Source organism: Amblyomma maculatum, unplaced genomic scaffold (genome assembly GCF_055883805.1).
Source record: "Amblyomma maculatum isolate TAMU_Amacu unplaced genomic scaffold, ASM5588380v1 scaffold_13, whole genome shotgun sequence".
Taxonomy (NCBI): domain Eukaryota; kingdom Metazoa; phylum Arthropoda; class Arachnida; order Ixodida; family Ixodidae; genus Amblyomma; species Amblyomma maculatum.
The window spans coordinates 32051459-32112406 of NW_028146738.1; the positions used below are offsets into that span (position 1 = coordinate 32051459).

Sequence of the window (60948 nt, forward strand, 5' to 3'; positions counted from 1 at the left end):
TCTCGACATATTTCATGTAGTCCTTGTTCTTAATCAGTTTTTTTTTTTCATAAATACGACATCTGCCCTTGTGTAAAGTGTTCATTTGCAATTTCTAATCAATATCAGAGTCATAAATATTGCTTGTCTTATGCAACACATCAACAAAAATAAATATAACAACTGCTCCGTGTAGTCGGGCCTTTAATGTCAGGCAGAGCCGTATATCCCCTTCGGGAGAGTTAGGCGGATGGGCGGAGCCAACAACCACCCAAATTTAACGGAGGCGCTGTCCACCATTTTGTGCCGTCCGTGTGCTGTGCGATATGTCAGAGCACGTTAAAGATCCCCAGGTGGTCGAAATTACTCCCTAGCCCTCCACTACGGCTCCCATTTCTCTCTTTCCACTTTCACTCCCACCTTCCTCCCCTCCCTTACGGCGCAGTTCAGGTGTCCACAGAGCAAGTGTGACAGATACTGCGCCTTTCCCTTCCTGTGAACCAATTATTATTATTATTATTATTATTATTATTATTAACTGCTTTCCTCTGTATAGTCTCGGATACAAATTAAGTCTGCAGTAACTGCCACGCACAATTTCTTCGTCACAGAAAATAGTCTGTTTAAGGTCTTTCTGGTTAGCTAAATAAAAAGCTAACCATCAGACAAAATTACAAGCTGAAGAATACTATCAATGCTTCTGGCTTGTTTGGTGTACTCACACATCAAAAACTGATTGTTTACTGTTCAGCGGAGTAACACACATGATAGGAAACATTCATTGGTCATTGTTAGCAACTGCTGTTTTCTTTAAGTTGTATCCTACTTATACCGTCCATGCCCCCCCCCCCCCCCAAAAAAAAAAAAAAACCTAGAAATTTAAATGAAATCACAACAAAACAAAGTCTATACCACCCGTCACAAAAAAAAATAAAATAAAAAATAGCAAGCGGCCGACACCTGCGCCGAGCTCCGAGAACGTCTGCTCGCTAAGGAGGCGACATGGCCGCTCCAGGTGTCCGTTCATACTTTTGCAAGAACTTCGTGAATTTCTAGGTTTTGACACCTTCCTCTCCCTTAATTTTAGTTCGTGGAGGAGCCCCTGAAGATTATTTAAATAAGACGAATAATGCTTCATTAGATCTATAGTTTAAAACACTCAGTTACGAATTATAAAAATAGCTATTAGTTAAATAAGGCTGGTGATATCTATCACAGCTAAGAAAAAGTTTTGCCCATGGCAATGCCGCCACCATCCCGAGCTTAGAGGAAATATAAATTCCTGCAAAACAGATATTCTGTTACTATTGTCATCACAGGGAAAAATCTACAGAAATATGTCAGTATTTTTACTCTTCTCCAGCAGCAAACTGCCCCTTATTGTATTGATAAGTACTATTAGAATTTTCATATGTTTATTAAGAAAGCAGACAGAATTGAAGAAAACACACCCACAGTTGCATTTCTTGAGAAATTGTAATGAAGAGAATGCCTTCACTCAGTGCCTCGGCTGGGCTGTACACAGCTGAGAGGTTTTGATGGGCAGTATGTAAAAAAAGAAAAAAAAAGTAGTCCAGAGGTTCGCTGATGTACATATGCCTGTGGGACTAATGTGCAAGCACTCATTTTTTTTGTCTAAGTTATTGATTAGATATAGAATAGCTCAGCTTTAATTCCCATACTTCCAATTAAATATAAGTTCTGCACTACTGCTTTCCTAAAGGGACACTGCAGACAGTTTCATCCTATTCATCTAAAAAAAATCATTATATGGGTTCTTCCAGGTAGGTTGATATTTTTTCAGCAGCAAGAGGTGCATTTATTACTTTGAAAACAGTCAAAATGCAACATTTGTTTTCCCCTGCCATTTGATTTGTACCTGTGTCATGACCAAAAGAACTACTTGTAGCGTAAGCTTAGCGAAATCAACATGAGCCGAGTGGCATTTGCATGCGAAAGGCATGAAGTGAAGAAAGCTCTAGACTTAGGCCGGTAGTGCAGGCAGTAAGCTTTGCTCTCACAGAAATGGCGTAGAACAGTCTGAAAAAACTGTTGTGGCTTGTAGCACAGTGTCACGCACTTCCCGCGGTCCAGTATTGGAGGAAGATGAGGTTTGGCGGGATAAGCAGAAGAGGAAGAGCTAGGAAGCTGGGTATGGGTCCGCTCTGGAGTGCTCTCCAGCGCATCCTAACATCTGTGTAAATAAACCTCGTAACAAGTGTGGTGGAGGTGCGGGGTACAGATCACCACGGAACCTCTCTCACACCGTCGAAGCAGAATTCCCCCCCCCCCCCCCCCCATACGGACGGACATGGCGCTAGCAGATGTTTCAACGCAGCCCATGCCAGCAGCTCACCCTACCACCGCACAGCCTTATCGGGAACCCCGGCACTTCTATGGCAAGCCCGGGGAAGACGTCCACTACAATCGGGTGAGCAAATACAACCGCTGGAATGCGAGTACCAAGCTGGCGAATGCGGTATTCTTGCTAACATGGTATGACAATCATGAAGCATCCCTTACCAATTGGGATCGCTTCATGGAAGAAATGAGTGCGGAATTTCGTGATGCCGATGTTTGAAAAAAGAGCGCCGAACAGACTCTGGCTCAGCGAGCGCAAGCACCGGGGGAGACCTGCACAACGTACATTGAAGAAGTCCTCAAGCTGTGCACAGAATAGTTGATGCTCGGATGACTGAGGAAGACAAAGTGGGCCACCTGCTCAAAAGAAATTTAGCACAAGACGTGAACAACTTTCTCATCCGCAAGGACGATTTGTTGTTGTTGTTGTTATGAACTTTATTTTTTCACCGATGTAGGAGGCCCCCTACTCCCCGCCCCCGGCACGCAGGCCTATGGGATGGAGGCCGGGGCCTCCGCGACTAAAGACAGGCAAAGTGACAGTGTTTCTTCGCGGCTTCAGCCGCCAGGCGGACAGCTTGCTGCTGGTGGGTAACTGGTTGGCGGGGCGACTCGCTCCGCAGTAGCAGTAGCAGTTCCCAGGCTTCTCTACTATTTATGTTTTCCTTGGCGCCAGGGGAATCAAGGCATTGCCAGATTATGTGATCCAGAGTACCCTTTTCTCCGCAGGTTTCGCATTTATCGTCCGCCTTTTCCTCCACTTGCGTGTGGAAAAGCCAGGGGACTTGGGAAATTCCCAGCTTGCAGGCGCCGCCAAGCGACAGCCTCCTTGTTAGTTAGCGTTCGGTCCGGTGGTGGCAGGGACCTTCTGCTAAGTCTGTAGTGTTCTAAAATTTCCTTATAAGTTTGCAGCCTCTCGTCCATCCCATCGCAATCAGGCGGCTCTACGGCTGCCCGGAAGTAGAGAGCTCGGGCTAGCTCGTACGCCGCCTCGTTGCCGGGGACGGACTCGTGCGCGGGTGTCCAAATAATTCGAATCTTTCTTTCAAGTTTTCCTTTCTCTAAAATTTTGGCTGCCTCCGTCGAGACCCTCCCTTTTCCAAAGTTCCAGACAGCTGTTTTGCTGTCACTAATAACTATGCTGGCTTCCGTTCCAACGCAAGCGAGCGCTATTGCAACTTATTCAGCCGTGTCTACATTTCGGCTTCTAACGGACGCGGCGGCGGCGGGCACGCCGCGGCCGTTGACGACCACAGCCACCGCCGCCCCCGACTTCCCGCTAGCCGCGTCCACGTAGGCGACCTCCCCCGGCTTCATTTTCCCCGCTTTCTTTGCGAGCGTCTCGGCCCTCTTTTGTCTCCTCTCCTTGTTGTACGTAGGGTGCATGTTTTTAGGTAGGGGGGGCACTATTATATATTCGCGACACTCTCGTGGAATGTCTACTTTGTGGCTTGTTCCTCTATCTGACTGCAGTCCCACCCAGCCGAGGATGGTTCTGCCCGTGGTGGTTCTGCTTAATCTTTCTAGTTGCGCCATGCGCACAGCCTCCGCTAGTTCCGTCCAATTGTTGTGCACCCCCATTTCGAAGAGGCGTTCAGTCGAGGTCGAGATGGGTAGTCCCAGAGCCCTCTTCGCGCATCGTCTGATGAGTGCGTCTATTCTCTGCTTTTCGTCTGATCTAATGTTTAGGAATGGTGTGGCGTAACATATGCGGCTAGTGATGTGCCTGCATTAGTTTCAGGAGGCTTCGTTCCTTGAGGCCCCGACCCTTTAGTGCGATTCTCCTGAACAGACCCGTGACTTGCGTGGCGTACGCGTTCAGTTTCTTTACCGTTGTATCGTTGTACCCATCTGCTTGTAGAAACAGCCCCAATATCCTAATTTGTTCGACTTTTGGCACTATTTGGCAGTCTACTGTTGCGCTGATGTTTATCTGGCGTTTACACCTGAGCGCCTTCGGGTTGTAGATAAACAGTTCCGATTTTTGTGGAGAGCACGAAAGGCCCCTTTCGGCCGCGTAGGAAACCACGGTGTCCGCCGCCGCTTGCAAGCGCTCCTCGATGCTCGCGTCACTCCCCTGGGTAACCCACAGGTTTACGTCGTCCGCGTATATGCTAAATTTCAAGTTTTCCACTTTCCTCAGTTCTGCCGGGAGGTTTCGCATGGCAACATTAAAGAGGAACGGGGACAGCACCGAACCCTGTGGCGTACCCCTGCTTCCTAGTTTGACGGTGGAGGATTCAATGTCCTGAAACTTTATCTTTATCGTTCTACCCGACAGGAAGTCTTTTACGTAGTCGTACGTTTTCTTTCCGACCTCCAATTCTTGGAGACCAGAAAGAATTGCCGCGTGTTTTACGTTATCGAACGCCTTTGTCAGGTCTAGACCTAGTAGTACCCTCGCGTCCCTGGTTTCGCTTTCTATGATATCGTGTCTCAAGCGGAGCATTACGTCCTGTGTGCACAGGCCGGGCCGGAACCCAACCATTTCGTGCAGCCACAGGTCGTTAAGCTCCATGAAACGCGTTAGTCGCGTTTGGACTACCCGCTCCATCAATTTCCCTATACAGGATGTTAGAGAGATTGGTCGTAAGTTCTCTAGTTTAGGGGGTTTGCCTGGCTTCGGTATCAAAATTACGTTTGCTGTCTTCCACTGTTGTGGGTGGCGGCCTCTGTCCCATACGATTCTCATGTATTTGGTGAGCGCGCGGATGGAATTATCGTCCAAATTTCGGAGAACCTTGGCCGGGAGCCGATTTTGTTTTTAGGCCTAATATTTCGGCGCGAACCTCCGCCTCCGTGATCGGCGCGTCTAGGGCCTCGTTTAAGGGACCTTCGTAATCCGGCAGGAGTAATGTTTGTGTGTCGCCTACGTACATGTTAATTAGTTTCGTCATGAGTTCCCCGTCCGTGCCCTCGAACGCGTGCTTTCGTCAGTCTTATGCCCGATTGAGGTTTCGAATTGTCAGGATCAAGTAGGTTTCTGAGTAGGCTCCACGTATTAGCAAGGCTCATGTTCCCTTCCATCTCGTCACACCTACTACACCAGTTTTGTTCGCAAAGTTTTACTGCGTAATCTTCAATCTCTTTGTTATATCTTGCTATCCTTCGCCTAAGGTTCCTGTTCCATCTTTGCGACCGGAGACTCCTCTCCATGCGCATTTTGCTTCCCACATATGAAGGAGTTTGCTGTCAACCGTCACCGGTGCATCGTCCTCCCGTAGGGTCGTGGTTGCTTTCTCTACTTGTTTCTTAAGCGTCTCTGCCCATTGCTCTATGTTTTAGATTTCATCTCCCGATTCGCAGTTTTCTCTGATTTGCCTAAACCTGTCCCAATCGGTGATTTTGGGTTTTTTGAGGCGACGCGTTTTGACGCCTTTGCTGAGGGTGAGAGGCCAGAACAAAGTCAACCGCTGACGTACCACTGCCGCGCACGTTTGAAGGTTTGAAGCGACGCCAAGGTCTACGCCGTATCATCCCGAAGTTTGGTCGGTTGCCTAATGTCACAACTGTCGCCAGTGTGGATGTGTCTGAAACGACGAGCATGGGACAGATCGTCCGCGAAGAGCTTCGGATGCATCAAGATATTGGGGGCCATAAAGACAGTAATTAACCCATCTTCTACCTGTTATGCTCCCTCTGTTACATCTCCTTCGGACATCCGATGCTCTGCTGCTCATTGCCCGAACATCCAGCCTGATCAATCAACGCCTACAACAGCGAGCACTCTCGTCCTTTTCGCTTTGTACGAACAATGCATGAATAGCCAAGGATTCAAAGAACGTTAATCGCAACCGAAACAAAAGAAACAAGGGGTCACGTGACTACTCGTACAGACTACAGTGCAAGTTAACACACATTCGAAACGGTTTGTTGTAAATACATTTTACTTTGCCATGTTCGCAAAATAACTTCGTTATGACTGTTAATTAATTGTTGCATTTGGCAGTAGTAATTTGCGGTGTACTATAAGCCACTATGCCAGCCACACAAAACCTACACATGGTAGAATTAGTCTTGACCATGGAGGAAGGAAAAAACAGTTTTTTCCTTCCTCCATGGTCTTGACCTACACAGAGCGTCGTCGCCGTTTCGCTCGGTTCGCGCTGTCGCGTGCATGCATGCGTGCATGCATCTTCCCAGTAGGCGACGGAGCGAACCATATGATCGCTTTTGCCGCGCCGCCTTCTCGCGTCGCTCACTTTTTTGCTCACATATGTGATTCAATCCAAGCGACGATGAGCGTTATTCATCGAATGAACGTGTCTGTGGAATGATCGGCCACATTTCGCGTTTTTGCCGCAATTGTCGCCGTCCCAGCAGTATACGCCCTGTTGTGCCTGGCCAAAGCCGCCCAGAAATTCAGCCGGACGCCAAACTTCTTCGGCGAACGCCTCCTTCACAAACTCTGGATGCTTCTCTGCAAAGCACCAATGCACTGGAGGCGAGCCGTACCAAAGGGAGAGAAGCGACGTGTTTCAACATGAGCTGAATGTCCACACAGCACGGCGCGCCGTGGCCCTGACGGTGAACCCCTTCTTGCCCCGCGGCATATTTGAAGCGAGAGCGCAGCAAGCTCTCCCATTGGCCCTGCGAAAGTGCTGCCGTCGGATTGGACCATTTTGAGCGTCAACGGTTCTCGGCAACGGAGTCTCAAGTGCTTCCGTTCGAGACTCCGAGTGGGAGTTCGTCACTAGCGTCCATCGGGAGCAGTTCGCCCCTGACAGTGCGGACGCGGCGGAATCTCCCCGGCCGTCGCTGCGCGAGAACAGTCGCGTATGGCTATGTTAGCTTTCGACCCCAGAGCCGATCTTGTTGTGTAAATGCATGTAAATAGTGTATAAAGCCTTTTCTTCATCTCACCAACGCCGACTTGGATTCATCGCTACCGCCCAGGGAGCTGACAGCCCTCGTTCACGAAACGGGTGACGAGCGCTGCGTTACCAGCTCCTTGGCACAACCCTGTTGACGGTGGGCTACTGTGTGATAACCCCACCGGCACAACATTGGTGGCAGTTGCGGGATCCACTGGCACAACGCTGTTGACGGTGGGCTACTGTTTGATAACCCCACCGGCACAACATTGGATGGCAGCTGTGGGATCGACCGGCGTCAGGCACCTCGGCGCGGTGAGTACCTGAAGTTTCCCTCAAACGCCAGACTTCTCTAACACACAGGGTAGCTTAGAGAAAGGCTGAGCGTAGCATTGTGTTAACCTTGCGTGTTTCAAGCCTACAGGAAGCGTTTTGAAAACCAGGGGATGCTGAGAAGGGAATCAGTGTGAGAAAGGCTTGCGCATCTCTTGCTAGGAGCGAGATAGCGAACGTATAGTACACTATTTTAAAAAGGCAATCAACAAGAGGCCGGTGTAAAGATGGAGAGTTACAAGGTTAGAGAACTTCTCCAAATTTGTGATGAGTTGGGCATCGATTTGGGCTCAACAAAAACAAAAAAGGAAATTCTTGAGATCATGCAGGCAGAAGACGTGACGGTTGAGGAAGCCGCAGAGGCCTGGGATGATATTCAAGAGAGAAACGAGAAAGAGGAACGTGAACATCACGAGAAAGAGGATCGTGAACGTCACGAGAAAGAGGACGCCCGCGTAAGGCAACTGATGCAGCTGGAGATTTCAGCGCTTAGAATGAGCGTAGAAAAGATTAAAGCTTTTAATGTCATTCATTGTAACGGTTCAATACCGCGAGACTGTCCACCACCGTTCCTCAGCGCCGAGGATATGGCAGTGTATTTGGCAGACTTCGAGAATGTCTGCAGAAGTAAACGTTTCGAGCGAGATAGTTGGGCGCAGAAGTTGGTAGCTCTTCTCTCCGCTGAAGCGTCGGAAGAAATCAAGCGCGTGTTAAACGGTGACTTGAAAAACTACGATTACCTGAAAGAGTCTTTACTGAAAAGACATCGGCTGTCACCAATGGAGCTTGGGCACAGGTATCAGCGTGAGAAAAACTGTACCAAAACGTACTTCGATTTGGCGTATCAGTTGAAAGCCGATATAACCGAATGGCTAGACAGTCAGGAAGTCTCGGAGCAAATTGTACTTGCACCGGAGAATGAGACACAGCTTGGGGAAGCGGTCGAGCAACGCGATAGAAGCAGCGAGCTGATCGAGTCTCGAACAGAAGTGTCTATGGTTACCTTGGTCGAGCCACTGGCAGCTGAGACGGTTGGAGCCGACTTCATCGGCGAGAAATCCGCAGTGACACCGTCCTGCACGCCGCCTCACGTAGCTGTAAGCAATCCGATTCCACACATCGAGAGTGGCGACCTGGCAGTAAATCAACCGCCTGACAACTCAGAAGCAGCAGTTGTACAGCTTGGCGGAGATGTAGTCAGGCTAGGAGACGAAAAATTGGTGATTTCCGAAATCAGCGTTGTCGTAGATCATGACACACAGAAAGACGAAGTGCCGTTCATGGAAACTGCGCAGCCCACGAGTGGTGAACAGCTAAGGCAGGCCCATGACGCGGACGCTGTCGAGAATCACACTTGTGGAGTCCACAGCGAGCTAAGGCAGGCCGATGACGCGGACGCTGTCGAGAACCACACCTGTGAAGTCGACAGCGAGCGACTAGATAGGAACCATGAATCTTCCTGTCCTGACGCGCTCAATCCGCCTTTTGCGCGAGTTTTCTGCGCATGCGCGAAGCCCCAGCGGCGACTGATGAAAACACACTGAGCGGCGTCGACGGCGCTTCTCGTCGCCGCACTCATAGCCAATGCACGGGGGTTGGAGGCGCGATCACGTTCACAGCCTCGGTAAAACGATGCCAACCACCTGTGCCGCTTACGGCTGCCACTCTCGAGGCGTGCCGGGATGCAAGACGCGTTTTGTTAGGTTTCCTTCGGCGAGCCGCGACCTGCAACGGCGTGAAGCTTGGATTAGGGTAACCAAGCGCCAAGACGTGAATGGGCGACCTTGGCAGCCGACTGCGTGCTCTCGACTGTGCGAAAAACACTTCGTTACAGGTATGTATGCATCTAAAGGAAATGTGCATGATGAAAGTATCTACCGGAGTTTGCATCAATCCTGTAACCCACCAGTGATAGCCGCAATGAGCATTTGTTCGGCGCGTCTGATGGCGATGTATTTTGTCGTTTGTTTTATTTATGTGCGAAGGAGCCGGGTAGCGCAGATATCACAGGTGGCTGTGTGCGCTAGACCGTAATATTTAGCATGTTTTATCGCGACTGTCGCCTGACTAAAAAGAAGAAAAAAAGGGTGTTTGTTGTGATGCACCGCCGTTAGCGAGCCGAGTGGTTGAGCTGGCCATGAGGCTCGCGAACGGCAGTGCATTAAAACGCCGTATTTTTTTTTCTTGTTAGTGAGGTGGCAGTCACGATAAAACATGCTAAATATTACGGCCTAGCGCACACAGCCGCCTGTGATATCTAAGCTACCTAGCCCTTCGCACATAAAGATAAGAAGGGACAAAATACATCGCCTTCAGGCCCCAGTGCAACTGAAGCAATCACGCACCGAAGAAATCCTCATTGCAGCTATCACTGGTGCGCTACAGCCTGGGTGAAAACTCCAGTAGGTACTTTTTATCATGCCTATTTCGCTTAGATGCATACATACCTGTAGTATCTGTGTGTTTGCCGCTCGGAGCATATGACGCACTTGACACTTGCACGACGCACAGTATTTTGTTTTTTAATTAAAGGCTCGCCTTCGTGCACGCCAAAGCATCCGGACTTTGTTCCTTTAATGTACGCAATCAGGTGCACTTCGTTAGGGAGCTTGATAATCGTCGTCTTCGTCCAACCGTTTGCAACGGCAAGGAAACCGGTCGGCACAATAAATGAGTCTTCTGGAGGGTTCATGCTCGTTCACTTGCAGAGTGAATCGCTCTGGACGTAGAACAGGGTTGGTTCCTGACCGAGATGCGCATCCGGTATGTAGGAGGTTCACATGTGTCACCAAGTAGTTGATTCCGCAGAAATCGCGGCGGAGGCAGAAATGAACGTTGGAGATCCTTTCACAACAGAATGACCATTCTCTGCGCACCGAGAACCTTTTCACCACTGCGACCACATCCGTTCTGACTCCTGAGGCCAGAAACGGGCTACAGCTCTGAATAATCCATTGCCAGAAAAATGCAGCGCGTTTCCTGCAGGTGTGCATTCCGGCCGGGACAATGCCCTTTTCACGGGGTGTGTCTATGTGACTCTCTGCCGATCTTCGTGGATGAAATCCCATAGCTGCACGGTTGTAGATGACGCGAGGAGGAAGCGACGCCCATTGCACCATGCCGGCGCCGCGGTGACCGCATTGTGCTCGGTAACTCAAGACACCCCGCGCATATGCGCCGCTCAAAGTCACAGGAGACGATTCCACCTAGCTCTGCAGCATCAACAAACCCCTGGCTGCTTTGCCCTTTGAGATCCCTCTCTCTCTCTCTCTGCCCCCACGCTCTCCTGTCTGCCGAAAACCTGCACGCTGAGAGCGTCTCATTCACGGCCCGTGCTACACGCTCTTACAATACGAAGATAGTATATGCGTACGTGCGTTATGAGTGGATTGTGAAAACGCTCTACCTTCCCCCATACTGCGTGAACATGATATGCTGCAATCACTGTCACTACTTTCCGCTCCGAGGCCAAAAAAGGGGGGAATTGCTTTCGCTTTCTACCAGCGTTGGCGTGGCCATTTCGTATGGTGCGCTTTCGCGTCGTCTGCTACACTGCCGCTCAATGTGTTTCCCGCCCGCTCCCGCATGATGGCGCCACATCCTCGCGCAAAAGGCGGATTGTAGTGGCGAAAACAACCTTGCTGCGAACATGGACCTCACGCGATCCGAAACGCCCCAGCTATCAGACGACCTTGATCGTGCGCCGGTTAGCACTGAGCAATGCGGCACACTGGCAGATCAGTGTAACTTGAGTGGCGAGCCTGCAGAGGATATGCCTAGCTTGGGGGCTGGCGTGAGCGAGCCTTGTCCTTGTTCGGACGCGACTGGCAGTGAGTCATGCGCTGCTGGCCGCGATGCAGGCGCGGCGCCGCACTCCGACGATGTCGGCGCCATACTAGCTCCGGTTACCGGCAGCTTGAAAGAGCTGACACAAAAAGAAAGAAAGCAAAAACTCAAGTGCCGCCGCCGAAAAGAGCGGAAGGGCAGGTGCATGAAAGAATGCTGTCATCGGAAGGTGAGAAAACGCAAACGATCGCGAAAGGAAAAGAAGCGGCGATCTCAGCGGCACAAATGCATCCGTGCTCTAAAAATGCGCGATTGGTGCGCCAAGCGTAAAGAACGAGACAGATCGTTCAGCAAAGCGAGTAACTTGTGCACGTCTGTTCTTTCACGCATAAAGTGGAAAGAAAGGTCTCGTAGAGAAATGGACAGCCGAAGCTGTAGCGCAGGGAGGAGAGCCAAACCGCCCGAATACTGCTTCGCGTTCTGCCGCTTGCGGAAGAGAGCAGCACAATGCGAACTCGGATACTTTGAGTCGTGCATTCGAGACATAGCTACCTTCGACGACCATTTCGTCGCTAATGGTAATGTTGTAGGCAGACGGGGAAAAATTAAAGGACCTCCTTACTTCCTCAGTTGTGTCTACGGTCCAAGTGATTTCAAGGAGACTCATTTCTATTACTGATTATTAATCTTCTTTGCTATTTAATGTATCCTTAAGGCGCAAAATTGTTGTTTGAACCTTGTGTACTGCATCCTATACACTTGTCTCTTGTTGTAGTGGGAGCAAAAAGGGGACAACAATTTAGCTAATTTGAAAATTTGCCTCTGTCTGGTGTTTGACGGGTGACCGAGGGTACTTGCTTGTGTTGGGTGTTGCCTGTTGTCGGTCGGTTTTGCAAGCAGCAGAAAAGTCTACCGTTACCAGTGGCGAGTTGCAAGGGCACCGGAGCGACCCGAGTGAAGTTGATCGGCGTGCCCCGCAACAAGGCTGTCGGCAGAGATCCTGACCTGGCGAGTGGAACCCAAGGCACGTGAGGCTACCTGGCGCCCGGACACTGTACGTGAGCTTGGAGGAACCTGGCGAACGAGCGCGCCCGGCATCCGAGCCACATGCGAGCAGCTCGTCTTCCCGGCGCATTGTCTGATGGCGGGGGTGCTGTTGTGCCTGGCCAAAGCCGCCCAGAAATTCAGCCGGACGCCAAACTTCTTCAGCGAACGCCTCCTTCACACACTCTGAATGCTTCTCTGCAAAGCACCAATGCACTGGAGGCGAGCCGTACCAAAGGGAGAGAAGCGACGTGTTTCAACATGAGCTGAATGTCCACACAGCACGGCGCGCCGTGGCCCTGACGGTGAACCCCTTCTTGCCCCGCGGCATATTTGAAGCGAGAGCGCAGCAAGCTCTCCCATTGGCCCTGCGAAAGTGCTGCCGTCGGATTGGACCATTTTGAGCGTCAACGGTTCTCGGCAACGGAGTCTCAAGTGCTTCCGTTCGAGACTCCGAGTGGGAGTTCGTCACTAGCGTCCATCGGGAGCAGTTCGCCCCTGACAGTGCGGACGCGGCGGAATCTCCCCGGCCGTCGCTGCGCGAGAACAGTCGCGTATGGCTATGTTAGCTTTCGACCCCAGAGCCGATCTTGTTGTGTAAATGCATGTAAATAGTGTATAAAGCCTTTTCTTCATCTCACCAACACCGACTTGGATTCATCGCTACCGCCCAGGGAGCTGACAGCCCTCGTTCACGAAACGGGTGACGAGCGCTGCGTTACCAGCTCCTTGGCACAACCCTGTTGACGGTGGGCTACTGTGTGATAACCCCACCGGCACAACATTGGTGGCAGTTGCGGGATCCACTGGCACAACGCTGTTGACGGTGGGCTACTGTGTGATAACCCCACCGGCACAACAGCCCATAGTGGGTGAACTCCGGGCCCGTACAAGGTTTCCTGCTGATGATGAAGTGGCGACCGGGACGGAGCTCCAGGTAGAGGCAGGTGGCGAGGCAGAGGTGAAATCGACGCGCCTCTACCACCTCTACCAATTAAGGACGGGCTTGGTTTATTGGAGACTGGGGCCGAATTACGGGACTCGCTCTAAAGTTTTAGAGCGTGACGTCAAAATGACAACGCCGTGACGCCTCGGCGAGGAGGAGGAAAAAACATTTATTTAAACCCAATAACTTAGGCACTGCAGGTAATTAGGTGGTCGTGTCCTCTTCAGGCGGCCTCCTCAGTCCATGCAGGATGCCGGCAGCCGCTGCTATCCTGCGCGCCCGCTCCCGGGCCGCACACCGAAGCGAATCACACTGAGCGATGACCATGGGTATCTCCAAGAGATAAGGATGAAGATGAAGCTGTACGTGCATGCCCGTGTGGAAAAAACGGCTTTTAAGGCCGTTTCACATGATGCGATTCTCGCCGCAGCAGTGTGCGATTTCAGCCGCACTGGAGCCCCCTTCGAGCACTATTCGCAACTTTCATGTACAGTGCCGCCGCCACGCGGCCGCTTCCGGTACCGCCCTTAAGGGGATACTCGGAAAACGGCTCGTGCTCCTCCAGCTTGCTGCTGCGTCTCCCGCGAAAATTCTTTACGTGGAGCTCGGTACTGCAGCTCCTGTAGTGTGTAACTGCTTTTCGAGTTGACTTTGGCTCGCAGCCATGACAATAGATTAATTATATAACTTCTGTTTTGGTATGTGGGCACACGTAGTGTGAGGGGAAAACATAAAAGCAGTCGAATCTTCCATACACCGATGTGTTATGACTGCACGGTCAAAGGCGGGATAAAGTTTCACATGTTACCTCCAGATTATATGCCCCGGAAGGAGAGGATAATTAAGTTAATTAAGATTTCGGTAAGATCAAGTCGGTTACTTTATCGTGAAAAGCATTGTGATAAATCCTGGTCGACAAAGAAACACCCCCTTAGTGACAGTATGAGCGGCGTAGCTATCTCATTTCTGGGGTTATGCATGGGCCTCGTTTTTCATTGCCGCTATAAATTCTGAGCAGAACCAAGTTTCGCAAAAAAAAAAACTGTGACTAAAGCTATGACGGTTTTCGGTGCGCATTTTTGATGTGAGAAGTTAGACTGGCGTAAGTTGCGAGCCATACCTGCCCGATATCATTTTTGATGCCGACCAATTCATGGGCCACACATGTTTGAGAAATTAAGAATGTTTGTTTCCTACCCGGTTGAGTGAATGCAGTGTTTGCAATCAGCACCTGCCATATGAACGCTAGATTAGGAGCATGTATTGAACGTTACGGAACATACACTCGCACTCCACATTGAGACTGTTCTCAAAGCCGGCGCTCTAGCTGTCTTGCTTTTCAAGTAACTGTTCCCGAAAAATTGTCCGTGTCAGCAGTGGGTCATCACTTGCGAAAGTCAAAATCACTGCCTATCAGAGGTGCAGCAAAAAAAAAGAAAGAAAAGTAAAACAGGTTGGTTAAGGTCATCATAGTAGACCATCATTATTACCTTGTAGTGATGTTTTCTTGTGCCCAAACAGGGTAGTAGGTACTTCGATGCGACGGCGTATATTTTGAAGTCAAGGAAAAACTTTGGCCACATAAAATTCGGGGTTGGCTGCTCGGCATGCCTGTGCTACGCGCGTGAATGCACAGCACGACTTTTTGAAATGCTGCAGTTCGCGAGTGCCCGTGATCCCTGGATAAAAGTGGAAAATTTTATCTATATGCATGTTTATTGTCGAACGTTTCTCTGTAGCACTTTGTGGCGCGATTAGAGTCGCCTGGGAACCTGTTGTACTTGCGCACAACACAGTCAGCAGTAGGATGCTTCACATACCTGACCCGCCACACTCGAGGGGTCCTTTGTATCGCACCCCTGCAACGCATGCTCACAAAGGGCTTGCATACGCTGACTGACAACGCCGTGCATACATTCGCACCACAGAACACTCGCGCGAATATTTTAATGCAGCTTCAGGAAACGTAGCCCAGCGTCCCAGCACAACGCACTTGAAGCGTGACAGCCGGGTCACCTTAAGGGCAGCCATATTGGATTTCCAGTGGCGCCGCCTATAGCCCGTGAAAGTTGCGAATAGCCAGCCTATGGAATTCCCTAATGTGACTGTTGTACGTAGTTGCGTACAAAACGAAAAAGTTAAACGTGTCCGTTTTGCATAAAGTGTTTTATATTTTGATAAACAACATAAATTACATATTACATTTAATCCTACGCGTGTTACCTTTATTGTTGGTAAAATATGATGGTGCCGCCGACCGGTGCCGCACCGACAGAAATCTCTGGCGAAATTTTTCGTGCGCGTCGCCGTTGCAGCGTTGCAGCGCGCAGCGAGCAGACGACACTCGTACTCCGCCCCTCCGCCCAAGGTAGATATCTCCGCCCTCCGCCGCCTCCTCCTCCGGCCCCGCGCTCGTCCAAGAGATGAAGTAAAGGTACGTGACCATGGCGCACGTGACAGCAGCGATAGCAGCATGGATAGCAGCGATAGCAGCGAGGAACCGCCCCTGTGTAAGATGCTGTGAGATTTGTCTCGCTTTGGCCCTGGGCATGCCTGGGCACCAAGGCTGTTGAAAAGCAAATGGCCCAAGAAAGAGCCCAAGGCCAGTGTAGCGGTGTAACCAAGAGTGTAACTTGTGCCGCCTCGTCGTGTCATGACTACGGTTATAGTGCTCTACTGCGGTGGTCATGACTGTGGGCAGTGGCGTGCTTCGTCTGTCGATGAAGTGGACGCCGAGAAATGGAACGCATGTGCTGAGGTTTCGACGAACGTCTAATCGCAGGTGACCTGCACATGAATACTACATATGGGACTATTTGCAATGATTTTGAGAGAATGGACGTGCAAGCATTTGTGGTGACACCTTAAAACACTATTGTTTTGTTTTGAACGCATTGAAGGACTGCTAGTACTAGCGCCTGGTACTAGACCGATGGTCGAAGAGAAGTACGGCTCATTTGAAAATGCTTTCTCCACTGCTTTAACAATATTGAGCACAGAAAACTTCGTTTGCCTAATTGGTAACCACAGTTCAACTAGTTGGCTTCGTGCCAGACGGCGGCGCAATGTGTGTACTTCGTCTCCGCGAAAGGCAGAGTGCATCTGGATCCTGCGCATTATAATAGAGAATTGTGTTCATACTGTCATCCGCGCCACTTTGTGGGGCGAGAGGCGCGTAAGAGCACAATTGCCTATTGTAGTGCGCGTGATCCTGATTGGACCGGGGTGCCTCTGCCATTCGCAGTGCTCCATATGCGAAAGTCTGCAAAAGTGAGATATTTTTCAGCGGTAACATGTGGCCGGCAGTTGATGCCTGTCGGTGACCTCTTGCGCTTTTCCTACTGTGGCCCGGGACTGGACGTCCGGGTCCCGACTAACGAGAACAGCTTACCATTTTTTCAAGTGAGGGAGATGTGACCAGATATGCACAGATAAAATTAGTTTGAATAAGTGAGAGCTTTAACCTATAAAAGCGTCGTTGCAACAGTCTACCACAGTCTCCTGGTCGCTAGTTTTTTTTTTGTTTATCTCATTTCTGTTCCTGTCCGTTTGCAATGGAGTCGAGTAAGGAATGACAGGGTAGTTATTCATCTGTGTCATTGCACTGTCCCCTTGGCTGCAAGAGGAGGTTTCGTTGCACGTATCAACAACGCTTGAACAGAAGTGCTAACGTATTTTTGCATTCGGTTCTGTGGTCTCTTATCTGCGTTATCTGAAGGACGTCTGTCACTGGAGAGTTGTTGATGGGCTTTTCGTCTCTTTGGATGTCTGCCGTGTCATGTAGGTAAGTGTATGTCTCGTTGGCAGATTCTGTGTATGCGTCTTTCGACAGAAGTCTGCTCATATGTCAGTTTAATTAGTGCGCATGCAGGTTGTTGTTTTTTTCTTTGCATAAAATACAATAAACAAGCTTATATTTAACCATGAAAAAATGTGCTGAGTTATTTAGAACTCTTGGAGACATTGCCCATTGAAACAGACGAAAAAAAAAGTGTCACGTTATTGCCGGCGCAGTAGCATTTATTTCATGCTTAATGTCTTAATGCTCTACAAATTCTCTGTAATAAGATCTGTTTTATATCATGTGACCCAAAGTAACAGCCATGTTAACTTTGAGTAGCTTCTGTTACAGGCATCATGAAGGAGCACAAAGAGTTATCACCTTCTGCTTCAGATGTTGTCACAGATGTATGTCGAATAAGTAACCATGTTTGGCAGCTGCATGTGCAGAGGTGTTTCATCATGATAAACAGGTATACCAAAGACATATCGATAATTTATGGTTGTGTTGTACTGTGATCACATAGATATTTATTGAACTTGGTTATTAGACAGGGCTGTTTATCCAAAGAGGAAATGCAGCCTAATTATAGTCAGGCTGTGAAGAATGCAGGATAGATGTTGCATATCTTCCTCCTTTGGCTGCTGCGCAACATCTGCAGCAAAGCACAAAGTGGTCACACTTAGTTGTCTTGGACACATGTTGGCATTCCCAGTGCAGTCGTAATTATTCTTCTGTTGTTCTGGTATTAGCCATAGCTTTGATCTTTTTTTGCATTCGCACATGAATCGAAATCAAGTCAGGGAGCAAGTGCTAGAGTCAATGAAAACTGGGTTGCTAAATGTTCCAAAAAAAGGGGGGGGGGGCATAGTTTCTGTAATGTGTTGCTAGTTTCTGTCTGAAAACGTCAGATGCTTTATTTTGTACATGCAGGGCCTGCCATTGAAAGCTCAGCTATGGTATTGTCATCGTTTCGAACGGCTCCCCCCTTGAGTGCCATTGCTCTGATGACGGTTGTAGGTGCAGCAGCATTTTTCTGGATAAGGCGTAAGTCTGCTGGCAGCAACAACTTTGTGCATGTTGGCCGCGTGGCTAACATTGTGATTCATCCAATCAAGTCGATGGCTGGAGTAGAGGTGCCCTATGCAGACTGCACAGTGGCTGGGCCAGTCTACAAAGGACTCAAAGACAGGTGAGGCCATGTTGTCCATTAGTATATTAAAATTAGTGTAAAGTCTGCATAGCTTTCTGCTGAGTTGTGTGGTATTGACCAGATAAACAATTGTGCTGTGCAAAAGGAACTTGGTGCATAGATCAACAGGAACTTGGTACATAGATAAGGGCTTGTCTAAAGACCAGGGAAGGTTGCAAATTGTGTGGAAAATTGGATACAGTTTTTGCAAATGCAAAGTTCTTTACTGTGCCGAGAAAATGTCTGGTTATTCAGAGGTTATAATCAGAATTTTTTCGTGCTGCTGGAAATTGCCAGTTTTTCTCACGTGTATCACATAATGGCTACCACAGCAACAGCTGTGGCAGAAAGGCATGTCAAGTTGCTGGCAACAAAATTATTTTTTAAATCTTATTTAAGGCTCAATTGACAAGCTGATCCAAATTTTTATGACCTTATTTATACTGATGAAGTGATTTGTGATACCTTGTTTTTGCTCCCATATATGAAGACAACAATAACAAAGCTTACTACATAGAATGGCTGTTGAAGTGTTGCATCTTTCAAGATGTGCTGGGTTTTATGTTTTTGTTAGAATATGGTGTATTCTTATGTCAGTGACTTTGTGGAATTAAAAATGTGGTTGATACAGTTAACACCAGAGCTTTCTGATCATACCAGTTGCGGTGGTGGGGTGAAAACTTTACTTCCGTAAAGAAAAAAAATCAATTTTCAGACGATCAGTGGGCTTCGTTTCGTTGGCTTCATGATGTGGCCATCAGACCATGTCTTTCAGCGACTTTCAAAGCCCAGCTCGACTGCCCGCAGGTGTACCACAGGTTCGGAGCTGGTTACCGCAGCCTCCTATTGTAGTGGATTAGATAATAGCCATTAGGCTTTGGGTTGGAGCTTAGGGCACATGTGTAGGATATGAGCTAAGTCGGCCTTTTTGGCATCGCAAAGCGTGCATTCGGGGGTGTACAGCTCTGGGTTGAGCAGGGATAGTTTGAAAGGGTTAGAGAAGGTATCCGATTGGAGCTGCCTCCACGTCACTTGCTGGATTTTACTGAGGGATTTATCCGGGGCTGGGTATTCTAGGCTGCTATTCCTGTAATAGTGATTTCTTGGTACGTTATCATGCGTTCCTTCACCCCTCGCAAGCACGATTGATCCACTGCCCTGTTGACGAATCCTTGGGCTATTGTGAGCCGCTTCATTCCCGGGTGGGACGAGTGTGCAGGGACCCAGACAATTTTAATCTGGCAGGGAGAGAAATGTGATTTTTTTAGGATTCTGTTGTATATTTGGTTTCGGTTCGAGTTTGTGATCACCGGCCGCCAGAGACACAAGTGTCGCTCTGTGTAAAGAAGTGACTGCATGTTGAAATAAAGGGGATTTTCTTGGTTGCTTGGCAGTCCGTGTACATCTGTGTGAAAAGGGCAACCATTTGTTTGGTCTGGCGAGGTAGACTCCAGTTTTCGAAAGATCAAAGAGGCACTTGCGTCCAGCACAGTCCTACGGATGTTCGATGCATCCCTTCCCGTTGTAGTTTCCACTGATGCTTCTGACTGGGCTTGGAGCGGTTCTCCAACAGGTGGATGGAGAGGAACTGCACACAGTCGCCTTTGCTTCTCGAGCACTTTCATCCGCAGAGAGGAGATATTCAGTAGGAGAACGTGAAGCACTTGCGTGTGTTTGGGCGTGCGACAAGTGGCATGTCTACTTGTGGGGACGCCATTTCACATTGCTTACTGACCACCAAGCCTTGGTCGCATTGCTTTCTACCCAAGGGCCAGGAAGGCGTCCTTTGCGAATAGCACGGTGAGCGGAGCGCCTACTGCTGTACAACTATACAGTAAAGTACCGGAAGGGTTCGCAAAATCGAGTAGCAGATGCGCTTTCTCGTCTCCCTGTGTCATCTCCTCAGGAAGAAGAGACTTTACCAGATGAAACTGTATCAGTTGCCTTTGTATCTTCTTACATTACCAGGGAAAAGTTTGAACAGGCCCAGTCGGGAGACGGCACACTGCAACAAATCAAGGCTTACATTGAATCGTCGTGGCCTACGCACAAATCCTTGCCGGGTGAGCTTCAACCTTTCTTCAAACTTCGCGATGAGCTTTCAGTGGTGGACAATTTGATTTTGCGTGGCGAACGCCTTGTGGTCCCCGCATCACTTACACCGCGGATTATTACCGCTGCTCATGAGGCCCACCCTGGAATTGTACGAACGAAAGCACGTCTGCGAGAAAAATTTTGGTGGCCAGCCATGGACAGGCAAGTCGAGCTAGCTATCCAAACATGTAGTATATGTCAGGCAGCGGACAAAAGCTCGAAGGTTAGGGCTGCACCATTGAACCCGGTCCCCTTACCAAAGGAACCGTGGCTAAAGCTGGGAATGGACATTGTTGGCCCATTTGAGAGAGCGCCACACGATTGCCGATATGCAATCACGCTGGTCGACTACTTTTCTAAGTGGTCCGAGGTATATTTTTGCAACCAAGCCACAACACGCACAGTCACAAGCTTCTTGGTGTCAGTGTTCGCACGTGAAGGTTACCCAGAAGAAATCGTTTGCGATAACGGGCCACAGTTTTCATCTCGAGAGTTCCAAGCTTTTCTGCAGGATCGCGGCATCCGCTTGCGGCATTCGTCCGTATACTACCCCCAAGCAAACGGTCAAGTAGAACGGTTTAACAGAGTATTTTAAAAGTTTTATTCAAGTAGCTACACTCGAGCAGCGTCCCTTACGCCAGACGGTAACAGAATACTTGAGCGTTTACCGTTGCACGCCACATGCCACAACTGCAGTTGCCCCAGCACTTCTCCTGCATGGACGTTTGCCAAGAACTCGGCTTGATGTGGTTGGGTACCCGTCAGCCATATTTTCGACTGACCCTAGTGCAGAGCTCCACCGCATACGCGAGCGGGTGAAGCAAAAGCAACAATCCAGTAAACTCTACACAGACGCTCGCAGGGCTGCAAGGGAAACTAAAGTGGATGTTGGTGACCTTGTACGGGTACGGAGACCTACAACTGCATTTAAAGGTGACTTCGCTTTTAGCAGCCCAAGGAAAGTGATAAGAAAGCAGGGGCAATCGTCTTTTCACCTTGATGATGGAAAAACGTGGAACGCTTCAAAATTGTCGACGATGCCACAAGCTTCTGCATCCCTTTGTGGGTGGGGCGAAAGGAATGGTACAAATGATACCGCTACGGAAAGCAGCTCACCGCCTACCATGGACGGACCCGTTTCAGAAGCGCCAACCGGGTCTTCAGCCGTGGCTGCTGCTAAGCAGCAACCTATGCCACCAGTGACCTGCTGTGAACCGGAAGAGACTTCGCCTGCAGCCAGTGGGTTCGCATCAGGACCACAGCGTAGGGTACAGCCACCAAGGAACAGGCGACCCCCAGACCGCTATGGACACTAAGTGCAGAAGGACTCGTTGTGCTGCAGTGAACATGAATTTGTCACTCTCCGCACGAATGTTGTTCAGTTTGAAAGATGTGGTCATTATTGAAGTGTATCTTGTTTTGTTCGTTTGTTTGTTTTGTGTTCTATATACTTTTGTATTAAGTGCTAGGACAAGCACGTTGTCGTTATTGTAAATATAATTCGGTAAACGAGCACTAGCGTACTACCACTACTAAATTACTAACCAATGTAGCCGTTTTTATAAGGAAGGGAATATGTTGTATATTTGGTTTCGGTTCGAGTTTGTGATCACCGGCCGCCAGAGGCACAAGTGTCGCTCTGTGTATATAAGTGACTGCATGTTGAAATAAAGGGGATTTTCTTGGTTGCTTGGCAGTCCGTGTACATCTGCGGCACACACCGCTACAACAGATTCTATATGCCATTTCGTGAATTTTGCCTTTTCCAAAGTTTGCACGGCCATTTTTGAGTCGCTGAAAATAATTCCACAGGCAGTATTGGTGATTGCAATTGCTGTCGCGGATTCCTCCGCTTCTTCCGCGCGTCTGCCGAGGACGGTAGCGGCGGAGAGGTGTTTAAATTTTTGGTCTACGATGGCAACCGCGAAGGCGTACCGCTCTTCGTGTTCGGCCGCATCTACATAGACTGCCTCCTCGCAGTTCCTATATTGCTTGTGAAGAGATTTGGCTCTGGCCTGTCTTCTCTCCTTGTGGTACTCCGGGTGCATATTTTTTGGGATTGGGTGCATTACGAGGTGCTTGAATATATCTCGGGGTACGGATCTTTCGTTCGTTTTAGTTGTTTCGAAACATATTTTTAGTTCCCGGAGAATATGTCTCCCTGTAGGTGTGTTGGACAACCTCTCGCATTGGCCGATCCTGTGCGCTTCGATTAGCTCTTCGAGCGTGTTATGGATGCCCATTTTCAAGAGTTTCGTGGTTGGTGTGAATCTCGGCAGATGTAGGGCTGCCTTGTACATTTGTCTTATTAAGCAGTTGATCTTTTCCTTTTCTGCTTTAGAAAGGTTTAGGTATGGAAGGGAGTAGACGAAGCGGCTCAGCACGAAGGCCTGAACCAGTCATCTGAGGTCCGCCTCCTTCATTCCCGCATGCTTTTTGGCAATGCGTTGAATAAGACTGTTCGTCTGGTTTACGCATGCTGTGAGTTTGTTGATTGTTACTGTGTTTTTGCCATTGCTTCGAAGGTGCATGCCTAATAATCGAATCGTTTGGGCTTCAGGGACTAAGGTGTTGGTTACGTAGATCTCTATGAGGATAGGAGTTGTTCTTGCCAATCCTCTCTGTTTGTAACGCATGACCAAGAGCTCCGACTTTGTCAGAGAGCAGGACAGGCCTATCACCTCCGCCCGCTCCGAGACAATGTCAGCTCCCGCTTGCAGCGTCTGCTCTATGTCGCCGTCACTCCCTCTAGTCGTCCATAGCGTGATGTCGTCCGCGTAGAGGGAGTGCGAAAGGTTCGGAACTCGCTCTAGGATTTGAGTCATTGGTATGAGTGTGATATTAAAGAGCAGGAGTGAGAGCACCGATCCTTGCGGGGTGCCTTTGCTGCCCAGTTTGAAGGTGTCCGATTTGAGCGGCCTGAAACGTATCTCCGCCATCCTATTGGATAGGAAGGCTTTGATATACCATATTTTTCGGTCTATACACCTTTGTATAAGTTGCACCCCCCTCCAAATGGCATTTTTTCAAAGAAAAAAAAACATATATAAGGAAGGAAGGAAGGAAGGAAGGAAGGAAGGAAGGAAGGAAGGAAGGAAGGAAGGAAGGAAGGAAGGAAGGAAGGAAGGAAGGAAGGAAGGAAGGAAGGAAGGAAGGAAGGAAGGAAGGAAGGAAGGAAGGAAGGAAGGAAGGAAGGTCGTACCTGTGCATAAAACGCACCCCCCCCCTTTTAGCAAGCGATATAAAAACTTCTTGCAGATCAGGTAGTGAGAAAGTGCAACTAAGGAACACGATTGCTGCGGCCGCGTCTCCGTATGCATCCCGTGTTAGGCAGTGCTCACTTGTGCGTTCCAAAATCAAGACATTGCTTTTGAGAAAATTTTATTTCGACAGCATGAGCAATGCGCAAAATAGCAGCTTACATGACAGCGTTTAGGCAAAGTCATCAAAGTAGTCGTCCTCCGAGTCACTTGCAAATAATGCAGCTACTTCAGATGGGAGCTCCACCGGCATGTCACTGTCATCATCTTCGGACTCGCTGCTATTCACTTCGCTAGCTTCATCAGTCACGAACGGAACCAACCCATCCTTAAACCCTGCTACAATAGTTTTTGCAGAAATTGAGTTCCATGCCTCGCTCACCCATTCTGCCACTTCACCAAAAGTTGTGTGTCTCATGCGTCCAGTTTTTGTGAAGCTATGCTCTCCCTCAGACATCCAGGACTCCCACAATCGTCGCAGAACCGCTTTAAAACTTTGATGGACAGAAATGTCAAGCGGCTGAAGCATCTTCGTCATGCCACCGGGTATGATGACTGGAATGCAGTTTTTTTGTTTTTATCTTTTTTTGATAAAATCAGTGATGTGCACCTGCATGCTGTCCATCACCACCATTCCTTGCTTCGCGTGAAAAAATCCATCGGGGCGACTTGAAAACCTGGTCGGGCCAGGTACTCATCATTTCCTCATATTTAGGGAACAGTGCAAAGGGCGGGACACAGACACACAAGAAAGCATAAACACAAGGCGCTGACTATCAACGATAGTCAGCGCCCTAAATATGCAAAACCAACTAGCCTGCCAACTGCTCTTATTAATATCATTTCCTCGCCCATCCATCCCTTTGCGTTTGCCTAGATCACCACACTGGGAGAAAAGGGGTGTTTCCGCATAAAGTGGAAGCATCACAACGGACCCCCCTTGAAGCCAGCTGCCTTTGTCTTGGCTGCCAAGGTCTTCGTCTTTAGCCGCAGCTGCACAGTTGACAGGCCTCTCCCTTCGGCTCGTTGTTCCAAGATCCATGTGCGCAGGCAATCCTCCAGCTCCGGCCAGCGAGCTTTCTTGCCGCGGTTTGCCTTCTTTGTTACCTTCATTGTCTCAAACACACTGGTGGCTTTCAGCCAGTCCCGAATCAATTTCTCGCTGACCTCGAAATGCCTCCCTGCAGCCCGATTTCCGTGATCGCGTGCAAATTCAACAACAGGCAGCTTGAACTTAGCGCCATAACTTCGCTGACTTCGCTTCGCAGGAGGCGTCATGGTTAGCAAGGATGCGTGACAAGACCCGACCAGCCCGACACGCGAAACACGTAGCGAAGCAAAAATGACCAAAGAAAGACGCTATGGCAGGCGGAAGCGACGCCAACGAATGCGTCTCATTGAAACTTGTTATTTGTAGTGCAGCATTTTCAAAATAACTACATTTTCCCCTTTTCGCAAACATTTTCTGCAAAAATGCATAAGCTTCATTTTGTTTTTTGGGAAAATTTGATGTTACTTCTATTTCATTTTGAAATGCAGTTACTGTGCACACCACGTGGTGGCGCAGTGTGTACGTTCTACCTCGGGGTTTTAACTTTTTTTTTGTACGTTCTTGCTTTTTTTCTAGTTTTTTTTTCTTTCCTGGTCTGGGCATTTCGAGAGGCCCGCTCGTTACAAAGGGCGTAATCACCAGATCATCATCATCCACTGGATACGTAGGACATGGAATCCAATTTTGCCCTTATATAAGTCGCACCGTTCTATGAGACGCACCGACCTAAAATTCAGAAAAAGCCGCGACTTATACACCTGAAAATACGGTAGTTGTGGGTACGCTCGCCTACGTCCTAGTCTGAAAGTGCGAGACTCCGCTTCAAAAAGTGACTGAATTTTGTGCGCATTTTTCGGGTGTATGAATTGTCGCGTCATCTGGAAGCGCTCAGTGCAAGCTTTTTGCTATTGCCGCCATTGCCTTTTAGAATTTTTCTCTCCTCTTTTCCATCTCGATTAACTATATGATTTTTGCCGCTGCAAGTCTTCAACTCATTTTATTTTCTGTAATGGTTGCACATTTATCAACAACCAGAAAGTTTGGAATTTGGACGCAGTTTCCTTTGATAGCCGCGGGTGCCATCACTATTCGTAAACACCCAAATTTTTTACCAAGCAAAACCGCCGTTTTTTTATACATGGGCCTTATGGAAAGTGTCGCAACTGGTAGTATTAAGGAGCTTTGGTTGACACAGGTGTAGCATGCTTAACATTTGGCATATAGATCTTACTGGTCCCATACTCATACAAAAACGGAATACTTTCAAAGATTGTTTTTGACATCTTTCAACTATTGCATAACAAGTCAACAATATCTTGATTTAATTTCATGTGTGTGAAGCTTATGAGTTGCAGTAGTATTGACAAATACTGACTATTCCTGAATAGAGGCTTTACAAAAGTTAGCGCCATCTAGTCAAAGAAACAGAAACTGTGCACGGCGGCCATGTTTTGCTCAGTCCGCCCGCGCCTCCCATCGAGTACGCTGTCAACGTGCGCCTTCGTAGAACCCGTGCATGCACCGAAAGGTGCATTGGAATGCTCACAAGCGATTGGTTCATTTTTTAACATCACAGCAGTCGCTGTTAGCTCCAAGCTCTATTCGGAATGATGCCAGCATGGTGTTGCATGCCCTTCTGCAGCCAGCGCACCGTCATAGACGCGCGCAGAATCAAGGCATACCTGTGTATGTGACCGTTCGTTTGCAGTCCTAATTGGCTTAACATGGTCACTGTCATCATGCAAAGCATTACTGCATGTCCCTCTGACTGGGAGCTAGCTCACAGAATGTGCTATCACCTAAAACAGCAAGGTTGTTTTGCGCGCTATGAAGCCTTGTGAACTTGAAGGATAAGCTTATGCTGCGATGGAGGGCACGGGAGAAGGAGCAATGCATGTATAATGAACGCTGTTATGCAAATACTTTCTTTGAAACATTTTGTACGTAGGTTGCATTTACCATTGTGTATTGGATTTAAGACACGGGCATGATTACCGAAACTACTTTTCACAGTCGTACGAAATGGTAGTGCTTGATGCAGAGAGCAATACGGTTGTCTAATGCGCCGAGGTGCGTGTTTCACGCTGCAAAAGCAAGCGGCTGCCAAACCCGTGGCGTCTAGAAAAGCAGGAAAAGATGACATCCCACTAGTGTGTTGTAGCATGCTCACGTGCAGCCCGTTTCGACGGGTCCACGTCCAGAGCGCGCAGCTCAGGTTTTATACCTGCCAATGCGGCCGATAAAATAATGAAGTGTGCGCTTCATTTTTGTTTGTTTTTTCGAGTCACCCGATGGTTCGCTAATTCACAGCTGCCTAAAATTCACTGGAATTTTTAAATATGTTGATTTCTTGTTCATTCCCTCTGTCAGAAAGTAAACATCTGAAGCCCCAATCTCATATAAAAGCGCTGACATGGGAAGCTTCGAGGAACTCGGAGGAGGAGGAACTCGGCTGAAACGAAAAGAAATTTGAGAAGTCAGCTCACATTACTGCGAGGTGTTTGTGCTTTGTGCAACTGGCTGTGTTCATAAAATCAGATTTATATTATATCATATCGTTATAGAAAAATTAGAGGGTCACTTAAGCTCCGCTGTTAAAGGTATAACGCGATAGTGTCTCTCTCTCATACACACACGCACAACATTTTCTTTCTTCACATGTTATATTTTAGCTCTTTTATTGATTTATTTATTTTATTTACCAAATACTGCAGGCCCTAACTGGGCCTTAGCACGAGGGGTGAAAAGAATACAATGCAGTGAAATATGAATTCATCAAAAGTAACATACTACACACAAGTGTAGTATGTTATATGTTGTTATGTATGTTATATTTCTATGTTATGTATGTTATGTTATATTTCTATTATTTACTTATTTATTTTTATTTTATTTGACGTTTTATATTTTTATACACCAATGCGCATGCGTCCGCAACAATCTGCTTTCCATTCTGAGCAATTTGACACTTTTGAACACATTCTTCAATTATTTCAATTAATCAATTACGTCTAAATTTTCTTTTAGCATCACCAAGCACTGGTTTTTATTCTGACACTTTAAACCCTTACTGTCCAATTTTTTTTTCGTTTCTTTATTTCATCAATTGATCAATTAATTACAAAGATTTTATTAACTTGTCATCGCCTATCGCACACCAATCAATATTCAATCACTGGATGCACAAATTACCATGGCACTTTTTATTTTATGCAGTCCCCGATTATTTCCGAGACTAATGTCAACTGCTAATGTCGACGGCATGGGAAGGAAAGTGCTAAGCGCCAGTCCAACTTACGTCAAATTACGCACAATCCTTTTATCATAAAATAAAATGCATCCTCGCTCATTTCACCAACCAAGTATCTTCCAGTGGGATCAGCGACGGTGATTGCACAAACCAAGCAAACAAACTCGCGATCATCTCTCATAGGCATTTAAGGAAACAGCAAAGGCGCACCGACAAAAAAAATCCACATTACAGAACTCTGGATACTGTACCTGGATAGGGATGACGCTGCGGATTGCCGAGGGGCCCATGCACGACTCGTAGAGCAATTTGTAACTGCGCTCGGCAGCGCGGCCGGTGGGCCCCGCCACGTCCCGGCTGTCAAAATACGCTTCTAGGCGTCGCTAACAGAAACCGCCAGGGACCGAAGAGAGGTCCAAGCACAGCACACTAGGTTAAAACGTGAAAAGCACGAACAGAATGGCGAGCGCTGACGGACGGACACGAAGCAAACGGATGGAGCGAACAAAATATGGTGGCTAGCGTGGGATCAGCATGCCGCTCACGGTTGCCAGACATACTTTTGTAAACCCTCTATTTATGGACAGAGTTTGTGATGTAGAAGTTCACAGACACGAGGAATTATCGGATGTACAGGTGCAGGCATAAATTAATGGAGCACTCTTTTTTCAAAATACAATGTCTATTGGAGATAAGAAAACATAATTTGTAAAGTAGAAGCACACTGGCGTCTACTACAAGGCTGTACATACCACGACTCCCAGTTTCAATTATGCAATGCTTGAAAAATTTTAGAAAGAAATGGCTTGCTCAGTTTACTTTTGTTCTCACTGGTACATTTTGGAGACAGGAACAGTAAGTGGTTATCAAAAGTCACATTATTCCTTGCGAAACAGTTATCTGCACCGTAAACTTGAATATTTTAGGCATTGTCAACATATGTGCAAAAAAAAGGTGTTTCTCTTCACTTCCCTGAAGAACTTAATATGATCTTTGTGTTTCATATAATCTTGTGCAACCTCACTTTATTGTAAGGCATGCAGGTAGAGCCACATACTGGTATCTGGGGTGAATTTTCTTTATCAGAGTGTTTCAAAGCCACAGGCATACTTTATATTTAGGCATGCAGGTACAGCGGCATACTTGGTATCTGAGGTGAATTTTCGCTGTCACAGTTCGTTTCAAAGCCACAAGCGTGCTTTGTGGCAAATTGTTGTTCGTAAGTGCTGGAAAATGTGAAATTGCATTGCCTTTCGCCTTTTGTGAGCCCCGCCCCCCTTTTTTTTCTTTGCAGACACATGCTTATCGTCAGAAATGACTATTTTGTCTCAATGCGTGAGGAACCAAGTCTTGGCATGATCAAAGTTGCCTTTGATGAAGACACATTGGTATTAACACTAACAGTTGATGGATACCCACCACTGACAGTAGCTGCCTGCAGTGCTGAAGAGCAAAGGAAGCCTTCATTCACCATCAGGTTTGTGGCACTAATGCCTCTTGCCTGTGGTTGGTAATGTGTAAGCCTGGATAGACAGAGAGGTTGGTCCTGGAAGTATGCCCTGCTCTAGGGAGAAGGGAGAGTACTTGGAGGGTGATGTCATAGGATCATTGTAGCTGTATCAAGTGCCCGGATGATGAATATGTCCAGCTCTGAAATTCACGAAAGGACAGAATGGTGCAACAGTATAATTTGATCTTGTTCATACAGAAAGTAGTTCAGAGCTTATTCATCCTGCATTTTAATTTATGCACATATTATATTAAGTGGTGGTACTTTACCTGTACCTGTACTCACCTATGGGGCTGAAACGTGGAGGCTAACCAAGAGAGTTCTACTCAAGTTGAGGACAACTCAGAGGGCTGTGGAACGAAAAATGATAGGGGTAACATTGAGAGGAAGCGTGCAGAGTGAGTCAGAGAAATAACTCAAGTTACTGACATTCTAGTGGAAATTAAGAAGAAGAAAGGGGCATGGGCAGGACATGTAGTGCGAAGAGAGGATAACCGATGGTCGCTTAGGGTAACAAACTGGATTCCAAGGGAAGGTAAGCATAGCAGGGGGCGGAAGAAAGTTAGGTGGGTGGATAAGAAGTTGCAGGGGTCAGGTGGATGCAGCTAGCACAGAACCAGGTTAATTGGAGAAATATGGAAGAGGCCTTCGCCCTGCAGTGGGTATAATCAGGCTGATGATGATAATGATGGTGTTACTTTGCATCTGCTTTGGTTTAACTAAAGGTATCCACATGATGGGCTCATGATAACAGTAAACGTGTTGGGGTTTATTTTCTTGCTGGTGCTAATTTTTGTGAGAGTGCAGTGTGTTGATCGCCAAATGTAAACCAGTTTACTGGAAACATGCTTACCCTTGTCTTTATAACGGTGGAGTTAATTGATGTAACTAGTATTATGTTTGGCAAAACTCAAGTGGTGAACATACTTACCTATTGATCTTAACAATCTGCTTTTATGTGCCGTGCAAAATGTTCTATAAAGTCCTATATAGAGTGTACACTGCATACACTTGCAGTGCATGCAGAACAGGACTATGATCTTGGTGACTTACGGGTTTAAAGGGATACTGAACAAAAAAATTGCTGCCGAGGTTTCTAGCACAGATGGTAGTGATTGCATTGAGAGTGATCAAAACAACACACTTTATGAAGAGAAATGAGTGGAAAGTAAGTATTTTATTGAATATTTCTCAAATCGCCGCACCTAGCGGCCTGTTGTGAAAGCTCTGGCAAAACTGGATATCATGTCATATTTACCTGCCTCCCTCATGCCTCCCTAGCCACCCCTTTCGCGAACGGTCGCACCCTTTTATTTTTCCCTTCCTCTATGGCACTCACGAAACGCACGAATGGCCTTTCTTTTTTAAAGTGCAACAGGCTCTAAAACTTCTGCTCTTGTTCCTACTGGATAGTGGACATAGCATGCAGCTTTAAACCACACTGCGCATAATTCATCCTTCCCTTCCAATGTGCCAACAATTGTCCGCAATACGCGCCCTTCGTACGCATCCCCCTCCACCTCCTTCGTCTGCAGCATTCCACACTTCGCAGCATTGGGCACAGCACGACCCGGGGGAACCGACACTGCGTGTAGTTGGTCAACCAACTTCAGGTGCAGGGGCGGCGGCCGCGGGGCCATGATGTTGCTGAGGGTAAATGTGATGTCACACCCACCTGCTCACAGTCGGGAGCTCGCTTGCCTCTGACTCGGCAACCGCTCAGAAAACGTCAAAAATGCAGCCAGCTGCTCAAAACACCCAAATTATGTGTTTATACTAGTGTAATCGTGTCTTAAGAATGCAATTGTGGTACTTTCTCAATATTCTAGGATATTTGTTCAGTATACCTTTAAAATGTGGCCTTTGTATTGTTTGAAGTGGATTATGAAGACGGCGTGAAAGCGACCAGGACAAGGAAGGAACACCAAAATAACAGGACAAGCGCAAGGAACAACAAAATAACAGGACAGGTGTTCCTTCCTTGTCCTCGTCGCTTTCGCGCCGTCTTCATAATCCACTTCAACCATGAACCAACTAGCCCAAAGCAAAATACTTCTTGAGTATTGTTTCATCTATAACCCTGTATACATGGACTCAACAGCACCAGGTTGAGTCAGTGTCAGGTAAGCAAGGTCACCTTTGACCCACTTGATGTCTACATGAACTCGCTGCTAGGGAGTAAGTACAGCAGCGGTGCCTAATGTCGAGATTTGCAATTATTGTGCAAGCTTTATGTTTGTGTTTGATTCCATTGCTTTTGAGAGCTTCGCTTATTTTTTTATCGTTAATGAGGGATAGACAGCATTTAATTTCACTGAACTCCTAGCCGCGCCAGAAGCTTTCTGGTATCAGTCTCCCATAACTCGACTCCCTGACTCGACACCGTCTATATGCTTTTAGACAAGTGGGTCAAGCAAATTAACCTACCCCCTGCTAGTGAGTTAACTCGACCCCCTTAGCCGCCTACTTTACTCAACTCGACTGCATATACACGAACTCGACAACTGATTTTTTACTTTTTTACTCGACAAGCTAACTCAGCCCAACTCTGTCGAGTCCATGTAAACAGGGCTTATACATGTGTCATCCTACAACATGCTACCTGCACCCAAACACTTAAGCGATTCTTTGTTCATAGGCATGTCAACAGCATGGGCGACAGTAATGAGCATCCTTTTTTTTTTAAATACATCCTTACAAATGCCTGCTGCACTGAGAAGCTAATGATGGTGGTGCTTGGCTTTGTGGCCACACAGATGCTGCATTTCACTGCACAAGAGGCACTGTGAATCGGCTCTCTCCGCTGACACAGTCAGAAAATATTTGCGGGAAGTTGCAAACCCTGTCATGAGACTGTGCCCATGTTCATAGATTTCCAAGGTTGCCCCTGCCCATGATAGGCGAGCAAATTTTGGTACCCCTTGGTGTTAAACCAGCATGATGAGTAATTGCGAATTCTGTGCCACCAGAAATAAGCCTGTTCAAATTCTTGTTGAGGTCATGCATGCTGCATTTTTTTACTTAATTGGCATTACGCATGTTTTCTCAGTAAACTATTTTTCTTTCTGTATTTTTCGTGCTTTTTCAGCAACAGGTATGTGCAGTATTAGCATATTGGAATGCAAACTGGTGGATGTGATAAAATTTCTAGCTCTCCAATTTTAGGCTTTCATGCAAAGAGTTCGTTTCTTGATAATTTCTTAGCTGTCTGGTGCCAGATCGTGTGGGAGATTTTTATCTGCACTTCCAAAGAATGAAACTACCTTGCAGTTGGAATTTCATTCATTTTTAAATATCTTATTTACAAAGCCATGAGAAACATTGAATGAATAGGAACAATCTTATAGCTAGCAAAGCATGTGTGCACTTTGCACTTTTTCTGTACCAATTTTCCTCTGAAATATATGCATCTATGGGCCAAAAATGAATAATTGTAATGAAACAACTGGCATTGTTTACTATAGCTTACACACAGGTTTGAGCAGTAGCTGTATGAAAGGGTAAATTTACCTTACTAATATTGGCTTCTATGCTGTCTGAGAATGGCTGGAGCTGACCAGATGAGGCATACAGTTGTTGATTTATTAGGGCTAAAGCATTTGGGTAAAGCTTTAGAATCTTTTTATTGTAGCAGTTTAGTCCTGTATGAAAAGAGGATTTTTTGTTTACGACCATCAGTATGACCGAGTCTGCTTGACATGCAGGGTCCGAATGTTCAGCTACAATGCTGTGGAAGTCACACCAGAAGCCTCACAGTGGTTTAGGAACTACCTCAAGCATGATGATGTTCGCCTTGTGAGGATTCTCCTTGACCAGAAGACCATAGCAAGGGAGAAGAATAGCATTGCTCCGGTGATATGCTTTTCTCATTGTGATTGCATTAAGCTAGAATGGATGATGATGGTGCAATCATTGTAACTCCTCTCCTGCAGGTGTAGTTTATTAAGAATGTAGTTGCTAGCAGACATCAGGAGTTATATTTCTTTTAGTTTTGTGCGAAAAAATGTAATGGTACATCCTTGTTAATTTTTAGCATGCTTTTGCTTTTACAGTAAAACCCCGTTAATGCGTAGTTGGCGGGGAAGTGGCAAAAGTATGTGCTATCCGGCAGTACACCTTAACCGATTACAATAAATTTGCCATTACTCACCCTCCAAAAGTGAAGAAAAAAACGGGCATTGTAAATTTTCCATGATACACATACGTGCTCAAACATCGTTGCGCTTAAGAAAAACCGATGTACGAGATGCATCGCGCTCCTGTCTCGTATGATTTTTTACGTCGTTTTTTTTTTTAAGCGCAATGATGCTTGAACATGTCAGTCACCAACTAGCCCAACTAGAAACCCTCTTGACTCATGCGTGCACTTTATTCCCGTCCTGCCCATCAGAAGTCGATCATTTTCAGTTGCCGCCGTGGTAGTCGCGCGGCGACAACAGCACTCTCCAGATCAGCGAAACCGCGAGCAAACTTCTCTATAAGGCCCATCTTCTTAGCGAACGCTCTCATAACAGTTAATGGCTGAGCAGCTTCCGTCACAGTAGGGCATGATTTGGCTCTTTCCAAGTCATCGCTGCTGTCCTCATTCTCGATATCCTCATCGCTTTCGGGAGAAGCATAGTGCTGCCCGTTCACACACATACTCATGCAACCGCTTTGCAAAGCACCGCAGCTCAATACAGACGATGCAATCACCGGTTGCGCACCACATCCACAAAGCAAAAAAAGTATGATAGCCTACGTCGCAACTGCACGCCTGCACGCGTAACGCGAAGTTATAGTGCTCTAGAAGATTGGGCAGTGTGTCGACCGCGCCGCGAAATGCATGGGAGCGAGGGGCCGCTTTTGCGATGACGGAGGCGCCGCAGCGCAGAGGGCGCCACCAGCAACTGGTGTGTCAGCCGTCCGAGCGCCCGCGTATGCGCGCTGTGCGGCGGGGCGGATACCGCGCGGACTGTACGTTCTTGTTTGCTTGTGCGTCTTCTCGAGCTGTTCGCGACAAGATTTTACAAATATGTCAGTTAACGGTGCTCAGTACTGTTAGCAATCACCTAAGTTATTTTCCATTTTGGCCGTCGGCAACACCTCGGGGAAGTAACATGAGAGGAGTTGGCTCCGAAGAAAACAGCTTGGAGAGGGCCGGCGTACCACTCGCACAGCACGCTTCACTCGCCGTACAGCTTGCTTTAGCATTCCTAAAGCACCTAATTCACGTCCAGAAATGTAGTCGTTTTGAAAAGAGGGCAGTTTGGAAGCAGGATGTATGAAGAAGTGAAACATACAACACGTGCGTTCGAGCGCTGACTAAAACTGGTCACAGTTAACCCCATTATCAAAACAGCCAAAATGGTATATTCCGTTGTTTCCCACGCCAACTATGCCGACTACAGTACGTCACTGAAGCCACAAGAGAAGTCGGCATTCAGTTGGAATGAATTAAATGTGGACTACACCGCATGGAGGTAGAGATGACCTAATTGTTCAAGAAAATGTTTACATTCTAGGGTACGCAAGCCACCGGTAATATGCAAGTCATTGCCTCCAGAAGATCGCTCTAGTCTTGTTTTATGTACATACAAAAAAAAAAATGAATAGCTTTGAAAAAGAAATAACGACGGAAAATAGAGGACGCAGAGGCTATAGGGTATACGCTTATTCGCTTCCGCTAGATCATCCTTCTGCGAAAGAGAGGTTGTGAGGCCGGCACGGTTTCTCACCACGACAAAAATAGCGCTATAGGTTCGAAGCTAGGTCGCAATTTACTCGAAAATTTGGCTCGATGCACGGTCCTTTTCGACTGCTTCGCACTTCAGATTTTGCAAACTTCCTGTAAAATGTTGAAAGTTCAAAAAGTTTACCTACTTGGAGCACCAGAAAAGCTCCCACTTGAAGCAATGAAATTTATAGTGTTTTTGCGGCTTCGCTCTTTGCGAAGTAAGCAAATCACGACAAGAGTTCCCAAAGGGAAAATAATTAAATTCCCTTGGAAGTATTTCACGTGAAATATCAACCTTGTTAACAATTATAATCTGGTTAGTATTGCAAAGAGCACCCGCGGTAAGTAGCCCGATTATATATAGTCCGGTAAGCAGTAGTTGCAAGTATATCCAGTCGATTACTCATATTTCATACCACACACTCAAAGAATAAACACGTATTATGTCCGCATTTGATTTCGGCATTATTTTAATTGCTTGCGTATTAGGTGTTCGTCATCTTTTTCGCATTTTTCCGCTTTCTCTCGGTGCGCACCAAGAACTGCATCATACCTGCCAATTCGACGCGTATTATCAGTGCTTTTATTTTTGTTTGTTTGCTCTGTACCATTTGATGCCAGTAAAGCGTCCGCACTCAAGTGCCCACTATGAACGTATTACGTATGTGACAGGATGTTTGACATTTTATTTGAAGTAATGCCGTAGCTGTACTTGACTTTTTTTTTTCATCTAAACAGCTGGTTCACCCTTTGGTTAGTGGCACGCAAACAAATGTCCGTGATATACGTATATGTTAATCACGAGCAAAGAATAAATGCTTGAGTCGCGTATACCTTGTTTATATTTTTTTTTGCGGTAAATACCACAGTGCTTTAAATTAGTAAGGTAGGGAATAAATGTGTTTTGCTCGAACACTGTGTTTGTAATATATATAAGCGGTGATTAGGGCACATAAAGAACACTGATAAAAGATGTATATTACAGATTCTGACGATTTAAGATAAACGTTGTTATGTATTAATAAGCGCAAGCTGCAAAATGTAAGCAGGTATTCGTAAATAAGGTTTGTAAAAAATAAATGTTCCTAAGGAGGCCTTACGAAGCACAAGCTTTGATTCGCATGTACACTGTTTTTCTCCGCGTGTTAATATTAGCGCTCCTGGGCAGTAGCCTTTATTCCCTTACGGGAAAAACGAATGCAAAACACCACGCTTCGTTGCAAACATTAAGTACAAATTGCTCATCTGGGCGATTTGTAACTGTCCGCAGGAAGAAATGTTGAGAGTTTCAGATAGTGATTCAAACATAGCGCGCTGCTCCGAAGGACTACCCAAGCGTGCACAATGTCTCCAGATAGACGTAAAAGAACGGCAGGGATCAGTTTAAGCACCTGGAATAAGTCGCCTCTTTATTAATTATCACACTAATTGCGTGGCCTCTGAAAATCGCTTCAAAGAGAACCGCACCCCTCCTCTGTACCCCCGCTATCCCGCGGCCGCTACGCGCCGAGCGGCGAACGTGGCACCCCTGTTGCACGTCGCGCCCTCTCGCGGGAGTCGGTTCTTGTCATCGCAAAAGCGGCCCGCTCTCCGGCGCCGGTCGTCACTCTGCCCAATATTCTAGAGCACTATAGCGAAGTCACATGGGCGGGTTGGGGATGGTTACTGCAATAGGGCTGCCAACGATTCCTGGACTGCCTATTGACACTGACATCACCGTGGTGAACAGCGTTTGTTGGAGCATGGTCAAAATAACCGCATCCTTTCTCTAGAATACTTTCTAGTACACTAATTGTATAACCGGCAGTCCGCACGTTCATAATGCTTTTTGGAAAGGTGAAAACGTTTTGCGTCGCAGCGCGGCATCAGCCGAACTACAACGAAAAGTGCGTATGAACAGGTAGGCACTTCACGAGCCACTACGCTTTAAGCGGTCGACCAATACATGGGTTTCAATAGCGGCTTGGCCGGCGAGTCTTCACAACTACGTTTTAACCGAAACTACTTGGTAAGTGGGTACATATTAACGAGGTTTCACTGTGCATTAACCTGGTGGTATGCATACATGCCCAGCTTCAGCAGTCCATTTTGATGCTGAACTGTAATGGTGCCAGGGTAACCTCAGCTGTGTCACAAGGCACATTTGGCCCCGTTGTGCTCAATAGGGTGCTTGACTCCTGTGCTCAAGGATGTAAGATCAAATCCCGGCCATGGTGGCTGCTTTTTAACTGAAGCAAAAAACCAAGGTGTCCATGTGCTGTACATTGTCAGTAGTCGAAATTTCTGGAGTCCTCTACTGGGGGGTCTCATAGCCTGAGTTGCTTTAGGACGTTAAACCCCACAAACCAAACAAGTCACATTTCCTTGTACAAGGTGGGGTCAAAGAACCATTCTCCAGGCATTTCATCCCAGAGAAGCTGAACTCCAGGCCAGAGGAAAGTTTGCACCCATTCCTCAGCCGGTGGGACTGAACTCTGCATCTCTCGAGTGCGAGAGTATTATCTTGGAGCTTTCTGTAGTATTCACGGTGTAAGAATATATAAGTGTTGACATGCGCTGCTCGTCATTATGGAGAGTGCACAGAGGTGATGCTCGAGCCAACATTAGTGGCACTGGCATGGTGTGGGGGGCACTGTGGAGTGGGAGTCCACCAGCTGTGTAGTGTCAGGTAGTGTGAAACAGCACATCCTAAACAGGATGTGCTGTTATTGCACAAGCTCTAGTGATAGTACAGGCCCAGCCCTTATGTGATCGTCGCAGATTATACGCCTGGCGGCTGTGATATGTCAGTTGTTGTGGCACATGCATTTGCCAAGCCCAGCTCAGGTCCAGAAGCAGATTTGACGTGATTATATAGTAAGATATACTTTGTACCTAACTGCAGTTTAGGCTAGCGGACTTGCACAGATCGAATGCTGCATTTTAAAACTGTTGGAGCATGCTTGGCTAAACTATGGGGCTGGATAATTGCCAGAGCAGATAGGATATTGCAGTCTAAGCAACCATGTCTGCCACATTTCAAAAGCACACATACACACCGCGACACCGAGTAATCTTGCAACACCGGCAATATGGCTGCCACAGCTCTGCAGTTTGATGTGCAGGCCTTAAAGTCGGGGGTCTCGGGGGGGGGGGGGGTCTGAGACCCCTCACCAGTATTTAAAAGGGATCTGAGACCCCTGCGCTTGAGTGTAAGAACTGCATGAATACGAATCGGGCAGCCATATTTTATTTTTAAGTGGTTTTTAGGATATCTCTTCATTTTATTTCTGAAATTTCGCAGTTAGTTTCAATGAGAACCAGTGACACATTTTCTAAAACCTAAGTCGCAGAACAACTATTTCTCCCTTTTGCATAATGTGCGAAACAGGCTACCCCCCGCTTTATTTTTCTTCCCCTTTCTTTCCCTTTTTACCTTTTAAAGACTCCCTTTGATGCAGCCAAACTTTAAGCACATTGAAAAGAAGCGTGATGATGAGATCTGGTCATGTCTTGCAGATTATGAACACCTAAGTATTTCACCATGGTACCAGCACTTTAAACATTGCTTGCCCACCATTTCTGGCTCAGGTGGCATGTCAAGATGAGTCATCGTTTCACGTCCTTTCAAAGGAATCCCTTGAGACGCTGCTGTCAAGGCTGCCTCCAGATAGTGGCATCATGCGCCGCAATTTCCGGCCCACCCTCTTTATCCATGGTTGTGAACCGCATGCAGAGGTATGTGCACAAGTAGTAAGGAAATGCTGCAGTGAGACATTTTGTCATTTGTATATGCAGGACCATTGGAAGCGTTTCAGGATTTCAGATGCAGAGATGGCCTTCTTCAATCGCACAACCAGGTAACAGTGCTTGCAGAGGCATGCTTCTAATTTCATTCAAGCATGAAGTAGGAAATTTGAGTTGGAAATAGCAAAACATTGTGAGGACGGCCTCACGGTTTACGGAGAACTTAGTTAAGTGTTTAGTCCTGAGCTGTCTGTGAAAATAATCGCCAAACCAAACCTTACCTTTTGTTTCAAACTAACAGATGACTGAAAATGGTATAATTTGAATTTATGAGTTATACAGGTAGTGTAACTGTACGTCAGTGTTTCATGTTTAACAGTTGGTACAAGCTCATCCTGATACACGGACTTCCGTATATGTGGGCTGGACTTCAAAAAATTTCTGTGTAAAAACTATTGGCCTAGTGGAACACACATCTTACTGAAAAGGTAGCATATTATGGTCTACATTAGTTGAGATCTAATTTAACATCAATAGTTGCCTTCATTGTTTGGATTTGGAGGCTTGTCGACTGCGAGTACAGTTGTTGCAGATACAAGACAAGCAGCTGGTCTGTCCAGACTGCTCCACCTCTTGGACAACTCTGTGTGGAAGAGTTGGCCATTTGTTTTGAAGCTTACTGTCACATTTTTCTAGTGTTGGACTAGAGGAGCGGCATATTTTCTTCTTGGCTTCAATTTTATCAAGCACACCCTGCCCAGAGCCAAGCTGTCATGTTTGTGAGGGGGGTGCAGCTTGTTTTAGCTGCTCAGCCACTCCTTCCGAAAGCTGCTCTCTAGTAGATGACACCAGTTTTTCTTAATTAAAAAGAAAATCCAGGTGGGTACCAACAACAAGTTACTCCTCAAAGAACTTAGACCAGAATATGCAACACTGTGAGTGATGTTCGCTCTCAAATTCGGCAGTAATTTGCACACAGGAATTTTCTTTAGTGCCATCCAAGTACGGACGTCAAAGTACACAACAGGAACCGAGTAAATTGAAATAGGTATCTTATTGTTACCACATTTTTCATTTTCGATATCTACTTGTTTTCCTTTCTAACCTTATTTTCAATTGTTTTCTTGCTGGTGTTACTTTTTCGAAGTTTAACACAACAGTTTTAAAAGCCCCGTTCAGCGAAAACCCTGCCATTGGCGTTCTGAACAAAAAATCACTATCACGCTTTTGGCAGGTGGCAGCCAAGCTGTGATTGGTTGGCAGGTTATGTGATGTCACAAGATCGCATGACATGGCAGTTGCTGGCGTAAATCCTGTGAGGTGGGAATTAAACCCGGCCCCCCCTCGATCCTGAGCCATGCAAACTACCCCTAGGCCATGCAGGCACATTGGTACAGCTTGGTTATAATTGAACTTAATGTCAGGTGGTCTTGCACAAAATGTGGTAGCTTTGGTACCTGTGAGATAGTGGAGATACAAATAGGTTTGGGGTTAAGTGCGAATGAGGATCTGCATGGGAAGTCTCAGATGGCAGCCATTAATGCTGTCATACCATTAAAGGTGGAGCTTAAGTGTGCCCCAATTCTTTATTGACAGATGTATTTTGACTACAGTAAATCAAGACACAGGTGCCAAGACTGATAAAGAACCTCTTGTGACACTGCGAAAGTAAGTGGACAGAAGCTAGGAGACTTCATTAGATATTTTTGTTTAAGGAAAACTTATCCTGGAGGCATTCTTATTTACTTGGCTTGAGAACGCTGTATAGCTTTGTAGCTACATGACACAGTGGAAGTGGCTTTCAGTTGCATAAGTATTTTCTTTGAAATCAACATTGTTTTGAGGAATGCTTCTAACATTACAGTCAAATCACGATGTAATGAATCGTGCGGGACTACAAGAAATTTGTTCGTTATTTTGAAATATCGTAATGAAGAACTTGCAGTTATAAACCAGTGGTCAAACCTAGGTATGAAAATGAGCTTACCTTGGCAGTAGGCATGTGTGTAGACAAGCAAAATCTCAAAATGACAATGTTGCACCAACTTTAAAGCTGATTTGTTTAAAGAAATCAGTTATTTTATTCTGCTGCATGTAGCACACACGATCATACGCTACATATTACACCACAACAGTACATACACTTTTCTCTTTGTGCAAAACCTCATCCGGTACGTGATTGCACCGAGCGATGAAATTAAGGACTTTCGCCACACACAAAAAAAGAAAAAAAATCAGTTCGAATTGGCCTCATCATCAGTATTCCCTGAAGTTTGAAAATCTTGTCTCAGTCTCAAAATGATCGCGGCGGTCGACCTGCAGAGGCAGATTTGTTTTTTCTCTGCATCGAGTTTTTGCATCGAAAATTGCTGTCTCATCTTGGCATTTTCGTGGGCTACAATCATCAGACCTCGCACAAACTTCACAATAAGATAATCCGCAAAAAAAAACCTTCCCACGTGTGGATGGCACGAATTACCAACCAGTGAACGACGCACAGCACAAAGAAAAAAGGCAGGCGGCTAGGCCTGCTGGCTACTGCATATTAAACCACAGCTTCGTGGTGGCGCTAGGAGCTGGCACTAGATATGCTGATGTTGATACAGTAAAACCTCTGTCAATCCGGATCGCAAGGGACTGGCAAAAATGTTCTAGTAAGCCGAAAATTTCGGATTATTGAATTTACCTTGAAAACGACAACAAATTTACTGGGTATACACATACCTTTATTTCGTGAAAAACTGAGTTATTTTTGTTTTTTTCTTCTGCGAAATTTGCGCGATAATTGTTTTCAGTCCCATCAAGTTGTGGTGCGCATGCTCATCGTCGCGTGATCCGACGCAAAATTCCCCCAGTACAGCGAGCCTTGGCGGCCTCTTGCACAGTGCATTACGGCAGTGGCTGCTCATGACTTTCATCGCCAGCACAATTTTCGTCTTCATCGACAACTTTCGATAATATGTCGTCATCGGTCAGCATGTCAGAGATGGCAAGATCGTTGTCACTTGACTGGAGTGGCTGTCGCCGTCGTGGAGATTTAATGGCAGCGGCAACAGGCCCTAAACAGTCGAACAGAGCAACGGGTGCTTATTTTCATGATTCACGCGCTGTCACTGTTGCATCACAAACAATCGGTACAAAGAAATTAAGTGTGCGGTGTAGCCATCACAGCCGCGGGACAGCAAAATACAGTCTTGCCGCTCTGATGATGATGATGATGATGATGAGGCTCCTCCCTTTGAAGTGCGCGGTCACCGGTGCCACCTAGCCACTGCTTGCATGATCCGCTATCGTCATCGCCCATCACCACATTTTTTTTGTTGCGAAAGCAACACTACGCCAGGTCTAACTGCTCGTCGCTATGTGCCGTGTCAGCGTCCGTGGAAGAACGCTCGGTCAGCCTCAGCTAATGCTTTTGCTCACTATTTGGTTCAGCAGCGTTGAACCCTTCTAATTTTTTTTCTTGCCGCTGTTTTTCATTTTTGCCGAGCAGTGCGCCGACCAACTCGCCTCGCGTAGGTTTCCCATTGTTTGCCCGCTGTGGATGCACATCTATGCACGGTAATGCAGGAAAGTCATTAGCTGTCATCCTCGGAGTTCTCAGAGTTAACCCTTTCGCTGTCACGAACGTACCGTACGTTTTTGCACTTCGCCCCCACAGTGTCACCGACATACCGGTACGTTCTCTATTGTGCATTCAAAACTTCGCTGGCGTCCTGGACAGGCTGCGCCATTTGTCAAATCTTTCTACAAGTTCGTATTTTCGCCCCGCGTTATGTTGGTGCGTATACAGTCGAACCCGGATATATCGAACTCGAAGGGGGTCGCGAAAAAGTTCGATATATCGATAATTCGATATACAAAAATTGGCTTGTGATGGCACTTACGATGCGAAAAAACGATACCGTATTTGCCGTGTAATCAACCCACTCGCATAATGAACCCACTCTCCACTTTTGCACCCGAGAATTTGAAAAAAAAAATGTGTTAAGGCCAGCTCGCTCGCATGCAAGTGATTGAGCGATCTCAGCGACGAGCGGCAGCAACAGAGCAAAAAATTTCAACTTGTTGGAACTGCGACCCGCTCGCCGCTCGAGCCACCGAAGCAGCTCAAAACAAGGTTTCTGTGTCGCTGCGGCAGAAAATCGCGAGCGTTTTCGCTTGCATGTCGATGGCGCGCGTCACTCCGTTTCGGTCATCACATCCACAGCTCATTTCTTGGCAACGTGCCAAGATGTTGCGCAGCGATAACGTCAGGGCGTGTTTATCTTTTTATAGCTCCTCCGGTGGCGGGGAGCGAACTTGGCAGAGTGCCCGTGATGGCTTGATTGCACAGGCCTGTTCGATTTATCACGCCGCGATGGGGCGGGCGTCATGATCGCAGCAGCTGACGGCGGGCTTCCGTTGATTCATACATGCAAAGATAAACGGCTCCCGCCAAAAAAAAAAGCCTGCCGCTTCTTAACGTCCGCAGCCGCCATATCTTACGCTACGTCGCGCGTACAGCACAACGATAAGAAAGAATGACTCTCGCAAAAAGCAAAAAAAAAAGCAGAGAGCTGCCGCTTCTTAACGTCCGCAGGCGCCATAGCCACGTCAGCCGCTGCGCGCAGAGGGTTTGCCACACACGCTGAAGAAAGCGTCCCATGTCTGTCTGAAAACGGGCTGAGCTGGCTTGGCGCATGCGTAGCGTGTGCTGAAGGAGAGAGCTCGGCAAAAGAATGGGCACACCCACGCACATGGCTTGCAAACATCATGTGTTGACGCGCGGGAAACGATAACTGCAGATGCGCGTGCCTTTGGGGAATGGGCGCGGCACTGTCCAGAACTGTCCCCTCTCATTCCTTCCGCGCGTGGCTTGAAAACGTCACGCGGCAAACGGCCAAGGGTGATGCGATCGTCTTTGGGGAAGGCACACTTTCCAGCGCGTGGTGCTGAGTTCGATATATCGAACGACCGGCGAAATTGAGTTTGATATATGACGCGGCTTTCCTATACTTTTACATGGGATTTTCAAGGGGATATTGTGAGTTCGATATAACCAAAATTTGATACATCCGGGTGCAATATAACCGGGTTCGACTGTATACTGAAGATGGATGGAGCGACCGCGCCCACCCCCGCCACCTTCTTCGCTGGGGGGCGCGGTTGCTTCGCGCGCTAAACCATCGTTCTAAGCGATCTTGCGGCGCGCGTGTCACGGCGCGTGTGTGCGGTTGCAGGTTCAAGGGTTGTGCTGCCACATTCCGCAAGTTTGCAGGTTTTTATTATTATTGTGTTGGCGTGTCTGTTACGCTGCGTTACATTCGGGCTCACGCCGTTGCCTCTCGACACATGACTAGATAACTGCTTTCGTTCTTTCTTGCCGCGCTCTTGCTTGCGGCTAGCAGCATCAAAGGAGGCTGCTTTAGCCTCTGTCCATCTCTCTCTGTCATCTTGATTTCACAATGTGCCGCTTCTCTCCGTTGTGCGGACCACCGAAAGTACGTCCTCCGTGCGCGCGCTTACTTTCGGATAGCTGACCGCGTGGGACCTCCGACTGCGGACTGGAGCGATGGCTCTTTTCATTATAAATATGAGTGGAGCTCGGATTCGGTCTCTAGAGAAGTAATGAGCAGATGTTTTCTTATATTATCCTCATTTATCTAATTTATAATCAGGCTGATGATGATGCTAAATAACAACACCTGCAGAACACTAAATAATAAAAAAATAAATCGCTATGCTAGTTCCCTGAAACAAAGCCGACACTGGGGGTGCGTCACGGCCAGAAATGCCCAACAGCGAAAGGGGTTAACCGTTGTGCGGGTAAATGTCTCCGAGATAATGAGCGTCTGCCGCCATTGAACTATACACAGCCTTGCTGGGACCACGCAGAGAGTTCGAGTTAACCGAATTTTTTAGTTAATGAGATCCGGATAAACGAGGTTTTACTGTAGCTACGGACCATACACACAGAAAAGGCAGTTTCTGTTTCACGCACGAGTTGCGAGCTACACCGCTGTTAATTTTATCCGAATTTTTAATACTGATGTTCTTAGATTATAGAAGAAAAAAATAAAATATGCACATTTTTCTGAAATACAGTAATAGTGAAATTATTCATTCTGAAATATTTTTGCATTGAAAATAGAAAATCAATTGGGAGATTTTTAAAAATTTATTAATTTGAGAAATTGCTAATGAGATGTTCGTAGTAATGAGATGGCTGTATTGGGTGTAGATCAATGTGGCATTTTCATAACACTATCTTGCTTTTACAGATACAGAATTGACAGGTCTGAACAAGGGCTGCAAAAGTATCATCACAAACCACTTTTTGGTATAGGCTCTGTGCACATCAGGGATGGCAGAATCGCAGTTGGAGATGAGGTCTGCGCGCTCATCTCCCCTGAGCCTCTACTGTGAGATAAGATACGCCTTGGGATTCAAGTTTGAAATTTAGTGAGTGTTCAAAGGCTGCTTAACATTGATACAATTTTCTTTCAAGTTCCTGATTGTGACACTCAAAGCCATGTGCCAAAGGTGGCTTTTTCTCATAAGTAGCATTTGTTTCATTGTGTTCAGCTTATTATTTCCTACTGCTGAAATTTGAAACTAAGCAGGGATGTTTTTTTGAAAAGGATTGAGCACTTGCATGCGCTTAGATGAATGATATGTTAGTAGCCTATAAAGCTTTTCAGTACCTGTACCAACATTTGCTTCACGGCTATCCTGTACTATAGCATCAGTGTGGCTGCAGAGTTTTCAAACAGCATTTTTGGCATCTAATTATGTTTTGCATACTAGTGATGTATGAGTGGTGTTCTAGATAGCAGCATCCATGACATTTGATGATTACCATATGAAACCGCACAGGCCTACGCACCTACATGCAGTTATGATGACCAGGCAGTTGAAAGCTTCTACGAAGATATAGAATCGGCAATGCGAAAAGTAAAGACGCAGTATACTGTACTAATGGGCGACTTCAATGCCAAGGTAGGGAAAAGGCAGGCAGGAGACCAGACAGTAGGTGACTATGGCATTGGTTCTAGGAATAGCAGGGGGGAATTACTAGTTGAGTTTGCAGAGCGCAACAACTTAAGAATCATGAATACCTTCTTTAGCAAACCGAAGAGCCGGAAATGGACATGGAAAAGTCCTAACAGGGAGACTAAAAATGAAATTGACTTCATACTGTGTTCAACCCCCACCATTATGCAAGATGTAGAGGTAATCGGGAAAGTGCGATAGGATGGTGAGGTCCCAAATTATTCTAAATCTGAAGAAGGAATGCAACAGATTAGTAAAAAAGAAGTCCATCAATGAATTAGCGGAGAGGGGGAGAGCAAAAGAGCATCTCACTACAGAATAGATATTCAGCTCTAACCAAGAATGGCGACGTTACCCTAGAAGCAATGAACAATAATTTCAGAGATATCATTACTAGTGCGCTGTAGAAGTAGGCAGTAGGATAGTTGGAGAGGTTACCGGTAAGCTAAGGAGACGAAAGATTTGATTCAGAAACGCCAGAGCATGAAAGCTTCCAATCCAACAGACCAGATAGAATTGGCAGAGATATCAAAGCTAATCAATAAGCACAAAGTGGCCGATATAAGGAAGTATAACATGGAGAAAATTGAGCATGCTGTAAAGAAGTCTTAAAGTGGTGAAGAAGAAATTGGGCATAGGCAAAAATCAGATGTATGCGCTAAGGGACAAGGCGGGCAACATCATCACGATTATGGACAAAATAGTCAAAGTAGTCGAGGAGTTCTATACTGATCTCTACAGTAGCCAAAGTAGTCAGGACCATAATGAGATTGGCGGTAGGAAAAAACAGTCAGACGTTCCACCAGTGACGAAGGGCGAGGTTAGGAAAGCTATAGAAAGTATGAAAAAGGGGAAAGCAGCTGGAGACGAACAGACAACTAGAGATTTGTTGAAGGATATTGTACTAGAAAAACTGGCGACCCTGTACACGCAGTGTCGGGAGTCTTCGACGGTACCGGAACCATAGAAGAGCTCAAACGTTATCCTCATTCATAAGAAAGGGGACACTAAGGACCTTAAAAATTACAGACCAATCAGCCTACTGTCTGTTATGTATAAGGTATTTACTAAGGTAATCGCTAATAGAATCAAGACAACCTTAGACTGCAATCAAGTGAAGGATCAAGCAGGGTTTCGGAAGCGGTACTCTACTATTGATCATATCCATACCATCAGCCAGGGGATAGAAAAATGCTCGGAATATAACCAGCCTTTATACATAGCATTCATTGATTACGAAAAAGCATATGACTCAGTTGAAACATCGGCGGTGATGCAGGCATTGGGAAATCGGGGTAGACGAGCCGTACCTGAAAGTGCTGGAAGATATATATAGTGGCTGTACAGCAACCATAGTTCTGCATAAAGAAAGTAACAAAATTTTCATAAAGAAAGGTGTTATGTAAGGAGACATGATCTCCCCAGTACTATTCACAGCTTGCTAAGAGGAAGTATTCAGAGGCTTGGAATGGGAGCAGTTAGGGATAAGAGTAGATGAAGAATACCTCAGTAATGTGCGATTTGCTGATGACATTGCCTTGCTAGGTAACTCAGGGGATGAATTGGAAAGAATGATTGATGACCTAGATAGAAAAAGTAGAAAGGTAGGCTTGAAAATCAATATGCAGAAGACAGGTAATGTTCAACAGCCTCGGGAAGGAACAGCAGTTTACGTTAGGTAGCGAAGCAATGGAAGTATTAGGCGAATATGTCTACTTAGAACAGGTAGTAACCGCAGATCCAGACCATGAAAAAGAAATAACAAGGAGAATAAGATTGCGACGGAGCGCATTTGGCAAGCACTCGCAGATAATGGCTAGCAGCTTACCGGTATTGCTCAAGCGGAAAGTATACAACAGTTGCATCTTGTACTCACCTATGAAGCTGGAACGTGGAGGCTAACCAAGAGTGTTCTACCTAAGTTGAGGACAATGCAGAGGGCTATGGAACGAAAAATGGTAGGGGTAACATTAAGAGATAGGAAGCGTGCAGTGGGTGAGAGAAATAGCTCAAGTTACTGACATTCTAGTGAAAATCAAGAAGAAGAAATGGGCATGGGCAGGACATGTAGTGCGAAGAGAGGATAATCAATGGTCGCTTAGGGTAACAAACTGGATTCCAAGGGAATGAAAGCGTAGCAGGGGGCAGCAGAAGTTAGGTGGGCGGATGAGGTTAAGAAGTTTGCAGGGGTCAAGTGGATGCAGCTAGCACAGAACCGGGTTAATTGGAGAAACATGGGAGAGGCCTTCACCCTGCAGTGGGTATAGTCAGGCTGATGATAATATGAAACCGACCAGTGGTTCAGCGACAATGTTTGTGGCCTTTCAGTACTAGTGTTTCATTGCTACCATAATTGCGGGCTGTAGTGTGCAGTGGTGGAACTGCTGCGCCAAACTGCGCAAAATCAAATTCTGCTACATGCTGCTACAAAATCAACTTTTTACCTACTTGAGCGCCACGCCTGCGCCAAAAGTCGCTGAATAACTCTGCTGACAGCGAAACCGAACTGTTGCAAAACCAAAACTGACATCTGCTGGCAACACTGTGCAAGGTGGAAGAATAATTTTGCAGGTCCTCGACAGACAATCACATGACACGAAATTGGCGTTTGTCTACCTCACTACTGCGTCTCCTGCCGGTGTTTCTTTTTTTTTTTTCGATCTACTGGGAGGGAATGAGAGGGGACTGCAAGATAAACTGCAAGATATCTCTCAAGTCCAATGCGCGGGAAGGGTGAAAGGAGAGGCTGGCCGTTGAAGGGTCGAAGCACGTTCAAGCGCGTGACGGCTTCGAGCTGCCCTGGGCGCTCATTTGTGTGCTCGCACGTGTGTTTGGAACTGCCTCGACAAAGCACAGCGGGAGCAGTATGCACGCTTGCTTCATTTTTTTCATACCAGTGAGTATAGGCTGCGATGGCCTGAGTAGCAGCGGAGGGAGCATTAAGGATTTGACTACTTCTGTGCGCGCGCACTGGACTCTGTTGGCCGCTTTTGCACAGTAAAACCTCGTTAATTGAGATCTCACGGGGAGTAAAAAAATTGTCAGAATTTTCCGAACGCCGAGTTATCTAATGAACAGCTAAAACAGCACATGAAAAAAGCTTTTATTCCTCAGCTCTACTTCGTGAAGAAGTCTGTTATTGTAGTTTGTTTCTTTGCCAAAAACTGGCCTGCAAGAACAACTTTTCGAACACGCGCCAAATTCTCCAACGCAAGCATGTTATGTGGGGCATCGAGGCAAAATTCTTCCAAAACAGTGAGGGCGTCCACAGCTTCTGTGGTCGTACCCCGGGCTGGAAGTTCTTCGCGGAGGTCATCATCGGACACCTCGTCAGTAGCACAGTGGGCATCAGCGAATATCTCTGTATCACTCAACTGACCAGCTATAGGAACCCCATCATTGATGCCGATGTAGTCGGTGAGGTGTACTTCAGTAGGAAGCAGGGCAACGAGTGCTGTATCGTCATCGTCAGGCGCGACCACACGTTTGCCAAAATGAGGATTGCGCTCAAAAGTGTTACAGTTTAAGGCTGTTTTCGCTCCATGCAGAGCAGCATACGTTCCAAAACTTGCTTCTGGTATTTTTTTTTCACATACTGTATGATCCCTTGATCCATCGGCTGTAGCGCGGCAGTTGTATTCAGCGGCAGAAATACAAGTTTTATCACTTGGAGCTCAGAAACGTTGCAGTGCGCAGAGCAGTGTCCATCATTAGCAGCACCTTCCGTTTCTTGGCGCTGAACTGACGTTCGAGCTCTAGTAGCCATGAACGAAATATCTCTGAAGTCATCCATGCCTTCCTGTTAGCGTGGTAATTGACTGGAAGGTGCTTGACGTTATAAAAACATCTTGGTTTGAACGCCTTACCGATGACGAGAAGAGGAAGGCGCTCTGTGCCCGTCATGTTGGCTGCTAAAAGCACTGTCACACGTTCCTTACTCCTATTCCTGCCAGTGCAAGGGGCCCTCTTAAACGTAATGGTCTTATCTGGCAGCGCCTTAAAAAAGAGCGCTGTCTCATCTGAGTTGAACACATTGTTGGGGTTATAAGCTACGATGTGTTCTTGGATGTTGACGCTCTGCCAGCCCTTGACGACTGCTTCGTTGACCGCACCTTTCTCCCCGCACACAGCCTTGAACACAAGGCCATGCCTTTCCTTAAACCATGCAAGCCAGCCCTCCGATGCTTTGAAAGAATCAATATTTATGCGGAGGGCATAGGTTTCTGCCTGCATGCAGATTAATGGCCCACTTAATGGGAGCCTTGCGTCCCGTGTGGTGCCAATCCGCTGCAACAATGCATCTTCCAACTGAGGGTGGGCGGCAGTTCGCATACGTTTGCGAGCCAAATGGAACTTTTCATTCTGAAAAGCTTCCATGATCTGCGCCTCATTTTTCACATACATTCCTAAGGTGCTTCGCTTTACCTCGAATCGGCGCATCACCTCTTCATGGGAGGCGCCTTCTTTCAGTGCCTTCAGGATTTCAACCTTTTGCCCCAAGCCTTTGGCCACATACGTAGCCCGCTTAGCTGGAGTCCCCATCACGGCAGAGCAAAACACCACAAGTGCGTGCACACACACGCGCACCGCCCTGACCCAAACGCACAAAAAATCACAAAATGGCTGCCTTGAGTAAGCACGCACACGGAGCAATAACGGAGGGAAGAATGCGTGATTCTCGTGCTTGAGCATGTGCTCGAGAGAAGTGATGGCATTAGCGATGCGTGCTCTGAAAATGCTATCATTGGTACGTTTTCGGTTTCGGAATAGAGTAGTTTCGGGCCGGGATCCTATTTTCGGGTGATGATAACAGCAATGCGTGCTCCTAAAAGCCACTTCAGCACCGGCCATGGCCTGTCTCCAGTCCGAATTAGCCGGTGCGCGCCGAATTTTGCTCCGAATTAACGGGGGTTTGCTACCATAGACTTGTGTACATTTTTGAAAGGAGGGTGTGAGCAGGCCGAATTATCCGAATTTCCGAATTAACGGCGGCCGAATTACCGAGGTTTGCAGTTGAGCCCCTTATGTGAAACATCTTGTATAATTTCACAGCTTAATCAATACGTCAACATTTACGTGCCCTTTAGAAGATTACATCAGTCCTGACAGTTATTTTTTCGTCACTACAAAACTGCATGTTTGTGGGCACGTGTGTATGCAAATAACTCATGCACAGGTACTCAGTATATTTGCAGCTCTGCATATGGTCAGTAAGTACCTTTGGACATTTTCATTGAAATGAGGAAAGGATACACACAATCTTCGCAGTGCACTGCAAAGAAGCAGACTCCGAGTCCTGCGTCGCTTTGATAACCACCCACCCCGCCAAACCACCGAAAAAAACGTAAGCGAAGATTGCGAACGCACGGAATCGGCGCTCACTTTACATACTTGGCATCGCGCTTTTTGACCGAGCAGCGCCAGCAGTGCGCCTCTCTTGAGGGAAATAAAAATCCACCCAGGACCTCCAAAATATTCTTCCCCTTTCCGTCCAATCAGCATGGGTCTTGAATGAAAAAGGCGTCTCGATGTTACCCTGATGTACAGGACAAGGACACCCAGAAAAGACGTCAGAATCAGGAAAAGGTACAGGAAGAGATCAGAATGGCCTTTATTATGAGCACCAATGCTGAGCTGCTTTTCTCAAAAGGCGTCGCGACTAAAAATTTTGCAGACATTGAGAGTGGACAAGTCCTTCTTACGAATGGAGAGGAAAGGCTCGCAGCAGCACTGTCCAAGCTGGAGTCAAGGCAAAAGAAGAAATAGTGACTTAAAGTTGCAGTTTTAAGAAGTGGCAGTTCTAAATTCCTACAGGGAGTTTTTGTATTAAGATAGCTAGCTACATTCTTTCCAAGGCTACAGTGTTTACAGGGCTGTTGCATATCTTGTGCCTTCGCTCTGAATAAAAACAACTGCTTTTAGCAAAACCTCATGTTTACTTAATTTGAGGTTTTTAAAGAACAGCTCTTTAGACTGCATTTGAGCTTGAAGCTTGTTTGCATGGCTATGGTCATTATAAACTTCTGAGCTATGGGTTCCAGAAATAAAACAATCTATATTTACTTAAGCGTCTCGAGGTTCGAACTTTTGCTACAAAACTTTTTTTTTCTGCTACAAAAGCTCAAATATTTGCTACAAAATGGCACTTTTCCTGCTACAAAAGCTGCTACAAGGAGTCAGTTGCCATTTCCACTACTAAGTGTGGCATTCTGTAACTTCTGCTGTCTGTAGGGGCATAGCGAATCATTTTTGGAGTGCATGATTTATTGGAGCAGGGAAATGGAACAAAGGATAGAGAGGAGGCAGTGGAAAAGAAGGGACCATTAAAGGTCCCCTGAAATGGTCACCGTGAAGCCACTGATAAACGTGTTCAGTGTAGAACGAATCCTTTTGAGCATTAACCCAAAGTATGACGCCTGGAACAAAGCCAGTGATTTACTATTAATTTTTAAAAACAGCGTTTTTTGAAATTCGTGGGCAGAGAGGTTGTCGCTTGGCGGTGTCGCATGGAGCTATTTCCTTAAACCGTGACATCACGGGTGAGTTGACTGGCAAGGCTTGCTAGAAGCTGCCATTAGCTGCTGCCACTGCAGCCATGACGTCACGGACGCACTTCTGGTAGCTGCGAAAGTCGTCTGCTCGTGCGCTGCGCGAGCTCTTCGAGCACCTCCTCAGGCGGTCAAGCACTGCGCGATGGCAGCATCTCCTCGACCGCCGTAAACACCGCTGCTGTAACCCCTCCTTCCGTATACTGTACGCGAACGGCACGGCGGATCGTTAGCGCTGATGTCCGAAATAAAGCGTGCTAAAATTTGTTGTCGTCTGGAATACTCAGCCGAATATCAAGTATGAAACCTTTGTGAGGATTGCTGGTAAGAGCGATAGCCGTGATGCAAGTTTCTGTTCAAGTCAGCTGCTGCTGATGCATTTCGGCTCATCTGAGCTGCTCTTACTAGCTCTGCGATTAATGCATCGCCAGAGTTAATCCTATGGTTCTTTTACTATGGCAAGATAGGATTCACAATAAAGTAGTTTCATAAGCAGACAATTTACGACAGCGTTGATCAGTTCCAAAGCGTTCACCGCCATGGCTTCAAAGCGAAACAATTTAGGCCTAGCGACGACTAGGGACGGTCACGCATGGCGCTGTCGTTCACCGCGCTCGTGCGCCCCACCCCAGCGGTAAAGTACAACACTTCAGCCTGCTCGCGGCATCCCGTGCTGCAAGCGTTGCAAACTTGTGTATTTTCATTACAGCTAAGGCTGTGCATTTTCTGACGTTCTGCTCAGCAACGAGCCATTCAAATGATACTGCAGGCAGGACAAGGCTTCAGTACGCAGTCGCTGCGCTGCCGATCGAAGATGTCGGGCAGCACAGTAGACACCGCATATTCTCTACGTGGATCTTTAAACATGATAAAGTGGGCAAATGAATAACTTTGTGAAGCAGACCCGCTCGTATGTTTCGCACACTCGGGCGCCGGCGAGTAGCCTCAGTCAACAGACGCCTCCATAACCTCGGCTAACGACGCAAACTGAGGTCGCCAAGCTCGGTTTGCAATAACTGCGGTTAGTGGTGTAACCATGTTTTGGTCCGCCGTGTGGCATGGGCTAACCACAGTTTCTCGTAACTGCGGTTACGATGCGCGAACTGGCTAACTCCTCAGGCGTCCTCAGCGAGGAGTCTGACGGGTTGACCCGAGTACGCAGGCGAGCAACCGAGCGTGCGGCAACCGGAAGTTCGTCAAAGTGACTTATTTCTAGGCGGAGCTTTGAACTTGCTTGTCTTTATTTTTTATGACTCCCTTTGGGGCGTACGAGTTGAGAGGGAAAATTGGAAGGGTCATTTTTAATCGCCGATATCTCTGGTGTTGCAGAAGCTAGATCGAAAATGTTTGGTGGAGAATGACGGGTGGTTCAATATCTATCAATGTTATGGTGCTGTTTACCCTTCTTGGTGACCGTTTCAGTGGACCTTTAATATTCTGGTTGTGTTCTTTTGCTTAAAGATACATTAACTACACCCCTTGTCTATGTATATATGCAGGTTATATGCAGGCTATCCTGCAAGATTTCTAAATGCTCATTATTATACACCATGTGACAGGTCACATGCCTAGGGAAGTGTTCTGGTTGGCATATTGTTTGAGTTCGTTCTCAACCATGAATTTGTCGTGGACTCCTTATGAAACAGTGGAAATGGTGGGCAACCCTTTGAGAGGGGAGGGGAATCTTGTGTCGACGTCTGGTGACACCGGTATGCATGATGCTAGAAGCAATATCCATGCCTCTAGAAGGAATTCAACTCCTCCCAACACTGGGCTGTTCGCCCGTTAGTTGCCCGAGACGCTTTGCATTGCAGCTTCAGCGAGCAGTGCAGCCAGAGCTTGAGTTTCCCTGATGCCAACCTGAACAAACGGCATAGGTGCCCGCACTTTCTGCACTCCTCGCGTTTCTATCGTTGTGAGGAATCGAAGTCGGCTTTGAACCTCCATACTTTTAACCAGCTAAACTGTCTAGCTAGGCCAGAGCTGTCACACGAAATTTATTTGCGTGTGTGGCATTGATTTTGCAGACCTCGAAAATCGCTTCACGAACCCCCATTTGAGAAACGCTGGTTTAAGTGATGTGCATACTTTTGGATAACGCATAGTTACAAATGTAAAGGCCTGCACATAAATGATCAAAACACAGTAGCAGTTTCAGTCTGAAGGAATTTATATAGCAATATGCAAAATATACATAGACTGCAAAGAACATGGCATGGCAAGGTATAAGGTTGAGACACTAGCTGAATAATGTCAGATGGGTAGTATCTAGCCCAATGGATTGATTTGTGGTGGTGCCAGTGACCACTGTTCCCAGCCATGGTGGGGCATCCTTCCATTCGAAGATGTAGTATCCTACTGTGTTGACCGTGAACAGTACGATAAGCATGCTGGATGCCTTAGTCACGAGGCCAGTTGTCATCTGCAACATGCACATCAGTGTTTAAGTGCAATGTTCCTCCTGCATTGGGTCTGCACAGCTTAAAGTTTGACATGTATTTGATGATTATTGTAATCCACTTGTGTCACATTTGAGCATGCAAGGGGGACACATTTGTCTAGTTCAACAACCCAAACAAAACAGTCTTCAGACATAAGTTCCTCAATATTCTGCATGAGAGAAGTGCATTTTTTTTCTCGTTGTGAGCATGTTACACTGAAATGATTTTCATTGGATAGGTTTTTCTCTCTGTGCATGCACAGAGGGCTGGAGTCAATCAGATTTAGATGTGCATCGAAAAAGCAATATTGCTACAAGCTTTAGAGTTCGCACAGTGTTGCAGTAGCATTAAGTTGCTCTAGTCAGGTTAGCAGCCATTTCACTGCGCTGCATCTCGTTTCTCCTTCAAAGAGTGGTTGCATATCTTTGCATACACTGAGCTTTCCTACCAACAAGGATGATTGGGGAGATATGTCGCAAGGGTGCCTATCACTCTTAGTGTTCTTTGGCTGGTGGTGTTTCGATGAAAGGAACAAAGCTGTGGGTGCTACATCAGTGCACATGATGCAGCCACAATCTCATGCATATGCTTCTGCAAACTTTTGTTTGTAAAAATTGGTGTGTAAGAGGTGCCGGCCATAGTTATGATGGAAAATTCTCAAACACATCTTTCCATTACGTGTTTAGATGACATTATTGTGATGCCCTCTTTCACTGTTGCAGCTTGAGAGATTTTACTGTTTTTCGTGGGGTGACCCATTCTGTATGAGCATTTAAAAAATGTGATGGCGATCTTGAGTGTGAAAGTGGTGTTCCCACTGGGGAAGCATGATGCACATGGAGTGGTTACTTCCCCATGGGTTGTGTCAAGAATGCAATTATGATTTTATTTTGATTTGAATCAAAGCTGAGCCTCAAAGCTATTTTTTTTTACTCTGTAACAAAGCAAAGTTTTCTTTCAAGTTGACCATGTTCTGCTGTTTATCTATGAATTATTTAGCTGCAGGGTTTGAATCCTTAAAATATCAGTGGGGAAGAACCTGTTATCTGTTAAGTTGTAGGTGTTGACTGCTTGGTTTTATGTGAACAATGACCCCTTTTGTTTTAAATGTGAAGCATTTTAGGGCTAATATCATTTTTCTAATATCTTGTGTAGGTTTGATTACTATGTTATTCAATAGATTTCAAAAAAGAAGAAAGATGTACAGTAATGGACCAATTTTTACAGGTTCTAAATGCATGGAAAAAATATTCCTGATTTGCTTCGCCAGTCTGTCACCCAATATTTCTCAGAGGATGGAGCATGCATGTCCTCTTGTTGATGCTTTTTGTCAACCTGCTCCAACACCCAGAAATTTTTATTTTCCTGTGAACAGTACTAGATTAAACTGGGGTCTAAAGGAGGCTGCAGCCCAGCGCCTCGTCTCCGAGGGTAGGAGGAGGGGTCCCATTTAATCTAACCTGCTTCACACATGGCACCACAAATAATAAGACTTCGAGCAACAGGTATGAAAAGAAAAAGGTACAATGTGGAAATGGGACATCCCCTCTTCTCCCTCTAATCTAATTCGTTTAGCTTTTGAGGAAAGCTTGTCGAGCTGCAAATACAGGAATTCGCCACCACTCTGGGAGGCCCCTTTCTTGTGAGGTGATCTGCACTTGATTAGGGATTGGAAGAGAGTTCATATGACAGTAGGTAACATCTAAAAAATTAATGAAAACAATAGATGAAATAATAAAGAAAATCTTCCACCTCCACCACCACCTTACATCACCCAAATTGTTCCATCAGCCTTTTTTCCCAATTTTGGAGGGGAAAATAGGCCATGTCAGAGTGAGCCTTAATGGCTATGGTTGTGTCTTATGTGCTGTGAAAATAATGCATCACTCTGATACTAATCGCAATGATATGCCTTGTTTTTTTAGTTTAGAGTAGTAAAATGAAATGGGATATATTGCTGAAGTATAATATGGCAATAAGGAGATAAGGTCAGAGGGGGGAAGGGGGGTTTTGCTTGCACTGTAGCCCACAGCTTCTATTTTTTTCCAGCCTGCATCCAACATTTGCCCATGACTAGTTTAGCAGAGCAGGGAAACCTGGGAGAAGAGCTAGGAGAAAAAGATAGCTTGGACAAAAAAGTTATGTGCCTTCATGAGAGTTTTCATTCTGGAACAGATATACTCTATGAGGTGTTTCAAGGAAGCCTGTGCTGCGGTGCTCATCTGTGTTTGCTGCTCCAGAACATTTGGGATAGAGAAGGTCATGTGACGCTTGTGCCATGGATTGATGGCATTGGCGGTGTTGTTTAGAGCGTGTAGGTATTTGGGTATTTTGAAAGCACAAGTCTTTTGGCATACAAGATAGCCAAAATTAGTTGATCCATAGCTCTGAGGGTAATCATGTTTATGAAATTCTAAAAACTGATATTACTAATGCTAACAGCAAACTACTAATTGCAACCAGATGCCTGTAGTTAAAAGTTATCTAAAATCAGTTTACTGGCCCACTAGTTTGTTTTAAGAAACTCAAGAAAAATCTGCAACCATAAATCAGCTATGGTTTAGCTCTGGTTAAACCTGGATAGAAGCAGAAGCTTCCTTTGCCTGCTACATTATATTCCTGTCGCGCCCTATCAGTGCAGGGCACATTTTTGGGGACACTTAAGCTCAGCCTTTAAAGGGCAACTCCGGAGGTTTTTTGACATTCGAATATTCTAATAAAAATTTTACTGTATATTCTCCACTCCATCCTGACGCATTCTACAAAATTTGGGCGCCGTACGATAATCCGTTCGCGCGCAACACGACTTTAAAATATGCTGCTTTCATGGATTAAGTTGAGACTATTTCTGCCGGCAACACTGAGTTTCTGACGTCACAAACAGTATACCGGCGTTACTGTCCACTTCCCGCATGATTATGAAATTGTGAGGCTTATATTGAACTACCTCAGACATTTTATGCAATGCTTCATGATTTCCATACGTTATTTTCACCATCCAATGCACGTACGAGTGTTTTTCTAATACTGAGTGTGACGTCACCATTTCGTCACCTGGGACGTCGTTTCTGGCCGTGAAAGCAGTTTCGGTTTCGATTTGCTGTTTTTCTTTTTTAAAAATACTTCTAATTGGAATTTCGAAAAGCGGTTTTTTGTGTTGGAGTCAGGACGTGCCGAGGAATGTAATTCAATGAAAAACAGAAATTGATGGAAAAACCACCGGAGTTGACCTTTAAGGGTATGACGCGAGAGCGTAAGCTACCAGTCCAGATATAAAGTCCCGCTTTAACCAAACCATGTGGATGTCCCAGCATGTCCTAGAGGTAATGTAAATGCAAAGGGTTTCGGCAGGCTGATTCTGATATCATCCTCCTATATGAATGGAGCAACACGAGTGGAAGCTCCTGCTCATGGCATAGGGGTAATGTGAACTCAAATGTCACTCTCCCACATGAAAGGAGAGACTAGAGCTGGCGCTTTTTCAGGCACCCACCGACACTGACGCTGAAGGCTTGAGTTGGCTACAGTAGTGAAGCTTTCCTTTCAAAAGCTTGTTCAGTTTTGGTGCTCGGAGTCAGCTCGGCTCCATCTGTGGTGGCTGGGGGGTCAAGCTTGCAACTCTAAGTATAGGTAGAAGAAAGGGGAAGGGCAAGGAGTAGAGTCGACTTCAGGACTACGGCTGTGAGTCATAGTGCCAGAGGTGGCCACTGCCATTCTTTGTGAGTGGCATAAGAGTGGAGTCCTTATACATGCACAAGGGGGAGTTTTTTCTTTGTGCTGTTGTCATTGTTTGGTGTCATTTGGATGTGCCAAGGTTCGAGCAGGACTTAAGCTCTTTCCTTATTTCTGCCAACACTGGTACTTGTACACCAGAGGCTGTGTTCACACCTCAAAAAAAGCTATCTGTAAAGATTTGTGACAGGCTTCCTGAAACACTTGGTATGGATGTTATGGTTACTTGAACTGATGCATTTTCTCTTCAGCAAGCATTGTGGCTTGGTGGTCTGCCTGTCAGGTTTGCAGGCGTCGTGGAGCCGGCTTAGAGTTATGCAGTAAATGAAGAAATTTTCCTATAATAATCTTAATCGCATTCCCTTTAGTCATTTGCAACCATACATGCATTAGAAGCACAGTGGGAGAGCCATTTCGCCTGGTGATGTGTGCACATTGTTACAGCATGGATGTGGGGCCAAAATCCAGCCTCAGTGGCTGCTTTTTACTGGCAGCGAAAAGCTAAGTGCCCATGTGCTGACGATGTCAGCAGACGTTAACCCCAGGTGGTCGATATTTCTGGAGTCCTCTACTATGTCTCATAACCTGAGTTGCTCTGGGACATTAAACACTATAAACCATACACCGACTAATACAGCATGACATTACATGATAATGGCAGTCTGGAGAACAGTACCTATCAAGAACACAAATGGGAAACGTTCATCGCACTTAATTTTGTGATGATAAAATGATATTCATTAGTACAAAATTGCATTTCTGCCTCTAAATTTTGAGACTAGCTTTGGTCAAAGCTTCACTGCAAGTGTATATGTGAATGCTTCTGCAACATTTACTGTCTCAGCAGAATGAAGGTACAAACTTACTATGGCCCTCGGCACATACCTGATTACTGCATTAAATATTCAAAAAGGAAGAGTTTTTGATGTTGGAAATAGGATGAAGTCGCAGCACGTTTTATTATTTTTATTATTATTATTTTCTTGTCATGTGGAAATTGGTGGAGTTGCCTAGCACGGTACAGCTGGCTCCTGAAGCCCTCCAACATATATGTTTGGGCTAAAGCCAGTATACTTGAATGTTTTGATGTGCTTAAATGAACGCAGCTGTCGCCTTGCTAGACAATAACAAAGTGGAGTGCAAATTTGTCCAATTGTTCATAAAAGGTCATGTTTTGCTGGTACAACTTCTGCATCTGTAATGATTTAGAATACATCTTTAGAAGCTGCATTTATTTACTGTTTGACGATGTTAACCTATGCATTATATATATATATATATATATATATATATATATATATATATATATATATATATATATATATATATATATATATATATATATATGGGGCAAATAAATTTGTTTTCATAATTGTAAGCAGTGTTCACTGTTCTTACCCACTATGGTGGCTCAGTTGCAATCTCCTTCTAAGTGGGTTGAAATCATCAGATCATGGCTTATGTGGTTGTGCTATATTAAGGTAAACAGAAAAGCACCAGTGTACTAAAGTTTCGGTTTCATAAATTATTCAGCGTGAAATAAAAGACACGGACACATTCCACGGACACAGATCAGGTGCTGGCTTCAACTAATTTTAATGAAGCAGACACTTTCCACATTTATACACAGTGAGTGAACAAGAGCGCATGTGTCTAGGAAATGTTTTTCTTACTTAAGAACAGATTACATTCTATTGTCTATTTAATGATCTGTATTCGCTTCCTTGCAGGCAGAGTGAAGGGGTGCTGATACACGTCACCTGTTGATAAAAAATGCTTCTAATTTGCATGCTTATCTATCCTTACTTCTGCGCAGAATTTTGATGTCTCCCAAGTTGTGGCTCACCGTACTGACCATTGTCATCTTTGCAAGAGCGGCAATGGACGGGTAGATTCTCGCCGGAGTCGGACACATTACCAAGTGAATGTTAATGTTCCCTGGCACATTCGTTCACACAGCGGCCAGTTTGCCCAACATATACTTTGCCACATTTTAGGGGGATTTGATAGATCACACCCGTGGCATGCTGCACGTACGGCTTGGTGTGCTTCTTCCCGAGCCTGACCTCTCGGGGCTGCCACTGCTGACCTTAGGGCACATCTTAGCCAATTTACTTGGTGCAGAGACCAGCCGCATTCCATACTTGTTGCCAACCCTTTTCAGGTTGTGGGACACCCTATATAAATAGGGTATCACCACTGGCCTGGTGCTGCTAAATTGTGCGCTTTCTTTGGCCTCCCTTTCACCTGCAATAGTGTTTGGTCACTGCTGTCAATACGTGGTCAGGGAACCCTGCTTTATGCAGTTTAGCCACCTCACCCTGACAGCCCAGCTGCATCATATGACGG

General features: G+C 46.3%; 1 protein-coding gene across 2 annotated transcripts; it reads left to right on the plus strand.

Moving 5' to 3' along the window:
• The first annotated feature begins 15857 nt into the window (after positions 1-15857).
• Positions 15858-45526, plus strand: LOC146172513 (mitochondrial amidoxime-reducing component 1-like). Of its 2 annotated transcripts, none has more exons than XM_084586010.1 (8): positions 15858-16045; positions 17978-18236; positions 29186-29368; positions 33106-33253; positions 38688-38834; positions 38895-38956; positions 40440-40511; positions 45107-45526. In XM_084586010.1, exons 2-8 carry the CDS (start codon positions 18001-18003, stop codon positions 45249-45251), a joined length of 993 nt encoding a protein of 330 aa, XP_084442136.1. In that variant the 5' UTR covers positions 15858-16045; positions 17978-18000; the 3' UTR covers positions 45252-45526. The 2 variants fall into 2 exon arrangements, with proteins under 2 accessions (XP_084442136.1, XP_084442137.1); XM_084586011.1 differs by lacking the exon at positions 15858-16045 and adding an exon at positions 16225-17047.
• The last annotated feature ends 15422 nt before the right edge of the window (positions 45527-60948 follow it).

What these genes read in the sequence shown, in the direction of transcription:
- LOC146172513 (XM_084586010.1), top strand. Translation starts at nt 18,001, where the DNA reads ATGGTATTGTCATCGTTTCGAACGGCTCCCCCCTTGAGTGCCATTGCT. An exon ending in TTCTTCAATCGCACAACCAG is followed by an intron (nt 38,957 to 40,439) that starts GTAACAGTGCTT and finishes CTTTATTGACAG; the next exon opens with ATGTATTTTGACTACAGTAA. An exon ending in CCTCTTGTGACACTGCGAAA is followed by an intron (nt 40,512 to 45,106) that starts GTAAGTGGACAG and finishes TTGCTTTTACAG; the next exon opens with ATACAGAATTGACAGGTCTG.